At 37.3% G+C, this 68,414-nt stretch overlaps 3 protein-coding genes across 3 annotated transcripts; all 3 read right to left on the bottom strand.

Moving 5' to 3' along the window:
- Window positions 1-39,668: 39,668 nt before the first annotated feature.
- LOC129241323 (probable serine/threonine-protein kinase irlF) lies at window positions 39,669-40,470 on the bottom strand. The gene is made up of 3 exons (XM_054877581.1): window positions 40,453-40,470; window positions 39,986-40,257; window positions 39,669-39,843 (listed from the first exon to the last, which is right to left on the bottom strand). Exons 1-3 carry the CDS (start codon window positions 40,468-40,470, stop codon window positions 39,669-39,671), a joined length of 465 nt encoding a protein of 154 aa, XP_054733556.1.
- Window positions 40,471-45,527: 5,057 nt separating this feature from the next.
- LOC129242485 (endocuticle structural protein SgAbd-6-like) lies at window positions 45,528-52,815 on the bottom strand. The gene is made up of 3 exons (XM_054879148.1): window positions 52,693-52,815; window positions 46,408-46,499; window positions 45,528-45,952 (listed from the first exon to the last, which is right to left on the bottom strand). The coding sequence occupies exons 1-3, from the start codon at window positions 52,711-52,713 to the stop codon at window positions 45,700-45,702; spliced, it is 366 nt and encodes a 121-aa protein (XP_054735123.1). The 5' UTR covers window positions 52,714-52,815; the 3' UTR covers window positions 45,528-45,699.
- A 7,782-nt stretch (window positions 52,816-60,597) lies between these two features.
- LOC129241459 (endocuticle structural glycoprotein SgAbd-8-like) lies at window positions 60,598-61,431 on the bottom strand. The gene is made up of 3 exons (XM_054877789.1): window positions 61,359-61,431; window positions 61,031-61,276; window positions 60,598-60,966 (listed from the first exon to the last, which is right to left on the bottom strand). Exons 1-3 carry the CDS (start codon window positions 61,371-61,373, stop codon window positions 60,598-60,600), a joined length of 630 nt encoding a protein of 209 aa, XP_054733764.1. The 5' UTR covers window positions 61,374-61,431.
- Window positions 61,432-68,414: the final 6,983 nt, after the last annotated feature.

Genomic DNA, 68,414 nt, shown 5'->3' with positions numbered 1-68,414 from the left:
TCGGCTTAAAACTGTAGGTCCCTCCATTTGTGGAACAACATCAAGACGCACGCCACAAATAGGAGGAGGAGCTCGGCCAAACACCCAAAAAGGGTGTACGCGCCTATTATATATATATAACTATTATATTTTATAAAAAATTTCGAAGGTTGTACATAAAAGTATTAATAGTTTTTTACAGTAGTATGATAGTCGGTACCGGTACTTCAGAAATTTGGCATGCATATCGTGTCTCGCTCCTTACCCCATGTGTTTTGCATGCTAGACATATTCGGGTGAGATATTTTTTATTCTTTGTTAGCTTTATTGTCTCCAGGGTGTGTTTTTCATGTCACCAGACAATTTACCAAATGGTGTAGAAATTGGGCCATTATCTCGTCATGTTATGGGCTGGATTTCATTAATGCAACTGATAATAAATATTTTTTATACAGAATTTTTTATTTGGATTTATCGTTTTACAAAGCTGTTAAATAATGCAATATTTGTTATATGCAATGGACCAAAAGGTCCATTTTTTTGCTTTTCGTATGATAAAATAATAGGAAAGTTATAGGAAAAGCATCTGCACGATCAAAACCTTTCATGAATTTGTTGTATTCTATTATACATAGTTGTTTCGCAACCCAGTCGATACTACTTCAGCAGAATGAATTGAACTTATCATTTTTATGTATATTTTGCCCTTAAATATCAACAACAGACAGTCACTTTTTCAGCGAAATACTAGGTTAGGTTAGGTTGAAGCGGTTGTCCATTGTGGACACACTCAGGCTCGTAGCCCATTGTGATGCCGCAAGGGGAAACTGGCCCTTATCCCTCCTGAAACCACAGTGTACTATTCAAAAATTTTGCTAGATCCTTAATTTCGGCAGAGCCGAGATCTTCTAATTCTTTAAAGAAATGTTTGCCCAAATTGGCGAGTCTACGTCTGGATAGAGCAGGACAATGGCACAGAAGGTGCGGAATCGTCTCTTCCTCTTCCTCGTCTAGACAACTTCTGCAGAAGTCATGTGTTTGCACACCCATTCTCTGGGCGTGCCTACCAATTAGGCAGTGCCCCGTTATGACTGAAGTCAGTATGTTGAGACTATGTTTGTCTCTCCTTAGTAGAAGTTCTGTGCGTTTAGCATTGAGAGTCGGCCACATCTGTCGGGCTATTTTGCAAGTGGCTTCGTTTCGCCATCTTTCATTCGCTATTCTTACAATTTCCTCGTGGATATGTAGTCTACATGTTTGCAAGGGTATACCTATATCAGTGTCTATGTGCTCATCAGTCAGTTTGGTGCCGATTTTCGCAAGTTCATCAGCTCTGCAGTTTCCCTCTATGTCGCAATGGCCAGGAACCCATGCTATCGTTAGGTGAAATGACTCAGCCATCTCGTTAAGAGATGTGCGGCATTTCATGGCTACCTTAGAGGTTGTCGACTGTTTAGTGAGGGATTTTATCGCCGCCTGGCTATCAGTGAAAATGTAGATATCATCACCAGATATCGCATCACACCCTACCAGTGTCACGGCTTTCATTATTGCCATCAGTTCAGCCTGAAAGACACTACAGTAGTTGGGGAGCCGAAAACTGAAGGAAATCCCCAGATGCTCGGAATACACACCCCCGCCCACCCTGCCATCGAGCTTTGAGCCATCTGTGTATACATGGATGGACTCGCCCTGTCTTACCACGTCACGCTCCCACTCTTCCCTCGTGGGTAGGAGGGTCACGAACGTTGTAGTGGCAAGTGTAGGCGGAATTGTGTAGTCCACCTGTCTGGGAAGTCCCAACGTGCCATCCAGGATTTTGCCGTGGCCATAAATTGTGTTTGACCACTTACTTAAAGTGCTCAGCCTTATTGCTGCACTGCGCGCCATGTACTTTGCCTGCAGGTCTACCGGAAGGAAGTTTAGTATCACATTTAGTGCTTTCGATGGTGTGGTTGACATTGCACCGGTGATAAGAACAGATGCAAGTCTTTGGACCCTGTCAACCCTTTTGATGTTCACGCCCTTCTCCAGGGCATTCCACCATATTGCAATACCATAGTAGAGAATTGGCCTAATTACTGCTGTGTACAGCCAGTGTATCATACTGGGCTTCAAACCCCATTTTTGCCCAACGAGCCTTCCACAGGAGTATAGCGCCGTCGTAGCTTTGCGTACTCTGTCTGCGACTGTGAGTCCCCAATTTAGCTTCCTATCTAGTACAAGTCCTAGGTATTTAGCGTTTTCTGTTACTTTAAGGGGTTTTCCCCCCAAAAGAATTTGTTGAAGAGCAGGTGTTTTGTGTTTCCTGCTAAACAGTATCAGTTCCGTTTTTCCCGGATTTACTTCTAGTCCTCGACTCTTGCACCATAGTGATAGTCTGTTGAGAGCTCTTTGTTGAAGATCACACATAGTTGGAAGGTGTTTGCCAGAGATTGCTATTACAATATCATCTGCGTATGAGATTACCTTACCTCCCATTTTTTCTAGCTCCTGAAGGAGATTATTGACGGTCAGGTTCCATAGAAGTGGAGAATCTGCGCGAATCGTCCGCCCGACTAGCATTCGCTCTATGAGCGAGACGAGCGCTCTGTTAACTCCCATTTCTGTTAGCGATTTGGTAATTGCTTCCGGGAGTATGTTATTGAAAGCACCCTCGATGTCTAGAAAGACAGCAAGGGTGTATTCCTTATAGTGAAGTGATTTCTCAATCGTGTCGACCAGCGAGTGAAGCGCCGTCTCTACTGATTTGCCTTTGCTGTATGCATGTTGGGAAGGTGATAGTTTGTTGCCAATCTTCCCCTTGATGTGCCCATCTAGCAATCGCTCTAAAGTTTTTAACAGGAAGGATGATAGGCTGATCGGCCTGTAGTCCTTCGGTCTCGTATGTGTGGTTTTTCCTGCTTTGGGAATGAAGACCACTTTTACTTCCGCCCATTTCTTGGGGATATAACTGAGTCGTACTACTGCCTCAAAAATTGAGACGAGTCTAGGTGCAATCATACTAATTGTGTGTTGCAGGTCGGCGGGGATGATTCCATCTGGTCCCGGCGATTTATAAGGTTTGAAACTGCCAATGGCAGATTTTATATTGTCCTCCGTAATAAAATCTATTGGTGGACCCCCATTGAGAACTGTAGGATGAGTTCTACCATCTTCATTGCATAGACAACCTGGGAAGTGTGTCTGCAATAGTAATTCTAGTGTTTCTTCACTATTAGTTGTCCAATTGCCGTCCTCTTTGATGAGGTAACTAGGGTTGCTGTGGCTCATTGATATAACTTTCCTGAGTCTACTTGTCTCAGAGGTACTATCTATCTTTTGACAGAAATCTCTCCAAGACGCCGTTTTAGCTGCCCTAATGGCATACTTAAATCTGCGTTGACAGTCTTTGTATCCATCCCACGAGTTAGTTCTTCTCGCTTCGTTATACTTGGTTCTGCATTCTCTTCTTAGGTCTGCTATGTCTGTGGACCACCATAGAGGTTTCGGTTTGCCTCTTTTCGTCCTCGGAGGGCAGGCTGCTTTCGCAGCCTGTTGAAATGCTGAAGTTAGTTCATCAACAGTAGAGTCGAGTTGTAGCTCGGAGTTAATTTGGTATGCCATGCCCGTAAGGTTGTTGGCTACAATGTTTTCGAACATACCCCAGTTTGTGCGTTTGCGGTTCACGACCGGTTTACACAGTTTAATTGGTAATTCAATGCTATACGTTAAGTACCTGTGGTCTGAGAAGGAGTTGTCTTTAGACACTCTCCAGTCTCTTATAATTTGTGACCCCCGTTCATTGACACACGTAATGTCCAGAACTTCCCTTCTAGTAGCTGTTACGAAGGTAGGGGAGTCGCCTATATTGCTAATATGAAGATAGTTACACATGATGAATTCAAAAATGTACTCACCGCGTTCGTTAGTGTCTGTACTACCCCAGACATGATGGTGAGCATTTGCATCTGCGCCCAGGATTAGTGGTATGCCACGTCTCGCGGCTTCCTCTGTTGCACCTCTTAGGAGTGGAGATGGTGGTGGTTGTACCGCGTCATGTGCCATATAGGACGAGGCAAGCCATATTGTCCTTCCGCAGGACTCCACTGATATTACTGCGTTGTCCGCATCGCTAAATTGCATCAATAAGAATACATTAATATGTTTTTTCACTAGTATACACGACCTGGGTTTACCTTTGTCGGTGACATAGACCAGTTTAAAATCTTTGTTACTCAACCCGCAAACCCGATCTTTTATGACCCATGGTTCTTGGATGAGAGCGATTTCCTCTTCTCTTTCAGCGAGACGGAGGATGAGTGCGGCTGAGGCCGCCTTACTGTGGTGGAGGTTGATCTGTACAACCCCCACCATCGTTGGTGTGCGTTGTTAGATGACAGCCAACCACGGTTTGGTCAGCGATCTCCTCGTCAGAGGAAGTGGGAATATATTCCTCGTCCTCCAGAGCGTCTGAGAGATCGGAATATTCCCCCATATCCTCTAGGGTAACCCTTCGGAAGAGTTCGCCTACCATACCGGAATTGGATGCCACCTCGTCGTCCGTTAGGTTGTCTAACGCAACCGTCGTCCCCTCCGCGGATGACGTCAAGTTATCTGCGGAGCTGCCTTTACTGGCTACATCCTGTCTGTAGACATGGAGTGTCAGTGATTGGAAGCCGTAGTTCACCTTCCATTTCAGGTTAGCGAGTGGATCCAGTGATTCCTCATTTAGGATGATCACCGCTAGTCTCCTCTTGCCATCCACTTCGCCAATCTTTGCTACTTTCCAATCGCTGGTAGGTAGCTCGGGGTTGCCTAGTTTGAGCAGTTCCAACACTTCCTCTGGGTCGGTGTGGAACTCTGGTATCCAGGCTCTTGATCTTGGCCGATTGGGGATGTCTTCACGGAGGACCACGTCGAGGCGGGCCCCTGGCCAAGGCTCCCCTATGCGTTTGATTGCCAGAGTGTACAGATCGACCGATCGTTGATCAGCGCACCTGGTTAATTTTACGCGTGATTGGAACCAACCCGCGTCTGAGCAGCTGGGTGGGGGTCCTGGATTTTCTTGCAGGATGTCCCTGTAGACTTTCCACAGACTCCTGCTTATCAGATCCCAGTTTGCTTGCGTGATCGCACCGTCATGGGAACTGCGATCAATCACCGCCCTTATATGACTTCCTTTCGCTACTTCCGCAAAAGATTTTTTGTGAACATTGGTTGTTTGAGTGGCGGACACCTTGGATCTTTTGGCTTCTGCCGATGTCCCCTCACTCGACCTTTTGCGCTTACCTTGCGCAGAGTCCATTTTAGCCTTCTCCCGATGTTCGGCTATGAAGGCTTCAGCCCACGCTTTGGAGTCTGACTGCTCCTCCGTCAGATCCTCTAGTTTAGTGTCCTTCAGTCTCTCCAGGATCCTGAAGGCTGAACGCTTGGTACGGTAGTACCTTTCTGAACCACTAATTTGCTTCCGGGGGTGGGTACTACCCGGGGCAGTGATTGTGTCAGAAGGGCGAGCTCCAGAAACCATTGGCTGAGCCATGTGGTCTGGTGCCACCGACGTTGATTTGGGTGTTGCTCCTTCTGGAGTTCCCGTGTCGCCTGGAGTGACGGAGACAGCAAGCTCGGCTTGTCTTGGGACAGGGCCGTCCTTGCTTCCCGAAGGTTTTGTTGCGAGGGGGGTCTACTCCTGGCCCCAGATGTAGATGGGATGTCATCACCAACTTGTCTTGAGACAGGGTTGGGATGGCTACCAGTAATAGGCCTCGCTGCCGTGGAGGCGATCCCTGAAGGGACGGAGTGAGAGCCAAGCCCTGGCTTAGCCACAGGCTTGGCACCGCTCGTATGCGTGGTCTTTCCTGACGAAAGACCTGACCTTCCTGTAGGGTTGGGTCTAGTTTTGTGTGTGCCTTTATCCGAGGCTACGGTTTTTTTGTGCATGTTCCATATTCATAATCGTCCGCGCTGCTCGACGTGGCAAGCGTGGCGGACTAAGCTTTTTAGGGGGGAAAGGGGAAACGTCGACCATGGCAGTCCCCGCTGCCATGGCAAGGTCATTCTACCTCCTGAGGTGACCCGGTATCAGGAGGGCGCCGTTAGAATACAGCCGGATACCCCTGGCTGCAAACCATCCAGTGGGCACGGTAACGCATAACACCCTGGATTAGGGGGGAGTAGGGAAAGGATAAGATGGGATACCAGGGTTAGGGACGATGGGAACGTCGGTGCGGTGATCTCCTCATAGGGATTGGCTAGCCATTCAGTGCCGAACTGGCAATCCAATCCCCATATGGAGCTTCCCTCTTAGTTCGTGGTGAGTTAGCCTTCATGATATGAGGGTTAAATCACCACTTAAGCCTCATCCCCGCGGCAAGGAGACCAACATGATGAGGCGAAATACTAAGTACGTCACCAATTTAATTTTTTTTAACTTATTTTTAAATCTATCAGTAAACCTCTGTTTTCTTTTGCATATATAAGTTATTATATTTTAATAATAACTCTGCATTTTTAACAATTTTATAATAATTATCCTGGTATAAGTAATGACATTTACCTAATTCCTGTTGCAACACAGATAACATGGGCTTTTATAATTTTTTACCTTTTGCACTGTATATTTCTAGATTTATTAGATATCCGGATTTGCTTTCATATATTGCCCGTACAAGCAATCCATATTTTATAATCTTAGGAGGATTATGTCTTCTAAATGAAAGCCTTTTTGTCCAAGGAATTATTCCTTTATCTAAAAAACTCTCGCGCTGGTGCATAAAATTCCTGAAATTTTGGAACAAATTTATTAATCGCTCAGAATTATCTTTTACTTGGGTATTGTTATTAAAGTGTGAAAACTACCAAATTTGTTCAATTCTTGTGCGAGCTACATGTTACCGGATACACTGTCGGCTATAAAAGCGAGCATTTCATTTGTAATCGTTCACTTGTGTTTGACGATTGGAATTAAGCGGACTTATTAAGTTAAGTGCACAAGGAACGTAGCGAGCGATGGTTCGCCGTTCCAAATGCATTTCACCATAGCACAATCTTGTATTGCCACGCTAGATGAACAGCGGTAGCTGGTCTCTGCATTGCAACTGGCGCTTTTAACGTTACTCCTAACCTTTAAAACTTCATGTTATATTTCAGTTTACTAGAACTTGTGTTTGGCGATTGGGATTTATTAGAATTTGTATTGGTGATTGGGGAAAATTATGAACACACTAGAATATTTCATAAAAAAAAAAAAAATCCAGTTTAAACAACGGAACTTTTACAAATTGAAACTAGGAAAAAAAATCAATTTTGCAACTGTTCACCCCTAATTGATAACCAGCGCGCGCGTTTGCTGCGGACTGAACCAAAAATGCCATCATCAGTAAATATGATAACTGCTTCTGTTGGTTTGTTCGCTGTAACAAATCCATTGTTTTTTACTTTGTCGAGTTGTTTATACAAAAAATGAAAGGAAATTTATAATTTTTACAAATGACGTCAATGTACGTCAGTCATATAATATTTGACACTTGTGGACAAGAGATTCGCAGTATACAAACAGACAATGGAGCGAGGGAAGGTTAAATAAAGATTTCCATCATTCAAAATTATTTTTTTTATTCAGTAAAAAAATGATTCAAAAACAAAGTTGAACGATTAATTTTGCGACACTTTGTACAATACCCGTTGCCCAGATAGACGCGAACTAAAAATTACCTAAACTTTTTAATACACAATTGGACTTGGCTAGTTCAAAAATGTACTTATTGCTCTTACACGAAAAATTTTTACTTAATAAGATAGCCTTTTAGGAATTGTTTTGTTTAGCAAAACATTTTTTGTTTTAAGATTCGTGCACGAACGAAAATTTCGTGTAAAAAATGTATAAATATGTCTAAATCTTAGCGCCGCGAGCGCAGGGCAGCTAAGCAGAAGGTGCTGAGATGACACCTGATCATTCTTCAAACAGCTGGCGCAAAAAGGACTCGAAGTGATGGCGAGTCTCGCAGCATTTAGTGTTCTGTAAGGACATCCACGAAAATCGGGAGCTAAGATTTTTTCAACATTGAAAGATCCCTCGAACGCCTCCGATTCACACGTGACTAGAAGCGCTCGCTGAGTTGACGCGAAGCTCAGCCTTCCACGACTACACCGCAGGTGATCAAGAGGATCCCAGTTCTCTTCTTTCTCGGGGAAACTACCTCACATGTTCCTTGTATAACCAATTCATCTACCTCGTTTCCCGCAATGTCACTTTGACCATGTATCCTGAATCCGGAATAAAAGAATCCGGATGCGATCGAAAGTGAAGTCAGGCATTTCCTGGCAATTTTCCTAACCATCATCGAACCCATATATTATTTCGTCACAGTTAATACACAAGTTAACAGCCATCAGTTGCTTCTTTGATTGCGGCTGTTTTTGCTTGAAACACATTACAGTGATCCGGTAGCCTGAAATTGAGCTTGAATAGTTACGCAAGTTTAGTTAGTTTGTAGTTATAAAAGCAAAAATATTTTTTCTGGAGTCGGAAAATTTAGAAAATTCATATTTAAGCTCGATGTTATCAAAACTTTGGATTTTTGTTTATATGTGAAGTACTCGTATTTCCTATGATCTTCAAAAAATACTACATACAATACTTTGCCAAAGGAGGGTTCTGTGTTTACGGAGTGGATAACCTTTTTGACGTACCAAGTCTTATAAATCTCTCTTGCCAACAGGTGCTACATTGGACTAAGTAGGCGATTGAGTAGTAAAGTCTTCTCTCAACGAACAAACAAATACTGTAAGGTTCTCATCACATTTCCCTAATGTACGGCGGTATAGTTTGAAACAGTTTATGCGGAAGATTTTTGGAACGTTCGATATTGATGACGGCGAGTATCGTAGGCGATGGAACAATGAGCTGTATGAGGTTTACGACGACTTAGACATAGCGCAGCGAATAAGGATATTGCGCTTCGTTGGTTGGCTCTTGTCGTCCGAATGGCTACAGCCGAAGCATTTGAAAGGATTCGAAGCGACACCAACTGATAGCAGCTGATGAGGATGAGGAAGGGCACCTCTGCGTTAAAATATCAGGTGGAGAAGGACTTGGGTTGGTGTGTCCTACTGGCGCCCTTTGTTAAACACGGCCGAAATCTCGTAAGCGGTTATCGCGCCATTCAACAAGAAGAAGAAGTCTATAAATAGCAAATCTCGTAAATTTTATAAATAGTATAATTTTAAAAATCCGTCTTCGTTTTTCTTTGAAAGCAATAACTTGTCATATTTTGCGGTCGTCATTACTCATCACTTTTAATACGCGATGTGCAAAAGTAGATGAGCAAAGGCAATGTAACTTTTTGCAGATTCAGATTGATGGATAACATGCGTGTAACTATTTAAAATAAATATAAACAACTAATAAAATTATAATGGTTATAAAAAATATAAAATTTTTTCTCAGTTTCTTTTTTTTTTGCAAATTTGCTTGATTCATGGCAATTTGTATTTATTTTTAATCCACTGCAAAAGTTGTTGGCACAGTTTGTATGCCGAGCAGCATCAAATGGCCGGTGAACGTGATTGCTGTACAAGACACGCAAAAGCAACAACGAAAAATGCAAAAAAATTGTATGTGGTAGAAAATGTTAATATACTTGTGCAAGAGTTACTGAGAGCGCTGCTGTAACCGTTTATGAGGATTACCATTATAATATTTATGCTTATTTTTATTTTCAGATTGACAAGCTTCACTCAATACCAGCAAGCTCGAACCGGGCACTTTGCTAAAAAAAATAAACGGACAAGTGTTGTTGCTCTTCGAGAGCAAATGTTACTATGTGACATAGAATTGGCGAAAGGTCAACTGCAATCCATTATGTTATGTTGTTGTACCTGCAAAGTTGTGGAAAACTAACATCATTATGACAAAGTGGTTTGCAGTAAGTGGTCTTTTGAAAATCAACTTTATTCTTGAAATTATTATTAAATTTATGAATATTTTTATAATGATGCTGCCATTTTCAACTTAGTGACAAAATGCTGGTAAATGCCCACATACACTGTTGGAATATGTAATGAAACCAGTGCGCTTCGAATCGGCTGTATCATTTATTTGCAATTGTTTTTGCTGATTACAACATTTAATCAATGATTAATGGTTTTCGTCCTGTATTACATTTCATCTTCTCACTTTTATTTTGGACACACTTGAGTAATCAAATCAGCTTCGTGCTTAAAACAAATAATGGAAACGGTAACTGTTTGGTTATTTGATTATTGGTATGCGAATAAGTCTCGGTCCTTCCTTAGCTTCCTGGAAGCTTCAACTTCAGACCACCTTTCAGGCAGCTTACGGATTCCTCCTACAAAAAATACGAAATCTTTTAACTTGATCCATAATTTGAGCTAGTTTGCGATGCTCTCGTAAGAAGTGAACCGGTGGTAGTCCGAAGGGGCAAGATTTCTCAATTCAGTCCCTCTAAATATTTCTGGACCAATGTAGCAACGTGTGACCTGGCGTTATCATACTGCAAAATCAGTTTGTAATGTCTACCGTCCCATTCTTGCCGCTTTTCTTTGAGATCTCGATTCAAACGCATTAGCTGCAGTCGTAAGCGATCGCCAGTTATGGTTTCAGGTTGTTTAAGGTCCTGCTTTCTGGACCATTTCCATTCGTGCAAACGTTTACCGACGAACTGTAAACATCATCAACATGCGGTTCGACATGCATTTTCATCCAACAATTGTTGTAGTTGAGTATCTTCGAATTTCGAATTTTTTTTGGTGCCCATTCGCGATCTTTATTACTCACGTCGAAATTGCCACTTTGGAAGCGTCGAAACCATCTTTACAAGTTGTATTTGATATACGACGCGTTTTAGCTGCACTTTTCTTTAAAAGGTAATAATGACGCATGACTTCCCGCAAAGGCTGCTTTTTTGGGATGAACGAAGACATTTTTGACATCAAATAAAAAACGATCTTTGCGCTTCAAACGAATGTCAACTACTGCGATCGAGACCTCACATATACACCTTCAAATCACCAGTATTTTATCAAAGCGAACACATCAGTAGCGATACCTCTTTTACGAGGGCAGAAACTTATTCCCATACCCAATAATTACGAATATTAGCGAACTAAATGATGCGTTCAACAAAGAAGATAAATGATATTTAGTTATGGAAAGATCTAGCGATATTTGAGATCTCATAAAATTCGCGAAGAGTTCCAGCAATAGGTGCACTGGACGCAAAATTTGTTATGAATATCATGAGATAAAAAGATAAACTACAGCGACATAATTGACTTCTGCACTAAAACGATTTTAATCTAATTAATAGCTAGTGAGTTGTAAGAGAGAAATGGGAGAGAAAAATTTAAACATCCTACACCAAATTTAAAAAAAAATATTTTGTACCACTTATATTCTTTTGATGGCAAATTGGTGATAAGACCTCCAAATAATTAAAGCATATTTCAACAAACAATAAACAAAACACAATAAACAACAATTTAATCGTGTAAGGGTCTGAGAAGTTTGAACTAATCTTCTTCTTCTTCTTAATTGGAGCGATAACCGCTTACGCGATTTTGACCGAGGTTAACAATTCGTGCCAGTAATTTCTCTCGCGTGGCTACCGGCGTCAGTTGGACACCACGTGAACCCAAATCCTTCTCCACCTGATCTTTCCAAAGCAGAGGAGGCCTTCGTCTTCCTCTACTACCACCAGCTGGTACCGCATCGATTACTTTCAAAGCTGGAGCACTTGAATCCATTCGGAAGACATGACCCAGTCAATGTAGCCGCTGGATCTTTATTCGCTGCGCTCGTAAAGCTCAAACGTTCCATCGGCTGCGATATTCGCCGTCGCCAATGTACGAAGGTTCAAAAATCTTGCGCAGAACCTTTCTCTCAAACACCCCAAATTACTCCGCCTAGGCTCTAAGCACATCCTTTGAGTTTCTTATTGAGGCCAAAATGTTTAAGGTCAGGTAGACGGACAAGCATCCTCCAATATCATTCATAAATAACGGAAAAAATACTATCTTGAAAGTAAAAATTTTTGTATTCCTTGGGTTACTATTATCATTCAGGGCAAGAATTTACTAAGCGTAGAGCTTTTAAAAATTTTAGCTACAGAAGTAGTTGAATAAAAAGTTAGTTGTGTATCATTGGAATAAGATAGTATAGCTCTCTTCATAATGAAAACCGTGTCTGACTTTTTCATTAAAAGGGCTGGAATGAGAGTTTAAATATTGACAAAGGTGTAAAAAGTATTTCACTTAATTCACAATTTATTTCTCACGGTTGCAAACAAACGAATCCTCAAAAGGGAACTTTATGATTGACATAATAGTTAGAGGACTAAAAATGTATACTGTGAGTAGTTTTACCATTAGTGCTTGATATCCCTGATATCTGTACAATCAAAAGGAATATTCTTGGCAAAAAAGAAATACTATTTTTGTACGGATTCTTGACTACATGCGTAAATCTTATTATCGAACCGTACTGCAGTATCGGGCTTAGTCGAATTTTAAAAAGTGTTTAATTGACTAAAATTAAAAGTAAGAAAAGAGAGCAAAGAAGACCAAGCAACATTTGCTGGTTTGACTGCCATTCTGTCCAACGAACTGTAAGTACACAGATAAAAGACACTGTATATAGAGCGTCATTTTCTCAGAATATCATCTGTATTTCTAATGTATAGCCGGCCTGTTGCATATGGACAATTAAAGAGGTGTGTGATATTTTGACCAGCCTTGGCTATTTTCCTTTCGTTCATTTAGTGTCTATTACTTTTTTATACAAAAACCATATAACTAATTTTTTCAAACTTTGTGCAAAATTATAGAAATTCTGCATATTCTCCCCAAAATTTCAAACTCAGAATTTTTAGAATAAAGCCCTTTCAATTTTAGTTTCATTAAATGTAATTAAAAAAAAATTAAAACTATGAAATAGGTCAGTATGAAGAACTTGGGATATTGAAAGCTCGGCCGATTTCAAAATATTTCAAGGTCCTGGGTATATTTAAATTGCAGAAGGAACACCTTACTGTCCTGCAGAAAAAGCATAGCAACAAAATTCACAGAGATTATGTTGCGTCCAAACCCCCGACTGGGGCCCCCTTTTGAATTAAAACGCACAAATAGTTAAACGCCAATTTTCATCTGGAAAGCCACATTGATATCAGGTAGCACCAGAGGGCATAAACGACAGGCGTGCTCTGTTTTTAACTTCGGTTTTTAACTTAATAAAAACACTCAAACGGGTGACATGAGCAGCATGCAAAACATTCTGGCTTAAAAGATATGAAACCCCATATGTGCTTGTTTGGATATGAAATTATAGAAAAAGCTTTCCCAAAACTAAAATTTGTGTACTGAGGAGGCTTTCATTTGTCTTTTGATATTAATTCAACCGCCTGAATGGTTCAATGCGGTCTAGACCTTAACAGCGTTTTTATTAAATCTTTAAAATATTTGCATTCGACAAGTGTAGTGATTAATTTTGCGGAAATACGAATATCTTGCACGTTACTTCAGCTTATTGGTACTAGTATTAAGTACACAAATTTCAAAGATGAAAAATAAAATACTTTCATTTCATTGTTTATAAAACAATTATTCCGCCCTCCAACCCCCTCCCGCAACATCATTTCATAAAAATTTGTCATAATTTTTACTTGTAGTCAACGCCAACATAGCGCTTTAAAATTTTCAAAAAAACAAAAAAAACAAAAAACAAAAAAAACATAAGCGCCCACAAAAGCTGCTGTTTTACTATTTATCAATCACCACTTAAACAACACTTCTAAAAGGCTTGTAGACGAAAAGTAAACAAAACAAGACCAATCATAAAACCGAAGTTTCATAGTTTTTCTTTTTTTATTTGGATAACAAAAAAATTACATCAGTAATTACTCATTCGCGCTGTTGAAAGAATGTCGTACGCCACTCATCAACTCAACTGCTCCACCTTACTGCCTCGTGCAACTATGCAATGATGCCACTGCTGATGGCGCTGCTACTATTTTGTTGCCTCCGGCCGCTGCTTATTGCTTTAGTATATAACATAGTTAGTGCGCGTTGCCCCTGACATTCACTATAACGCTGCAATTCATTGTTTCAGTTTCGTTGTCTCAAGCACGTCTTGTGCACCACTAGCTGTTGGTGTTTTGTTTCTATTTTTCTATCTCACTATCCAACTAGTTTTTGGATTATCGACTTTACATCTAATATCGTCTTAGACTTAGTCTGCTTGTACGTTGTCGATTTTACTCATCAACTCACCAATTCACTAGCCCACTAACTCACTCACTCACTAACTTGTACCAACAAATCAAACTAATCTGTATCTGTATGCGTAGCCCTTGACTTTTTTCTTTGGTTTTTCTGCGGAATTTTGCTTTTCGTTGCTGTTGTTTTAATGTGATTCGTTTTTTGATGAGCATCATTGTGATTTGATTTGTTTTGGCTTGGGTGGATCTGGTTTTGGTGAAGATTTCTAGTAACTTAACATAGTTTTTAGTATTTGTTTAGCTATCGGCTTGATTTGTTGTTTTAATTAAATTGCCTCGAATACCTTAGCTATAATTAGCTCTTTTCGAGGGCGTCGGCATCAGGTTGCACTTGGTCGTACAGTCAATTTAACAGTCAATCTTTTAGTCTTGTACTCAAATAAATATGGTATATTCGTACCTTGGAAAAGTGTTTACTTTACTAAATATGCATACAAATACACAGGTCAACAAAACCATTTTTTTCTTTTAAATTTAATTTTTTTTTCAATGGGCACCATTTCGATCCGATAAGTGAGCTCTGAAGTTTTTAGGGGATAAAACACCTAATATGCTCTTAGCGCAATGAAATACAGGTAGAACAAAAGCAGCCTTTATCTGTCTTATAATTACTTAGACAAAACCAATTATATTCTGATATCTATTACCCTTTAGTCAAAATTCCTGTTTTCCAGTGTATTTCATAAATAATATTCTACATGAGTTTTCGACAGACATTTTTTAAGGTGCGAAATATGTGATATGTTGGGTGTGCAGAGATTTTATAATATTTATATGTACGTATAAGCATAAGCGCCTCTATGCCTTAGATACAAGCTCGTTGCAGAAGTCTTTTATTCCATTACTCATCAAATAACGGGTGATTTTTTAACTATTATCTTTTTAAACAGTTGGTTTAAACACCTGACTCACGTTTCGTGTTTTATTTCACTGTCAAACATCTTCAGTTTGGTCTATAATTTAACCATGAATCGTCTTACAAACGAACAACGCTTGCAAACCATTGAATTTCATTATAAAAATCTGTGTTCTGTTAAGAAAGTTTAAAATCGAAATATTGTGTTCAGCGACGAAGTTCATTTTTGGATCAATGGGTATGTAAATAAGCAGAATTGTCGATTTTGGAGTGAAGATCAGCCAGAAGAATTGCAAGAGCTACCAATGTACCCAGAAAAGGTCACAGTTTGGTACGGTTTATGGGCCGGAGGTATCATTGGACCGTACTTCTTCAAAGATGCTGCGAATCGTAACGTAACTGTGAATGGTGAGCGCTGCCGTGAAATGTATCCAATTTTTTTTTTTTGCCTAAAATGCAAGAGCTTGACTTGCATGACATGTGGTTCCATTAAGACGGTGCCACATGCCACACAGCACGCGTAACAATGGACTTGTTGAGAGGCGAGTTCGGTGAACATTTTATTTCACGTTCGGGACCTGCCAATTGGCCACCCAGATCGTGCGATATAACGCCTTTAAATGATTTTTGTGGGGCTATGTTAAAGCTCTTACATATCTATTCAGACAAACCTGCTTCAATTAACGCATTGGAAGGCAACATTAAAGCATTTATGTGTGAGATACCGGTCGAAACATTGGAAAGAGTATGCCAAAAGTGGACTAAGCGGATGGACCATTTGAAGCGCAGTCGCGGTCAACATTTGCATGAAATACTCTTCAAACATTAAATTATATGGACTGTACTATCGATTTAAATAAAAATTGCATGCATTTTTCTGAATTTTACATGTGTATTTTTGAAAAACTTTCCTATAGCTCTTAAAAAATCACCCTTTACTAAGAACAATCTACAATGCGAAGTATATTTAAATATATATGTTTATGCGATTCGTGTGACAAGCGAGGCTGTTAAAAACTTGTTTGATTAAACGGAGTAAAATTAATTATACCGAGCAACTTTATTTGACAAATTTAGCAGTGATAAATAGCTTCATGATGGATGTACCAGTAAGATGTTAAAGTAGAATTACACAAATTTTTAACTCTAGGAAATGAATTCTTCATTAACATGCTAAGAGTTTTCTTAAAGGAGTCTAAGCTATTCTATGTCACAAAAAATGATTTATTTTTGACAATTTAAAAACAAAACTATTTGAATAAATTCATTTTGTTTCCAAAACCACCGGTAACCGCAAAGTTGAAACAAAACGGTGCACGAATATATACAAATAACTAAATTCGTGTACATTAAATTGTCCAAAGATTACTTAAACAAATGTATTCCTACTCATGAACTCCATTAGAAATTCGAATAAATGCATATTTTTACCTAGGGTCCATGCGCTAGTTGAGGACAGGCATATTTGTGGAAATGTGGCTATAACTTCCCGAAACCATTCCTTTTTTCCCTTTTTCAGATAAGACATGGAGGACTACAACATAAATCAGGAAATGCAGAGACAGGCAGTCATCGTCGCTATATGCGCAAATCATATGCATATGACAGAAATCTATAATTGTCGTTTATAAGGTTTATCATAAATGGGAAGCATCAGGCGGTGATGCAGAATCTGTTGCAAAACGCAAAAAAGTACAAGTAATCATAGATGAGGTCCCATCAAAACCAATTAAGGCCCTTGCGAGAGAAATTAATGTTTCTGGGGGTCTTATCTGCGAGTTGTTCATAAAAATCTCCGGGATAAATCCTACATTATGCGCAAAATTCAGTTTAAGTCGTAGCAACACGATAACAGCGAGTTACTTGATCAAAATGCCTTCTAAACAAAATTAAACATCCTGAGATGTTATAACAAAAAAAATTTTACCAAGACCAAACGACTAACGGCAGAAATGACCTGAATGGCAGATGGCTATGTTCCAATACTAAAAAAGTTGTCATAAACTTGAAGTTTCCAGCCACAGTTATGGGTTTAGGTGGTGTGAGTATCATATATATATCATATACCACCGCACTTCTTTACTCAAGGACTCCGAATGAGTTCTGTTGCATATATCGGTGCAACCCTGGATTGATACTCATACATCTTTCAGCAAGAATCTGCTCCTTCACACAAAGCGACGACGACGTAAGATAAGATGGCTGAAAATTTCCTTGACCACTTAACGCCAAACTTATAGCCGCCTAACTCCCCATGCCTTAATCTCTTGGATTACTGCTTATGGGGTGCAGTAGAGCGTGAAACCAATAACGCCATTTCTTCTCTGAAGGCTGCAACTAATGCCGTTATGGTCAATATGAATAAGAAGTTTCATAGTTATATAATAAATGAATGTTGTGTAAAAATTCGTGAAGTTTCATTAAATTTTGCTCAAAATAAAAACCAATTAGTTTTACTCTGAAGTTGTAATATACAAAGGGAAGTATCAGTAAATTTCATTATTTTGAATTACTATCCGTCTAAAAATTATTCACTACTGACATCTAACGTCCCTTTTGCGAGACTCTTTATAAGGCCAGAGCTATGCCATTACATTTTTATAAGAACGAAATAGCTTCCTCCCGATTTATATCTGACCACGGAAAGTCACTTTAGCAGCGTTTTATGTTGTTATAACAACAACAGCATCTTCAATAATAAAGTGCTTCAAATACGGGTTATGTAAATAAGGAAAGATCAGAGAAGTGGAATTTGAAGAAATAAAAAAAGCTTGTTTCTAAAGCGGTCGCTCCTCTGTAGCCCGTAGAACCTTTTATACTCGTACATATGGCTTTTTCTGATTTACATACAGATATTGTTATTGATCACAGTTTTTGAACTATAAGTAGTAAGTGACAGAGGTATATAAGCACTTTCGAAGGATCCCTGAGTGAATGAGCAGACTATTTTCTCTACTGAGGTTTTCAAATGTGTCGAGCTTGACTTGATAGGGAGTAAAGGGTATTAAAGAAGTGATGCCTAGATGTCAGGAGGGAATAATTCTTAGACGGCTTTTTTCGTCATCTTTGACATTCGTCAAATAGAAAGATGTACAATTTTACTCGATAGAACAACGCATTAAAATTATTAAAACTTATTATGAAAACGGTCGATCTTTTAGAACAATATATCATATAATTCGTGTTTGTTTTTGTGGAAATAATCGTCTGACTGACAATTCTTCAATTCAAAGGTTGGCAAAAAATTCCCAGAAACTGGTTCTGCCAAAGAAGGATAAAGGACTGGCAGACCAAAATTTTCTTTTTTTCACGAAAAACCGATGAATATGAAAAAACGGGTGAGTATTGCCAAAATTTCCGCCTCTGGGTAGAAGAAAACCTTCGTATAATTTCCGAAAAATCGTTACATCATTACCCAAAAAAGCTGTCATTGAACATCGCGGTAGGCAACTAATTGAAGTCTTTTGTGGCCTGGGCTTGCATAGACGATGTTTATTCTCAACAGAATGGAGCCAGAAATATAATTGTGACATAAACTGGCCACCCAGATCATGCGATATATCTCCACGGTGGGGTATTTGGAAAACTAGAGTACCTGTGAATAAGCCAACAATGATTTCACAGCTGAACAACATTCGGATCGGAAGTGCTGAATTTAATGCAATAATAAGTGAGAGAATCCTTGAGTAAAACCCGCAAGAACCTAATTTTTTACATATTTTATTTTAAAACAACATAATAGGACTATGAATAAGTTCGTGCGGTTTTTTTTTCAAAATTTGAAACTTTATTGACGTAAAATGGTTACAAATTTAATATTCATAGTATTGTCCATCGCTTGCTACTACTTTTTCCCATCTTTCTGGCAATTCACGGATTCCCTTTGTGAAAAATTCGGTCGGTTTTGCCGCAATCCACGAATCGATCCATTTTTTGACTTCATCGTAATTACGGAAGTGCTGGTCAGCCAGGCCATGTTGCATCGATCGGAAGAGATAGTAATCGGATGGCGCAAGGTCTGGACTATACGGCGGGTGGGGTAGGACATCCCATTTGAGCGTTTCTAAGTATGTTTTGACCACTTGTGCAACATGTGGCCGAGCATTGTCATGTTGCAAAATAACTTTGTCGTGTCTATCGGCGTATTGCGGCCGTTTTTCTCGCAGTGCTCGGCTCAAACGCATCAATTGTCGTCGGTAGACATCCCCCGTAATCGTTTCATTCGGTTTCAGTAGCTCATAATACACAACACCCAGCTGGTCCCACCAGATACATAGCATAACCTTCAGGCCATGAATATTCTGCGCCGACGTCGATGTTGAAGCATGGCCAGGATATCCATACGTTGCCCGACGTTTTGGATTGTCGTAATGGACCCACTTTTCATCGCCAGTCACAATTCGATGCAAAAAACCCTTTCTTTTGTGCCGTTGAAGTAGTTGTTCGCATGCCATAAAACGGCGTTCAACGTCTCTTGGCTTCAATTCATACGGCACCCAATGGCCTACCTTTCGGATCATTCCCATGGCTTTTAAACGTTTGGAAATGGTTGATTGATCAACTCCCAAAGTTTTTGCAACCTCTTCTTGCGTTTGAGCCGGATCTTGATCGAGCAATTCCTCCAATTCGGTATCCATGAACTTTGGCGGCGCACCCTCGCGTTCTTCGTCTTCCAAGCCAAAATCACCACTTTTAAAGCGTGCAAACCACTTCTGGCACGTTCGCTCAGCTAGAGCATGCTCACCATAAACTTCCACCAAGATACGATGACTTTCGGCTGCTTTTTTCTTCATATTAAAATAATGAAGAAGAATTCCCCGCAAAAACACATTATTTGGCACGAAATTCGACATTTTCAAGTGTGGTAAAAATATTGTTGTTTACGCTTCAAATAAAAAACTTATACTGACGTTTGTGCCTTACGACAGTAGCTCTCCAATGAATGTTTGGAAATGTGGATCGATGGAATAATAATCAAGTTACGCCATCTGTTGTAAAACCGCACGAACTTATTCATAGTCCTATTATATTTCTTGAAATACCCTATATAATAGTGAATATGTTTGTAGCCAACAACAAAACTCTGCCGTAGTTAGATGAAACAGCAAAATAACAGAAAGAGTTTTTTTCTAATACCGGTCGCCCCTCAGCAGGCAATGGAAACCCTCCGAGAGCGTTTCTGCCATGAAAAAGATCCTCATAAAAAACCATTTACCGTTCAGAAGCGGCTGCAAACTGTAGATTCTTCTATTTGTGGAATAATATCAACGCGCACGCCACAAATAGCAGGAGGAGCTCGGCCAAACACCCTAACAGAAGTGCATGCGTCAATTATTACTTTTTTATTTTATTTTTTAAAACTCTGACAAAAGAAAAGCTGAGAGGAAGCGTGACGTAGAAACATAACAGTTTTAATTGAGGCATAGATTTGTCTTTCTGTTGACACTGTGGACAGCGTAGTTATGTCTAATCTAAAATTTTGTGGGAAGGTTTTTAGTATGACAGTGACCAGGCGAATCAATTGGCATGGTAAGTTTAGTTCAGTAAGTTGGGATGGTACGTACTACACTAATTCCAAATTAATTGCAATAGCCCATTTTCTAATTTGTGCCGAATTATGATACAATGCATAATAGGGAATAAATATGGAGAAATAAGGAACAAGAATAAAAAGTATGTCCCGGTGATGCAGGTTTCTCGTTTTATCAAAAACCAAAAATCCTGCGAACATATCACAGCATTTAATTCAGGTTCTTTGCTTAAGTCTTTTGAATGGATCATTGATAACTGCTTTTAAGAATTTGTACATTCAAATAGCTCATATAATGTTTATGGCGCTATATAGAAAGTGAAACATGCGCCAAGCAAATTCTTTTGTTATTTAACATCGCCATAAAGGTACCATAATGAGTATTTTTCATGGCAAGCTTTTGAAGCGCTAACGAAGACGATGCCAACTAGCCATTACTAAATGGTGGAAAAAGTATGATATTAAATTTATATTGCCGCGAGGGATTAATTTTCAGAATTAAAAATACTAGTCAAACTTGTTCTGTTGTAGAAGAAGTATCTAAACAATTTTGTTTTGTTTTATTATTTTATTTTCAGGCATACATACATCAGTACTACATTAATGCGTTTATATATATTGTTTGTAGAAGTCTTTGAAAAACAATGTATATTTTTGTTTTACGAAAAAAATGTGTTATAGGTTTTTTTGTTAGCTTAGGACAATTCAGACATGTTGTAATATGTGGTCAGCAGCAAACACAACAACAAAGGGAATTTAACTTACCTACTAAAAATTCAGTACAATTGATATTTATGCTTTTTACGGTGTGAGGCAAATTCAAGTTTATTCATACTTTTTTAATTCGTTTTTATAAGAAAACTTCAAATTGCTACTAAACAATTCTTTAGCACACAATACGAAGAAATACCTTTTGCAGCAATAAATATGAGCAACCTGAAGATGAACCAGCAACAAGAACCGGCAAAGACGAGTGTCTAGAAACCAGAGTTAAAGCAAAAAAAAATTTAACTGAAGAACAACAAATACAAATCGTTTCTAATATTGCTGCTGAACTACGGTGATTTATCACTAAACCACCTCGAGCCAAACCATGGTATTCAACACGTGCTTCGAGTTGAGGTGCGCAAAAAGCAAACAAAAAAATAAAAAGTTAAATGAAAACAAATTTAATGCTGTACCTACGTGACTACATAACATAAAGTATAGAAAAAAGCATATATGGAAACAAAGCTTTTTGATTGATGAATAATTTTATTTGCACAAGATTTAAATTTTCGATGTGCTAACCGCGTCAATATATATACATATACAAATCGGTGCGTTTTTATTATTTTCTTATTCTTTTTCACCAGAATGGACGGTTGGTGCGGGACCTCTATTCTTACTTAAGGAACTCAATTCTAATGTCTCTGAGGAAGCATATTTATTGGAAGAAATACAATAATATTATGACGTATCTGAATAAGCAAAAATGTATATACATATTTATATGCTGCTTTTATATTTAATTTTATAATACTATGTTATTGTAAGCATCTTATTAAGAACTCACTAATCAGTTCTGTAAATCAAAGATGGATTAGTAGGAATCAAAGATTAGTTAGGTTAGTTTCACAGGTGAAATCTACGTCTGTCCAAGAATATTATGCAATTGAGTAGACTTCAAATTCCGACCTTAGTAGGGGCCCTCTCAGGACATTATCTCATAGGAAATCATGCAAGGAGATTAGGTGTTTACATGCATGATTTCTTTCGAAGCTACAGAAATAAGGAGGAGTTGGAAACAATTCAACACCTTTGTTGCACATGCCCGGCTCTAGCCAGAAGCGATATTTAAAATCCTACTTCTTAATGAATATAGATAATCTATACACTTTAGGTATCAACAAAAGCTGAGGATGGACAATATGGAAGGGGAAATGTAGCCCAGCCCTTGCGGTTCTCAACGGATCCATTTCGTTGACTAAGTGGCATCGCTGTTCCTAGGTGCGATGCAGCTGCCAAACTTAACCTAACCTAGACTATTTTATTGCTTCCTTGTGATCTTTCAGTTGAGAATTCCTCCTGCGAATCAACGCTGTGACCGATTCTGGTATATATATACTCAAATAAGTGAAACACAATTCAAAACACATTTCTGTGCTACTGTAAACTGCTACACTAACAACAAAATGCTCTTCTATTTCGCAAATTTTGACGATGTTGCTAAATTAGAGTTCTCTTTACAATAACTTTATCAAATTTTTAAAAAGAATGCTCCTAACCAAAGATCTGTTTTAAACGAACTGGGTTTACTGCTTACTTCCACTTTGCAAATTTTTTATTTGAGAGAAGAGTATTGGCGTTTCATATGAATCTTAGGTCTTGTTCATACAAATACAAATCAACAAATGTTTTACTGCAAATTTGTAACTTATATTTTATCATTTCATATGTATTTACTATGTATATTTCTCGATTTTTTAATATTTGTTATTAACATAGAAAATTCGTACTTAAGTCAACTCCTTTGCCACTGCGAGTGGCTGTGATCATGCCGCTCTACGAGTTTCGTAGGGTTTATAAAAATTTAACGTGCGATGGATTCAAGAAAGAGCTTAATCGTTATTTCTTCATGGATCTTATTTTAAATAGATTAAAAAAAGCTATTGATGAAAAAAATCACTATTATCATCTCTTGGCACAACAGTGAGTTTTTGTTGCTGCACGCGGAGCCTCTGTACATCTCGATCGCTTGCGATTTTTCTCCTCTAGTTCGCCGGCCCATCTTATTCTCGGTCTTCCTCTTGCTCTAGTTTTGAACGCTCTGGCTTCTACAATTTTCTTCTGCACGCTCGTACCACCCATTCTTGTTATATGACCCAGCCAACTTAACCGGTGCGAATTTTTAATGCAGTTGGTATAATCATCGTCAAAACTATAACTTTATTTTTCTTGTTTAAGCTATTCAGTTTTCTTAGTGCTTCTATGGAGTTTGAAGTGAATAATTAAGCTGTCTGCGGCCGCCGTAGCCGACTGGGTTGGTGCGTGATTACCATTCGGAATTCTCAGAGAGGTCGTTGGTTCGAATCTCGGTGAAAGCAAAATTAATAAAAACATTTTTCTAAAAGCGGTCGCCCCTCGGCAGGCAATGGCAAACTTCCGAGTGTATTTCTGCCATGAAAAAGCTCCTCATAAAAATATCTGCCGTCCGGAGTCGGCTTGAAACTGTAGGTCCCTCCATTTGTGCAACAACATCAAGACGCACACCACAAATAGGAGGAGGAGCTCGGCCAAACACCTAACAGAAGTGTACGCGCCAATTATTTATTTTTTTATTTTAATTAAGCTACCTGAAAATGGATTTTATGATCAGATCATTTTATGTGCATATGCATTGTTCCTCTTCGCAAATCATAACCTGTTTGGTAGCTTGCTCGTTTTTTTGAGCAGCAGTTTTACTAATTTCTGACGCCAGGTCTACTCAAAAGTCCTCCAAGATTCTCTAAACCATCAGTGCTCACTTTGCCTTCTACTAAAAAAAAAAAAAACTACCATTTTCTCTGTAGGTTCAAATCTTCGTGCACAAAATACCAAATGCTAGAAAACATTTTTTTGTAATAGCACCTCGCCAGACAATGACCAACCTCCGAGTGTACTTCTGCCTTGAAAAAGAGCCGGAGACGGCTCAAAACCCTCCAAATGTTTAATGATAGAGCAAAAATGCCAACCCTGTTTCAAAATTGTATTCTAACCGGCACTTTGTACATTAAAATGGAATACAATTGAAAACTTGGATTAACACAAAAACACATAAACTCCGTTTCGTATAGGTGTACTACTGTGGGCAAAAAGTAAGGTGAATTTATTTGTCAAAGTTCGCGGGATTAAAATTTCGCTCTAGTTATTTTTTTCATGAATTGGCAGCACTGTTAATAACAGCTGGGCCCACTTTCATGTGAATGTCATTATCAGTAATATATTTACGCTTGTGTTTACCAAACGACCAAGAGTGCATTTTTCGATTTTTACAATGTCTGATTTGATTGAGCAAAGAAGTGCCATCAAATTTTGTTTGCGGAATGAAATTTTGGCTGCGGAAACGTTTAGCATGCAGAAGGCATTTGGTGATTCGACCAATGTTTATAAGTGGTACAAAGACTTCAAAGAGGATCGAGAACGTGTTGATGACTGATGACCATCGACGTCAACAGATGACCAACACGTCAATAAAGTGAAGGAGTTAGTGCTCAAAAATCGTCGGTTGACTGTTAAAGACCTTACTGATATGATCGGAATACCAGAAGGATCTGTGAAAACCATTTTGAAACACCATTTGGGCCTACGAAAAGTCAAATCTCGTTTGGTACCGAGAACTCTCAATTTCTTGGAAAAAAGTCGTCGCGTTGATGTGTGTGAAATAATGCTTTCATTACGGGAGATGAGACTCGGATTTATGAGAGAATATCGTGCTAAAGGCGAGGCCAGACCGAAAAGAGCACGTCAAAGTCGTTCAAAAATAAAGGTCATGATGAAAGTTTTTTTCGATTTTGGTGGTGTGGTGCACTATGAATTCCTTCCACCTGGCCAAACTGTCAATAAGGAATATTATTTGAGCGTTATACGTCGTTTACGTGAAGCAATTCGTCTAAAAAGACCAGAATTATGGGCCAACAACTCTTGGTTTTTGCATCACGATAATGCACCTTCTCACACTGCACTCGTTCTTCGTGACCATTTCGCCAAAAATTCCACGCATATCGTTCCGCAACCACCGTATTCGCCTGATTTGGCTCCGTGTGACTTCTGGCTATTCCTAAAACTCAAGAGACTACTCCGGAGAACACGTTTCAAGTCGGTTGAGGAGATAAAAGCTGAATCGAAGAAGGTGCTGATGGCTATACCGGAAATTAACTATTTGGCATGTTTCGGGGATTGGAAAAATCGTTGGCATAAGTGTATTTCATCGAGAGGGGATTATTTTGAAGGGGATGAAATTGATTTACAAGAATAAATAAAGATTTTTCATTTTACAACCAAATTCACCTTACTTTTTGCCCACAGTAATATGTAAGCCTAGATGCGCAGCACTTTCGATTGTTGCTCGTTAAACTTAATCATACCCCGTCTTTCTGTATTTTCATTTTCATTTGCTCAGATTTGTTGATTTTTTGTGAGTAACTTCTTTTTTTCTCTTTTGTGTCGCTTATTTTAATTTCGTAGAACCAGCTTTAGTTGATGGCATTCAACCATAAACTTCCTCACTGTAATGACGTAACTGCAAAAGACACATTATGAGCAAACACAAACACGCTTTGTGCGTTTGTGAGACGCCGCTGCCAGCGAAACTACAGCCGCAACATCGATATCAGCATAAATATAATATTATCAATACTAATACCAATAGCGAGCTTGCCTACCTCTCGCTACGATATTGGCGGTGCCGTCATTTTGGCCTCTGTTGCGGCATAAGTTCTTAGCCACCAGGGGTCGATTTGGTGCAGGCATATTTTCTGCTTCTGTCATAAATTTTGGGCTTTACACGCCAGGTTGGATTGTGATTTTATATTAAAAAAATATCCAACCAGCTTTTTTCGCATTTATCGTTGTGGTTTCTGCCCGGTCATTTCTGGTTACAGCAATTGGCCATTAATTTTTTGTGTCAACATCTTCTTGTTTCTACTTTAATGGAATTTTCTTCTTCTCATACCATAAAAGCCTGTTTGAGTTGGCATTGTATTCACTGTTGCTGAGGCAACTTTTTTAAATTTCAGTTTTTAACTACATAAATATTATATATTGCTGTTATTGTTGTTGTGATTGCTGATTCGAATCTTGGTGTAACATTTACGATTTCAAGGTCGCCAGACAGTCACTCCACGGCACCTTTAAACCTTTCATCTTCACTCGCTGCAACAACAGTTTCATTCTCCTTTTTCTTCATATCAAATTTACCTTTAAATTTTGCTTTCCCTTTCATCATCTTAATCTACCACTTTTTCACAATTGCTGATAGATGTTCAGCTCATTTACTTAGCTCTGCTCAAACAATGTGTTGCCGTTTGGAATATGTAGAAGTGTTGGTCTGAGCTTGGCAAAATTAACCATTCAATGCTAATTGCAAATTTTATAATTTTTACCACCATCGCAGATTTATATGAATACAGTTTTATATGATTTATTAATTGTGCACACACACTCATACCTAACATAAACATTTACATATTAATCAATATTTGCGAAATTGGTATGCGATAAAGCAACGTTAATTTGTATTTTTTTTTATGCTCTCTTCACCTCTTCCTCTTCCAAGTCTTCACGGTTTGTCAAAATTTAGCTTTAGCAAAAAACGTATCCCATACTTTTTTATTGATGGATTACATTTCATTTCGCAATATCGTATGTATGTCATTTGAAGAAAGGTACTACAGGGTCCGCCACTCGAAGTGTAACCAATTAAAAAGGCGATTTGGAAAATTACTTTTATTCAATTCAAAGTAAAAAATTGGTGAAAATAATACAAAATTTAGAATCAATTTACTTTTGCTCGATATGACCACCTTTACCTTGACTATGACCTTGAGACGGTCCAGAAACGAATTGCATGCTGCCTGAATGTGACTTGCAGGTATTTTGGCCCACACACGAACAATGCCTCCTTTACAGCGCCTCGAGACTGATGAATCTGGACGTTATGAAGTGTGGAACGATGTTTTTTAGCCATTCTTGATTCACTCGAGCTTTGTGAGACGGTGCCGAGGCCTGTTGAAATGTCCATGTCCTGGACGAAATGTTTGTCTGCCCGCGGCCTCAAAGCACCCTCCAGAATACTTTCCCGATAATATTTCGCATTTACCTTGACGCCAGGCTTGATGAAAACGATTGGGGAGCGCCCATCTGCGGTTACAGCGGTTCATATCATTACCTGTGCCGGGTGCTGTCTCCTGGTGGGCAATCGATGACTCAAATTCTCGTATGAACGATCGGTCAAACAAATCTTATCGTTTTTGGAGTTTACAAATTGTCTCAAGTCTGACTTGTTGCTACTTTGGTGTGATATCATGCGCCTTTTGGATTTTGTAAGTCTTTTCTAAGGTCAGATATTTTCAGTGCTTTCGTCATTTGATTGGCACTTCATCGGGGATTTCGTTCAAGACGCATGCTCAGTTTTTGAACAATTTCACGTGACGTTGCAGTCTTTTGATGAACACCTCCATAACGTTTCGCTATGCTACCAGTGTCATTGTAACGAGTAATGGTGCGATAAACAAAAACTTTATTTTCTTTAAGGTGCTCGAGCTCACGAACAATTGCTGGTTGTGATTTTCCAATAGTGTACGTTAGAAATCCATTACTGATTTTCTTTTTTCGCGTTTACTCGCTTCCGCGCGCTTGATGATAATGCTCTGAACTGTCATTTAGCCAACTAATAGACGCATGCACGGGCATCAGCTGCGCGAGCTATCTGAAGTTGGTTACACTTCGAGTGCCGGACCCTGTAAACTTTATTTGAAATAACGGCAATAAGACACGTTCATTGAATCGAAAAAAATGTTAGGATTATATACTTATGTATAATATATTGTACATATTTGCCCATAATTATGAAAGTGGTTTTTGTCATATATTTCTTGTTTCGAGATATTTAATGTATTGCATTTGAATGAATTCAAAAATATGTTTACTTTATGCGAACTTTTTACTTCAAATCTTATTAGTCTTATATATATACATATGTACAGGTGGACCAAAAAAAACCGCAACAACGCCACAAATGGTTCGGAAAGTGAAGGCTCGGCTTGAACGAGATCCACATCGAAGTGGAAGAAAAATGGCCAAAGAACTGAAAACATCGCAAGACAGCATTCGACGCATTTTGAAAAACGAGCTCAAGGTCAAGGCTTACCAGTTCCAAAAAGCACACGATCTTTCACCACAGCAAAAAAAAATTCGGTGCGAAAGAGCAAAGGAGTTGTTGCGCTCGCACGAACGTGGCAAATAAATATATGTTAAAATTGTAACCATTTTTGAACAATTTTGTCTTCAAAATCAATAAAAACTAATTTCACACAAAAAAGTTATGGTGTTTTTGAATAGGTAACACTTCATATCGTTCACCCTGTATAATAGGCGCTTACACCCTTTTTGGGTGTTTATCGCTAATATTCTTTTTGGGTGTTTGGCCGAGCTCCTCCTCCTATTTGTGCCGTGCGTCTTGATGTTGTTTCACAAATCGAGAGCAGATATTCTTTTTCATGAGAAGCTTTTTCATGGCAGAAATACACTCGGAGGTTTGACACTGCCTGCCAAGGGTCAACCGCTATTAGAACGAACCCTTTCTTAATTTTGGATTCGAACCTACGTTCTCCATTTTTCCGAATGGTAGTCACGCACCAACACATTCGGCTACGGCGGCCGACTTATTAGTCTTGATTAACCGAAATGTAGTATCGGTATAAAATTTCGCCAGATGGTCGGTCAAGTAGCATCAGTTTTGCCCATCTACAGCCTCTCTCAGCCTGCCAAGCTTGCTTGTGGATTTGAATAACCCGTTTGCTAACCGTGGCTGCAGAAGAGAGTGGTAGAACGGGCTCCAGGCCAAGAAAGTTGGCCTCAGAGCCCAATCTTGCTAAAGAGTCAGAGATCTCGTTACCCACGATACCCATGTGTCCCGGACCCATGTTAACATCAGGATATTATGTCTACCGACATAGTTCAACCTGGATTTACAGTACTCGACTACCCTTGAAGTGGTTGAAGGGCGCTCTAAGTACATGAGCGCAGTTTTGCTGTCGCTACAGACACATACAGATCTGAGGCATCTGTTTTCCACAACAAAGTTTATCACTTCTTGAAACAGCATTCACCTCCGCCTGGAATTGACCTAAGCCATTTTCAAAATTAACTGAATATCCTTAAATGACTTAAAGCACTAAAGAACTATGAGTTTTATTTGAAACAATAACATTAATAAAATAATTCATAGGCATTTATTAATTATTTAAAAAAAAGTAGTCCATTTTTATCATTTCAAGTTTTTAAGATTCTTAAAGTGTTTTCGGCCGCCGTAGCCGAATGGGTTGGCGCGTGACTACCATTCGGAATTCAGAGAGAACGTAGGTTCAAATTTCGATGAAAGATCAAAATGAAGAAAAAGTGTTTCTCTCTTGGCAGGCAATGGCAAACCTCCGAGTGTATTTCTGCCATGAAAAAGGTACTCATAAAAAAATATCTGCCGTTCGGAGTCGGCTTGAAACTGTAGGTTCTTCCATTTGTGGAACAACACCAAGACGCACGCCACAAGTAGGAGGATGAGCTCGCTTAAACACTCAAAAAGGGTGTATATATGTATATATAAAGAAGTGTTTCTGAAAAACTGAAGGGATATTCGATTTTTCTTCCGTTACTGCTCTAGTGGTAGTGTACTTATATAATGGAAGTAACTTAACATTTCCATATACTTTTGGTCTTCCTCTTTTAGGTGGAAGATCCAAAACGTGGAATTTAGAATCATCTAAAGAAGTTTTATAGACCATTTTTAAGGTTAATTTACCAAGAATCTCATCGATTGTATTTGCAGCCACGAGACAGACTTGGCCGCGATATGTTTTGCTCTTCTTATTGTTGACTCTCCTAGTAGGTTTCATTGAAATAAAGTCCAACTGCGACATTCGTTTTATCGAAAATGTATTTCTTCTTCAATACTTTGGGGTCTATCAATTCATATATAATAACCAGGGTGGCTTAAGTTATTTGGACATTTCATTTTCATATCTATCAACCAAAAATCACGGTCATTCGGTAGAATGGAATGATCCGATACTAGAAATGTGTGTCTGTTATTTCCTGATTATAACTTGATGACCGAGCATTTTTCGTCCATGTCAATGCTACATTAATGTCTCGATTTTGGCCTGAACAAGCATCCTATGAGCTATTACGTGTTTTTGAGTAGTTATATCCTTCATGCGCTCTAAAATGCATGATGCTACTTCCTGTGCACCTCTTAAAGCTGTAATTTCATCCCATACATACATCTTGACATTGTCATCATGGAAATTACGCAAACTCATGAAAAAAACGGAAGTGTTTTTTCAAATCTAATGAAAATCCATAGTATTTCCTTTTGTTTTGCTTTTTTCTGGTCCTCTGCAAGACAAATTTCTAGCTCGTTTGGCATTTTGTTAATGTACATCATGACTTATTCTAAGATGTAATATCTCTTCCTCATTATTGCATGCTTCTATTTTTTCCTTTAGTAAATTGCCAATAATTAATTCCGAAAAGCCCTAGTGAATTCTATCGTCCAATAAACGCGAATGAATTCTTGTCTTATTCTTGATATGATACTCGTATTTGATTGTCATTTATCGTACATTCAGAAATGTGTCAAAAAGGGCCACTCATTTTCAAGTTATGTATATAGTTTTTTTTAATTTTTGACCTAGACCACTTTCATAATTAACAATAAATTAAACAATATAATGAATTACAACCACCATGTAATGGTTCATTTTTGACAATATCGTAAACATAACACTGAATAAATTTAGTTTAAAATAATATGGTGTAAAATAACTGATAAACTATTTTTTTTTAATTTTGACTTAGACCACTTTCATATATTAGTTATGGGCATATATATATTTAGAATTTCATATGCATTAATATTAATTGGCGATTCCAGTATTTGGTTGTGAGATCGAGCTCCTGCTCCTATTTGTGGCGAGCGCCATAATCTTTTATACACTCGATTCTTTGCCATTGGCGAGTACAACGATATTAATTTTACATTTGACGATACTCGATTTAAAATCTTAAGCCGTTTTTGAATTATCTACACAACATCCATCTTAAACAATAATTCACAAAAAAGTCTAAGCTGATCAAATTGTAGCCCCGAACACGATTACTTAATCTAGTGCGCAAAAGCCAATTTTTTTTATTAGGGCGGGAGATATATAGTAGCACGCCATCTTGGTGAAACCAACAATCTCCCAGGATCATACCTTTTCATTTCATATTTCCAACCCACTAAAAATGGTGTTTGTGGGTCTGTAACCAACAACATTTTCGAAAAAATAGAATTATCAGTTTCTGCCGCTGAATTTCCGTCTCGACAATCGTCGATCAGCAAGTAGTGATCTTTCGATATCTCTTTAAAATCGATACACTTACTCACTCCTGGCATCGAAACAAGTATCGAGTACTCAAAAAATATCGGTGAAATTAATTATAGAATAAATATGGAAAAAACTAAATAAGTTTTTTTAAACTATTGTTGGCAGATCCGAATCAACATTCACCAGGACATTCGAAAAAATATATGACATACTTGTATACAATTAAAACAGAGGAATTTTTCGGATGAAAAAGCAAAATTGTTTTGTTGGTTGTTATTTTGACCCTTTAAAAAAATTATATAAACAAAAATTTATTTGCTTAAAAATATTAATTGAATTGATTTCCTAATCAAAACAGACTGAAATCACACGGAAGTGGCCACCACTGGAATGGTTGTTCGGCTGAGAATATCGCGGCTGCGAGTGCAAATGGCGCTGAAAACGAAAACGCCTCAAACGAACAGACCTAACAGCAAAGTTTAGTCAAAGATTTACACAAGCTCCCGTACAAAGTGCAAGCAGTGCATCAGTTAATGCCTGCTGAGCGTGTGAATTATCGCCAAACCATTCTCAATTTCAACAACGAAGAGGAGGATTTTGTGTCGAAAATCATCATAACCGGTGAGGCGCATTTTCACTTAAGCATTTACGTCAATAAGCAAACTATACGAAGAGACATTACGTCCACTCAAAGAGACTATGCGGTGTGACGTTCACGTGTGAGGAGTTACTGGGTCTTATTTTTTTAAGGACGCCATCGCTACAGCGACATGATAAATGACTTCTTACTACCGGAACTGCATGAACGGGACTTGGTGAACATAAGGTTTCACTAAAACGGTAAACCCGCACCCACAGTTCGAGCCACAATGGATATTGAGAAGAAAGTGTTTCCTGGTCACGTAATCTTCCTGTTTTACCGAGATAGCGTAGCCAGGAAGATCGCCCGACTTAACATCCCAGACTTATTTCTTTGGGGTTACTTGACATCGAGGGCTTTTGTCAACAAACTTCAGACTAACTCAGCTCTTAAAGATAATATTTGGTAGGAATGTAAACAGTTATCACAGGAAATCTTGTGGAAATGTGTATCAACACTGGTGGCATCCACTTGCCTGCTATCATCTTTCCACTTAACGGAGAAATTTGTAAGGATCCAAATAAAGATTTCCATCACTCAAAATATATTTTTTTTAATTTAGTAAAAAAGTAATCCAAAAACAAAACTGGATGAATAATTTTGCATGTAGCTCTATCCCGCGTAACAAATAAAGAAAATTTTTTTGATTTGGCTCCTGATGGAGAATCTACGACTATTGGTAAACTAAAATTTTATAAAAATTTAATAAAAAGTAACTATGTACGGTGGGTTGCTAAAACGAAAAGCCCTAGTAATAATATATATTTTTAGGCGAGTTTTATATATATAAAGTGATTGGCTTTCAAATGTAATGAGTTAAGCTTATATAACAACAAAAACTAACAGATAAAAAATATTTAAGCTCAATAACGCTTAACAATCGAAAGCTTGCCTCGTATAAAGCTTTCGTATTTATTTCCTAATTTAGTTGCTAAAGATCATAGCAAAAATGTTAGACCAAAAGCTTCAAATGAGAAAGTTAATTTGAAAGCTGCAATTTTTTCTTTGTATATCTATATGTTTAAAAGTTCAGGCATAGCTTTCAATAAATAAAAACATAAAAAAGTAAAGTATACCCGTTGCTCTGAAAGCGAAGCGTTATTTTGTTAAGCGGCATGGTTTTATTAGTCAAATTTAGGTATTTTTTGTCCACTGGGTCAAATGGGTATTTTTTTTATTTATGAAATCGCTCCCCTTATACTTTGCTGAGGTTGTCGAGAAATTTATCAAAATAATCAAGTAATGCAATTGCCTCATATTATCCCCTCAAGAAATCTCGCGCCATAGAATTGTTGTTTCTACTTTAGCTTCTCGCACACAAGGAAAAAAATTAGCATATTGTTAGAAATATGTTTGTTGTTATATTTTTATATTTATTATAGAGTTGAGATCTTTAGCTCACTAGTTCAATTACCTCATTAAACTATCGCTCAACCCATTAAATTGCACAACTAAATCATAATTCACATAAAACAAAAACAAATCAGCCGACTCACGAAAATGTAAGAACATTGATATTTTCTTAATTAAAACAATCTGTAAGTTAAGCTTTATAAAAAAACAGTTCACTAAAATCAAATTAAGAACTTGTTATTAATCACACGCATTCAAATAACATTAAATTTACAAAAGCATAACATTAACATTAGATAAGTTTTGACAACAAAGTTTTTAACAACATTCAGATAAGTTTTGGGGTAGTGTAGAGACGTTTGTTTAAAAGATATATCGACTTACTTCGCTTTGGCAACTGGACGTAACCATAATTTATTAAACAAATGCGATCACTTTCTCTAAAAAAATTTTTAAAAACAAAAAACTCACTAATATTTTTAGATGTTGCAAACAAGTTGCAATAAACAAGGCTGAGCTAACATAGAAACAGCAGGAGCTTTTTCTGATAACTTCGAGTTTATTTATTCAAAATAGTCTCCTCTGGCCTCGCTACACAGTTTTGCGCGATCTAAAAGCTTTTCGAAAGAGTGTTTCAGGCCATTGACCTGAATGTCCTTCAATATGTCGGTACAAGCCTTTATGGACGCAAAATGTTTTCCCTTCATAGCCAAATGTAATTTTCCGAATTGTGGACAATTCCCTTGGAATCGTAAAAAGAAATGAGCATCGACTTCATTTTCGAAACGCGCTTTTTTGGGTGGTGGCTCATCTGGGGCCTTCCATTCGGCACTTTGACGCTTAGTTTCAGGTTTATGTTGGAAACACCATCATTTCATCACCAATTACAATGTTGTAAAGAAGCTCCCGCCTTTTCTCGCCTCTTTAATGCGGTCTTTCGAATGTTGAATTCTGAGCAATTTTGGGTCCTTAGTTAACTTGAGTGGAATGAAACGTGCGCAGACCTTTCGTAAGCCCAAAACGTATTACCGATTTTAAAAAGGAAATTTGATATTAGCTCCTTGTTCGAAACTCATTTTTGTACCGAAGACACAAACATACTAACACTTTAGATGCAACAACTTCCCTTCCACTGAACCGAATGCCACCAAGCTTTCACTGGAAGTCAGCTAGGGATGTGACTTCAAACGCACTAACTCATTAAAAACATGGCGCCATCAAAAACATTTTTATGACGCTAATCTTGTTTTTTTTTTTAACTCCACCTTGTAGATGTTGCAAAATACTTAAGAACGGCACCCAGTTCTTCCCATTCGAGATTTTTTCAATCAATGAAATCATTTAAATTTTTTGCATACTAGATTTATTTTATAAATTTAAAATCAATCAATCAATAATTCAATCTGTATCAGTATTTTTGCTTTATTACTGCTGCGCAGCGCCTTTGCACCGGTATTATTAAACCTCAACAATGTTCAGCAGAAATGAATTCCAATGCTGTCATGGCCTTTTCAATTAACTTATCAAAATTTATGTTATTCCGAGTTCTGAGTGAATTTTTTACGTCGTTACAGAGAGGTTCTATTGGATTTAAGTCAGCTCTCGCATATGCCCAATCCAGAACAGAGATCAAATTGTTTTCGAAAAATTTTTTGCAACACAAAAAGTATGCTTCGGATCATAAACTTATTGAAAATTCCAAATCACCAGTAAATTCTCTTCCGCAAAAGGAGGCACTCCATTTTGAGGTATCTGAACCTGCTTGATCACATCCATATAACCTTTAATACGATGAATTGACCCGACAACGTTCCACGAAAAGCAGCCAAACACCATTATTGAACCTCCCCGTGCTTCATGACTGGTGAGACGAATTTGAGGTAGCATGCTGCACTAGGGTGGTCCAAAAATGCATGGGAAAAAATTTATATTAAAATTTTTATGCTGCCGCCCCCCATAATGGTAAAGAATGAAAAATAAAAAGACCCGTATTTTTTTTTTTAATCAGACCATATTTAATGGTGCCGCCGGGGCTTTGAAATATCCCATGTATTTTGCATGGGAAAAAAATACTTTTTCGTAGATTTCATGTAAAAACCTGGAAAATGAATATATTTTAACCGGATAACTCAGTTTCTCTTCATAATTGGTCAGGGAATAACAACCAATTATGAAATAATTAATTTTTTTTTCACAAAAAAATATCATAAAAGTAATATAAAATATTGTTTTTCGATTTTTTCTTAGATTTTCGTTTTATGGGGGCTTTTTGGGGTTCTATAAAAAATAGTTAATACAAAAAAATTAATTATTTCATAATTGGTTGTTATTGCCTGACCAATTATGAAGAGAAACTGAGGTATCCGGTTAAAATATATTCATTTTCCAGGTTTTTACATGAAATCTACGAAAAAGTATTTTTTTCCCATGCAAAATACATGGGATATTTCAAAGCCCCGGCGGCACCATTAAATATGGTCTGATTAAAAAAAAAAAAATACGGGTCTTTTTATTTTTCATTCTTTACTATTTTGGGGGGCGGCAGCATACACATTTTTTTTTTGGACCACCCTAATGCTGCACGTGTTGGCCACCGCGCATAATGTAATGGGTTATGGCGTTGTCGTTACGGTGCTGTTGCATGCTTCTTCCGAGCCAGTCGGCCATTAAGCCCTGCTTCTGCTAATCGAAGCGTTACTGTTCTTTGCATTATTGGCTCTTCCGGGTGAAAAAAACTTTCTCGGTGGGTGGAATCCTGTTCTGACAATCAAAAACCATCGTTTTTGAAATGTTTAATTGTCTTGAAATAGCACTTCAGAGTAGTCCGTTTTTGCAAGTCTATGATTGTTTTTCGAAGAGCTAGGGTACAATTTTCCCCTTTCCACATTATTGAATCCCTTCAATTAAAGTATACTTCCTCCAATTTTGCTCGCTTTGGATAACCCTCTTTTCTTGGAAATGGGGATGAATAAAAAGAGTGGATGCATCGCAGTAATTTTGGTGTGCAACTTTTTCCTATCGGCGATGATTTTCGGAAGTATCTTTCTCTCGAATACCCCAAGAGCTGATGCATCAGTCTGCAACACAACCCATGTTTAAGCGCCATAGAGTAGCACGGGCAAGATGAGCGTCTTGCAGAGTGTTAGTTTTGCCGGGCGAGAGGTCTCTGCTGAAAGGAGGAGGATGGTTCCGTGTGCAGAAGTCCACGCAAGTGGGTCAAGTCCCTGATCACCATTCACTTGGGAGTGGCCAGGACGATTCATCTGTATACGGTCCAAGCCGCTCACAACTTGGCGCTCCTCCCAAGTATTCTCTGGGTAGCTTCCAAACATCCGTTTAAGAGCAAGCTAAAGTGAGAAGGTGAAGCAACCCAGGATATCTGGTTGTGCGCAGAGTTTGGGACCCACTACATAAAAACACCGATTCACGTGAAGAACAACAATAAAGCTTCGGATGAAACCACTTAATTAATTTTTTTTATTTATTAGCTTCTGCTTAGCAACTTCATACTTCATAATGTGCCATAGATACTCGATTGAGCATAGGTCGGGTGAATTTCCAAAAGTAGTGGTGAATTGAAAACAAACACATTAATCATTTTGTACATTTTCTTAGAATTACTAGCTCATCAACTTACCAACAATGCATGCACGCGCCATCCTAGACTATCAGATAATACGCACTCGTATACATTTTTACTTCACATATTTTTAGGCATTCATCATCTCATTAATACAGTGTAGTGAGCAAACAATTTGATACGTTAAACAATCCCAAATCATTTGAAGCTTAAGCATGGCAACTATGCTTAACTTTCTTCACTATGCAATCATTCTGAAGCCTTTCACCGCCTGTACGAGACACGAAAAGCAAATTTTGTGTGCTTTAGATAATAAATTTCATCTGAGCATATGCTCCCTGAATCCAATTTTATTTTTTTTTTTTCGATTAAGTAAGCATATTTGTTCATTGTTTCTTCGATTAAGGTTTGATCTCCGACTCTATTTGATGGCATGCATATCTAAACCATAAATTTGCTATCGTCGTGTTTTGTAGTACCTCGCAAATTTTGGTCTGCCATCTGGTCCATATAAGTTTATTTTCACCTCCTCTGCGTAAAGGACGGTCCTACAAAATGCTGGTGTTCTATGTAGATGGTCACGCGCAAACTGTAATCTCTTACTTCTATTCCTTATACTTATGAGAGGTTTATTACCGGCTATTCTGTCATTTAAATTTGCTTCCCTCAGTATTTTCGATGAATTTCTGGATGGCAAGTCTTTGACCTTAACTTTGGAGCGCTTGTTGCTGGTTTTTCTTCACTTTGTGCATAAACCACTGGCACTAAGTCTCTGGGAAAATTTTATGTGGGATCTGCCTTCGCGTTGCATACACATGGAGTTCAATAATGTGCTGAACTGTTAACAAACTGATTTATTTTTGCCCAAACTAGCACTTAACAACATTCGGTACAATGCCTTCTCTAAAACAATGAAACTCTAAAAATTGACCACTCACTCCAACGCGATTATCGCTATTTATCAATTCCTAGGTAATGGAATAAGCCTTCATATGCCGCCCATCTAAACGATTTCCATGGTTTTCTCGATATTTTGGCGATTGACATTCTAAAGTGTGTCTTGTGTTAGCACACTTTTTTGGCCACCTACTTCGCATTTTCTCCCTTGTCATACTGGTACTGAAGAACCTATTCAATTTTCTTCACGCAAAGTTAGAAATTTTTAATTTATCTTATATTTTGAACTACATTTTCTTTAATATTTCGGTCCCAACCGATAATGAAGCGCAATTGGATGAATGGCATAGGAATGTAAAAATTGCAAACAAACTTTCACATTTATACTCGTATATACTCATATACTGAGTACTTAAAGTGATATAATAAAGTTTAAAGAAAGAGAACAAGACATTTTTTGGCTTGGACTACCTCACTGTCTAGCAGCCATTGTATCGTATCTCATTAGCATTAATATGCATTTCAAAAAATATTTTTAATGAGCTTTTAATAACTTTATACGCAGACGAGTATGTACATATGTATATACGTATGTGCTTTGGTCCCACTTACATAATGAGAGGTCTGATTATTGTTTGACAGCACGAGGTTATCATATACAAATATGAATTATGTTAGTTCATGTGAAATATTTTACATCTACTATTTTTTGTGTTAAAGTAAATACCCAAATTTTTTCATTTCGTTTTGACTCCTTCCATATTTTAAATAATTGCTTTTGTTTGTTTTGTGTTAAGGTAATCAATATATTTGGGTATATTCATCGATTTTCCAAACAAAAACCAGTCAGTCGTAAGCCATTCGCTGCGCCTTATGCGGAATTAAAAACTCTTAGAATATGACTCAGTTTGAAATGAATTGATCGAAGTAAGCACAAAAGCGGCTGAAATTCCCCAGACAAAAACCCATTACTTTCAAAAATATTCCTTTGATTTAAATACACACATATATACATCGGATTTTTATTTATAGTCAAACCTAACAGTAATTAATATATTTCTGAATTCACTACAAATTTAATAACAATAAAAGCACAATGATAATAATTTGCACGAAATGCTCCGTTAACAACAAAATATACCACTAAAATACTAAAACACAACAAAACACATACCTCTTCAATTCAGTTCATACATACATAACATAAATACAGACGTACAGCCTTACATATGAGCGCCTGTGTGAAATAAAATAAGTACTTTTATCATAACAAACAGAAATACCTTAAAACTTTTGTACAAAATGCACACAAAATAGGTCAGTATACCAAGGGGTCAGCGCGTTTATCAGCTTGGCTGCCTGTCATGATTTATGGACGCTTACACATACTCATATACACCCATTAGCTACTCCTCTGCTTTTCACTTTTCTGCCTTTCTATTCCCCACACAATGATCAGCCTGCCAACGATTGCAATGATTTCGGTGATAATTTACGATTCTTTGCATTGGCTCTGGCACGCATACGTAGAGCCGTACGTTCCTCCGTTGCACGTTTATCGGACATATAGGGGACAGTGTTTGGAATGTAGCCGACCTCAGTACGGCGTGTACCGTCGATCAGTTCGTAACTGCAATAACGTAACGAAAATTAATTTAAACAACATGTGTATGTGTACGTATGTATGTGTGGGTTAACCAAAATCCTTTCATTCTCTGAAGTGACAGCACAGATTATGTAATGGGTTATGGCTGATGGAAGCAATTACTTACGAGAAGCGGTAACCATCCCGCGTAGGCACATACTCAAAGTCACCCAGGTAGACTTTTGGCAAATTTATTGCCAACATCGGATGGCTGGTGTCTGTGTTGCGTCTGTTGTTGATGTTGTTATTATTATTGTTGTTGTTTATGTTGTTGTATCTGTCGAAGTTGCCATTATGATAATTGTAATTGCCATGGCGATTGTGGTGTTGTTGTTGTCCATACGGATAATACGCATCACTACAGATGAGCATGAATGTGGCCAGCGCCAAGAACTGCAACTAAAGGGAGAGTAAAAAAAATATTTTATTATAAACATAATTTAGTCAAGTTAAATAATAAAAGTACTTGAAAAAATTTATTTAAAACATTTATATTCCCAAAATATAGTTTCACTGAGCCCTAAAATAATACCACAAAAGGCGTATCAAATTATTACAACCCATTCCTCGCTTTACTTCCTAGTTTGCACTTACAATTTTTGTTTCAATCATCATGCCAACAATTGCAACTGTTCCTCTGCGCTGCTACAAACAAAGTGATTGCAAACACAATCACAAATTTGTGTTGTAGCCAAAAATTCAAACAGCCGTAGCGCAATTCATGTCTTAGTGGTTAAATTTGTACGTTGTTTGTTGGCGCAGAAGATAATCAAAACAAAAAATGACCACCAGAAATGCAGACAATAACTCAGCGAATCCGCAGCCATAGAATATACAGCAATATTCACTGTTACCACAGTTGCTGCTGCTACTGAGTCAAAGAAGACCCTAGCAGAGTCTCGCGCATGAGCACTTTTAGCTTTATTTGTGATCAATGTGTTGTTGTTGTTGTATTATAAGCATTGTAACTTCTGCTGCTGTTTGTAACTTAATTGAACATTCAAGTTCGTTGCTTCAGTCTTTTGTTTTCCGGCTTAAATTCATCTTTCATAGGCAATCAATAAAAAAATATCAATGCAATCGACAGACGCCACTTAGTTTTATTGCTGTAGTTCAAGTGTTTATTTTTTCTTGGCATTAAATTTGTGCACTAAATATACGCATGTATGTGTGTTAATACCCCAATGCTTGTAAGTGTGAGCAATTTGTTTGAACATGTGTCGCAACAGTACAATTTGCTGAGTGCGTTGTTCCGTACCCATCTTGACCATCACTAAAGCCGCCATTAATTATAGAGCTGCCGAAACTCCAACACATTTGCTTAATTTTAATACAATACATATAGATAACTTAATGCGGTTCAAGAAAGTTCGTCACGTCCGGGGAATTTCTTTTCTACTTCTCCAAATACGTGCGTTGAGCGACTTAAAATGACTAATAATATTTTCATATGAGTTTCTTTCATTTATTCATTTAGTATTCAGCTCAATGTCATAAACGCTTGATTCTTTAATTATATAGGAATAGTGCAAATCTATTAGCATAGGAAGCAGCACCAAAATTTCGGAAATTTTTTATGATACGACTATTTTTTTAAGCAAAACACAAAAGGCTTAATAAAATAGTCAATGAAATGGTCAATACTAAGATCTAGCACGTTAAATATATCACATCCACACGCATCCATTTTACTAAGCGCGCCTGTCACATATCATTCTCGTAATATTTTCAAATAACTATATAATGTTCGCCCAAAGGAAGTTGTTGTAATAAGTAGGCAATTGAGGCGTAAATTCTCTCTCGACAAACAAAACTACATAGAGTGGGCTCTCATCATGCCCGTCCTAACGTATGAATGATGACAATCTCCGATAAGGCGTCCCTTGGAATATTTGAGATAAAGATTATGTGGAAGATTTTTGGAACTTTGCACGTTGCGGCTTCGAGTACCGTAGGCGATTGAACGATGAGCTGTATAATGCTTACGGCGACATACACATAGCTCAGCAAATAAAAATACAGCGGCTTCGTTGGCTAGGTCATGTCGTCCGAATTCATACGCACGATCCGGCTCTGAAAGTATTCGATGCGGTACCAGCTGGTGGTAGCAGAGGAAGAGGAAGGCCTCCTCTGCGTTGGAAAGATCAGGTGGGGAAGGACTTGGTTTCACTATATGTATCCAACTGGCGTCGGTTAGCACAAGAAACGACTGACGGGCTTTGTTGAACTCAGCCAAAATCGCGTAAGCGGTTGCCACGCCAATCAATACAAAGAATAAGAAAAAATATTTCTATAAAAAATAGACCCGCCAGGTGGCCCTGGATTCGAAATATTTGTAAAATCGTGTTTATGGTCCGGTGATACACCAATACTTGGTACACGTGCTGCTCACCACCTTATTTAGATCTAACATAAATACTAGTGATATCGCATAAAAACCACGCCCACTTTTCATATAACTACGTATGATGACTACATTTCCGTCCGTCTGTATGATGTTACAAGCTAAAACTTTCAATACCTGTGAGTTTGCTTGATTCCAAAAATTAAAAACCAGTTTAATTTAAATTTTACAAAAATATACGCCGAAATATGTATAAAGCTCGGACCGAACGTGTTATGTTTTATATCTACATAGTTCTCGCCATTCCTTTCACATTCATTTTCCAGCGCACTTTAGCCTTTAATTTAATGCCGAGTATGAATTCGATGAAACGATTGCAATTGATTTTAGAATAAATGTGAACAATTTCTCAAAAAGCAAGAACATAAATAGCTCGTGAATAGACATACTGTTTTTAGTTTTTATCCGCGACTTTCTGTTCCAAGATGTTTTTGCGCTGACAGCATCTTTCTTGCAGTTACCTGTTGCATTTGCACGAATAAATCAGTTGAAAAGTTCAGCTTTTTCTAAAACCACTTGTTGCACCATGTTGAAGCAAATTCTACGAGCTCGGAATATATCCGTAAACCTACCTTTTCAAATCCAATATTGAGTTCGAGTGATATCGAAGGCGTCAGAGCATTCGGGGAACTTTATAACCAGCTTGCAAATAAACACCCTCAGCTTTAACACATCGGGGCATAGATGGGATTTCTTGAAATATTTTGATCACACGATAATACTTCTTCTTGTGTAATTAATATTATATATATTCTGAGTATGTAACACCTTCCATAGACCTTAAATACAATTTTTGGGAACACATCTACCCAGCGAACTCATATTTTCTAAAGTAATTTAATAATTTCAGAAATATGAACCGAAGCATACCCCCTATTTTTTATTTTTTATTTTTCAATTCAGTATTAAAAAGTTTTCAAATAATTAAAATTTGGGAAAGTGTCCATTTCAATTCTCGAATACATTTCATACCTACTTAAATGTTTACTGGGATTGAGGATTGAGTTGATATCACTTACACGCACACATATATAAGTATATATTTTGAATTACATACATATACTTGTATATATAAATGGACTTCTGCAATACATTCAGTTGTCAGACTGAACTTAATTCAACTTTGATCTTTTCCAGTTAGTTAAGACAAAAACCTGTTATGAGCTTTTTAAGCTTACAGATGTTCATTGACTAGCTTTTTGTATTTATATCTTCAATTTTATTATATTTAAAGCTCTGTGGCTAAATGATAATTATGAATCAATCATTTATACGTCGAATATAAATATTATAAATTATAAAGCTAAGTTTGCATTTCTTCTTGAATTTGCTAAAATGTATGTTCATTCTTCCTCAAAATATGCAAACCATTTATGCGAGTATTTTTTTCTAATTATCATTGAGATACCACCAAAAAATGTTTTTAAAAACTCATCTTCAGTTTCTTCTGTTTTTGTTTGGAAAATGGCATTTTAATCAGTTTTGTGTTGAGTTCGGGCAAATGAATAGTGATACACGTTGGAGGTATTCTAGTGACCAATTCTTTGTTTCGCTTCGAACAAATTGTTTTTATTGGCGGACTAATACCGAATGCTCACTCTTTCGTCGGTGTTTATGATCTTATAGACATTGATTTTTTTACCAACCGATGACGAAAGTAAAATGTTGAACTTTTATGCATTTATATGGGGTCTAATGGCAACAGATATGTTTCTCTACTAATAACACTAGTCTACAAGGAAAAGTATCCGAAATAATTTAAACTAATATCTGCTTCTCTGTCCATGCAAAATTCGGATTGATAACTAAAATTAATTTATTAGTTTGAGTTTTTACGATAATCGTATCTTTCGTGTTTAATGGAACTAGGCCGACAAAATTTAACCAACATTCAGACCCAGAAACCAGACTATATATTTCCGAAGGTTTATGATGCGCTGAATCCAAATCTGGCCTCAGAATTGCTCTATCAGCTCTGGTTTTCGAGATATCCTAACCTAAAAGTGCAAAAATACAAAAAAAACATGAAAATTTCAAAATGCGATATCTCTGCGAAAAAAAAATGATATTTGAGCAAACAAAACGCCATTTGAAAAAAGAAGGATTGTATTTAAAGATGCCATCCTTTAATTTTGGTGAAAGAAAACATCTGCAAGGCTACATAACCTCAAATATGGGCTTTTAGGTTAGGATATCTCGAAAACCAGAGCTGATAGAGCAATTCTGAGGCCAGATTTGGATTCAGCGCATCATAAACCTTCGGAAATATATAGTCTGGTTTCTGGGTCTGAATGTTGGTTAAATTTTATCGGCCTGTGTAATCAATCAATACCTGCGGATATAGCAAGTTTAAACCTTACGCACCTGGTGAATTGCACCAGCAGATTGAAGTGGTTTACTTCTTCTCCCCGTTTCGGATTTTGTTTTATTTTCCCAACCACTGTATGGCATCGCAGTGGACAAATTTGATTCTTTGTCCAAGAGGGCCCCGTTACAGCAGCCAGTTATTCTAACTTAACCTAACCTCCTAATATTTAATCAATAGTTTCTGTATGCTAGTGGAGGTACTGTCCAATATTGACTTAGTCTTACACACTGTCACATGACGATCTTTCATTATAAGTTTCTGCACCAATGTTTTTTAACAAATAACTATTTTGAATGACCTGTAAAAGTTTCGTCCATTAGCGAAAAACAATAAATTTTAAACCCATTTTTTAATCCTTAGCCCCTTTAGTTTAGAGTTACAAAAAAAAACCTTATAACATTATATATATTTTTAGCCAATGGACAAAAGCGAGTTAAAATTCTTAAACTAACATAATTAAAGACTCATTTAAAACTCCAAACACCAATTACTTTTAGAGCTGAAGCGTTTATATGAATACGCTATGCGATATACGATCTAGCAAAAGTATTGTATCAAAGTTTGCTGAAGTTAGCCGTTAAATGAGCCGATTCTCAATATTTTCCACTTTTTAGTCAAATCCCGAATAGAAATTGGAAATGGAATTAATGAAATGTTAGACATAGAAATAAGAAGTTTGCTATTATACTTGGATCTCACGAAGCGGAGCAGATTCGAACAAAAAAAACACAAAAAACAAGTCTCTAATTAGAATTATTTCAGTAGAAATACTCACCCACTTCAACAGGAACAACAACAACAACAAAAATTATTTATGATTTTGTATTTTCTAAACTTTTGAACGCTGCCTTCGAAAGTGGCGTAAGTATTAACCGCGTACATATATTTGTATACATGCATACATACAATACAACAATCTAAATATATTGCGTTATCACAACTTAAAACTACATACATAAATATACTAGCATACTGGTAGTGATTACAATAAATATAATAAAGTTAAGAATAATACGATCTAGTTTTGTTGATATTGGCATTTTATTAGATTTCATGCATAGATTTTCGCTCAAATTTTATCACTCCGTAATTTGCGCGCTGTTACATAGGGTTGAAATCCGTTTTTGTTTGCCTTATAAAGCACAGTGTATTCATAGCCATCGGCAGAAATGAAACTATAGCCGCCTCGATACTCCACAGGTGTCACAGTTGTTGCAGCAACCTTCTCATTCTTCTCATCATCATCATCATGAACTACTTCATTGTGTGTGTTATTGTATTTTATGTCCTCTGTACGCGATTGACCATTCTCTGTTTTGAAGCTGTTGAAGAGAGAGAAAATTATGAATATATTCGCAATTTGTTTTAGAAGAACTTTTTCTGTTAAATATTTTGCAGTTAATTTTAATATGAAAGGCAACGCAGGAATTTTTTTTGTTTATTGTTTACTGTTTTTTTTTGTTTACTGTATACTCATTTGTGTCAATAAGAGACTTGAACAGTTCGGTTAGCTGACGATTATGAATAAAAACTATAGTTATGTCGAACTAAAAGAACCAACCACCTGCTTTTTGCCAACGAAATGATATCATAGCCCAAATATAAAAAATTATTTATATGTCATTAATAGAAGAGCGAGAAAATAATTTACATAATAAGAAATTTGTATCCAGCTGTAGCTTATCATTAACAGAAAGAGCACAAAACGAATTGACTTCGTTCTTATTTTCCAATTTATTTATTGTATTTTATTTTATCTTTATTTTATCTGACTCACCCGAAGTGCAGCAACTGCTCGCCATTGTCAAGGTTTTCTATGACCATCGCGTGTATGGATTGCACCAATAAAATTAAAGCGCAGCTGTAAATCTGTATGAATAATATAAATATTATTGAAAACAAATATTGAGTAGCTAAATTAACATTAACTATTTTTAGAGCTTACACGTAATTAACTAATACGTATATATATGATATATTATACTACGTGTTAATTTAAATTTAAAGCCTTATGTAATTCTAATATTAGCTTTTGAGTACTTAAAACGCAGTATCGGTATAAGGTTGTTTTTATGTGCTTCGTAATCAAAAAATTTAAATATAATAATATGTATATAATAAATGCAGAAAGTGGCGATGGATAGGTCACATATTGAGAAAACCACCAGATACCATCACAAAAATGGCACTGGACTGGAACCCGCTCGGAGGCAGAGGTCGCGGTTGACCAAAAAACATTCGGAGAAGGTCGATGTTGCGCGATTTAAGAGATGCCGGGCTCACATGGGACGGTGCAAAAACAACAGCACAGAACCGTGTACGATGGAAGAGTCTTGTCGAGGCTCCCGAAAGGAGTGAACAAGGGAAAAAATATATATATACATATACATATACATCTGTAAAGCTGCTCATGACATCAACGTCAAAATTGTTCTAATGACAGTTCAATATATTGTTTATAAGCCATCAAAAGCATTTGCGTCTCAATTTTGTTTAATTTTTTTTTCTGTGATGGAATTCAAACGTAATAGTGTGATTGCGTTATATTTGGCTAGAAAGTCACAACCAGCCATTGTTCCTGAGCTCAGTCACCCCAAAGTAAATAAAATGATTGTGTATCGCACTATAAAACGTTACAATGATACTGGTAGCATTGCAAAACACTATGGAGGTGGACCAAAAAAAACCGCAACAACGCCAGAAATGGTTCGGAAAGTGAAGGCTCGACTTGAACGAAATCCACGTCGAAGTGGAAGAAAAATGGCCAAAGAACTGAAAATATCGCAAGACAGCATTCGAAGCATATTGAAAAATGAGCTCAAGGTCAAGGCTTACAAGTTCCAAAAAGCACCCGATCTTTCACCCCAGCAAAAAAAAGTTCGGTGCGAAAGAGTAAAGGAGTTGTTGCGCTTGCACGAACGTGGCGAATTTCTTAACATTGTGTTTTCTGATGAAAAAAATTTCACAATTGAGCAGTTCATAAACACTCAAAACGATCGTGTTTACTTGACCGAACGCTCATACGAGAATTTGAGCCTACCTATGTATGGCCACTCGAAGCAATTTCCCATAGTAAGTACATAATGGCTTGGGCCGCAGTGACCGCTGATGGACGCTCTCCAATCGTTTTTATTGACCTGGTGTCAAAGTGACTTATTATCGGGAAAATGCTTTCGAAACTGCTTTAGAGCCGTGGAGACGCAAACATTTCGGTCGTAGACCATGGACGTTCCAACAGGACTCGGCACCGTCTCATAAAGCTCGTGTGAACCAAGAATGGTTAAAAAATCATGTTCCACACTTCATTTCGTCCACACAATGGCTTTCGAATTCGCCAGGTGCAAATCAGATAGAATATTCGATCGGGTCCATTTTGGAGAGCAAGATGAAGACTAAAAAATATGCCAGTATGGATGCGCTGAAAAAAGCGATTATACGAGAATGGGCCAGAATACCTCAAGATCACATTCGTGCAGCATTCAACTGATTTTTTGACCGTTTGAAGGCTATAGTCAAAGCAAAAGGTGGTCATATCGAGCTAAAGTGAATATACATATGTTAAAATTGTAATCATTTGTCTTTGAAATCAATAAAAACTAATATATAAGTTATGGTGTTTTGAAAGGTAACACTTCATATCGTTCACCCTGTACAATTGGCGCTTACACCCTTTTTTGGTGTTTAGCCAAGCTCGTCCTCCTATTTGTGGTGTGCATCTTGATGTTGTTGCACAAATGGAGGGGCCTACAGTTTTAAGCCGACTCCGAATTGCAGATATTTTTTATTAATAGTTTTTTCATGGCACACATACACTCGGATTCTAATGAACGAATTCCGAATGGTAGCCACGCACCAACCCATTCCCTACGGTGGCAAAAAAAAAATTATTAAACTTATTAATAAATTTATAAAGTTACCATTAGTTTTTAAAACCGTCACATATCACCTATTAAAGGGACTTAAAATGTGATTGTTGGTTGAAACTAGAGTAACCAACATTATCTTCGAGCAAACAGGATAAATGATATTTAAGATAATATTAAAATATATCAAGATGTGCCTCGTCTCAGCCGAAAGCCTCTATAGGTAGCGATATGATAATTTTTACTTTACATACATAAAGTATTTCAAAAGACGCGCCTAGATGTTGTTTTAATAAAGATGTAAAAATTTAGATTCTTTCAGGTTTCATTATTTCAAAATACTGCTCTTAAACATTCATCATCATCATCATCGTTATCATCATTTCTCTTTGTAGTCCGGGATTAGTTTTAACCTTCTCTACGCTCTTAACCATTATATGTGAAAAATGGCATCATTTAAATTGTTGCGAACGTCGAGATATAGATGTTAAGGATTGTTCAACAACACTTTGCGCTACAACAGAAAGACAAGACTGGTCTGTCAGTTATAGTCAGGATAGGAAAAGTCCTCGACAGCATAAGTTTCTTGAAATTTTTTACCTACCTTTGAATTGTCATCCGGATGATTATTTCCACAAAACAAACCATCACGAATTTCGCGACGTGTCTTACTTAAAGATAAACTATTTTCATAATAAGCTTCAATAATTTGAACGTGTTATCCTATCGTGTAAAATTGTACATCTGTCTGCTTGAAAAATGTCAAAGATGGCGCAAAAAAATGTACCATCTACGAATTATTCACTACTGCCATCTAGGCGTCACTTTTGAAAGACGTTTTATAATAATAACTTTTTAATGCCATTATGTATGACAGTAAAATTTGACTTCTAGATTTCCAAATTCGAAATTCTGTTTCCTTTTGTCTTATCCCTTTTTTGTTTTTTTTTGGTTTCCTTTTCTTTTATCTTATATATTTTTAATTTTGTTAATTTTTTTCTGCTACATCAAAAAGAATGAAGACTAATGATCTGCCAATAGATTTACCTACACCAAGACATAACATTGTATAAGATAACTTCCATTTGATCAAAAATTATATACAGATCGAAATGGTATTTTGGAGTAATTTTGAAGTGAGAACTGAAGAAAGTGTCACAATAGCCAACTTTTGTAAAGTTATGTTTGGGCAATGAATAGGAAGAAAAAATTGTTTTATGGACAAAAAGTTCTTAACAAATGATTCTATTCAATTCACCGAGAACCGAGTGGAGCTAGTCTTTCAATAGTGCGTCTGATGACATAATATTATTTTTTTATGGTATTGATAGAATTATTGAGTCGGACTAGGCAAATGAAATTATGGCTGCATGGTTGAACATTATTTTACCGCTGAGTACCGAGCAAACATTTGCTTAAAATTTCTGCTTGCCAACCGAGTAGATATGTTTATAAAGTATTTTCGACCATCAAATGCTTGGTGAGTGCATCAATTATTCAGCAAATATTTTTAAGCAGCGTTTTAAGTTACGTAGCTTATTACTTGTTAACAGAAACAATAAACTGAATAAACTGTCCCCTTCCTTAAAATTTCACATATGAGTTTTGTTGTTTAAAATTAATTTAAATAATAAAAGTGGGTCGACTATTTCATGTGATTGATGTAAATAGTGCAAATATTTTTCCTTTGCAATTTTTTTTATTCTGTAGTTGGAAAGGAAAACCCAAACATCGTAAGTAAAAATTTGCTTAATTTTTGGCTTTTATGCAAACTAAAATTTTTTTATTAAGTTTCTTTTCTATTAAGTTTTATTATACAATATTTTCTTCTTTATAAGCTAGAATCTGACTTTCCAAATCGAATATTTTGTTAACCCTACTCCCAAAGGATGCACTCACATTTTTTCTTCTTTTTTCGTACTGTTAATTTCCAATTTAATTCCTCATATAATATATGCATATATGTATGTAACTATGTACGTATTATTATCATGACGGGATTTTCCACTGCGACCTGAAAAATCGTAGCTACTTCAATAATGACAGTTTTCCTATAGTCAACAAGCATTCGTTTTTCTGTTGTCCCGCAGGAAAATTTTGTAGCGACTCAGGATGACAGATTATTTTTAAGAAAAGTTTTTTCACCCATAAAAGCACTCGGAAGTTTGCCTTTGCCTGCCGGCCTTCATCACATAACAGTTGTTCATATCCTCAGTGGTAATCGAACGCGCAGGGTAAACACATACAAATCGACAAGGTACACTTGTTTCTTTTTAATTTTACTTTCATTCTTAAAAAAATACCGATATCTTTCCACGTTGCCCTATACAATCTCTTAATCCAAATGTAGTATTGGCTCCTATATTGCCTGCGTTGTTATCTAAAGGATATCCGCTAGTAAAAATGAGATAGATAACATTCGGCAAAAATTTCGCCTTGGAAACCAAACCCTCTCTTACTGGTTTACAAGTGAGAATACTAATTATCGTTTCTAGAACCAAGCATCACTTCCTCGATTGTTCGAGATTTCTGAACGAACATTTCTTGAGATCCACTGGAAGTGTTGTGTCCACAGCGATCTCCTTCAAAACTGCAAAGTAATGCTGGCGCAAAATAACAAGAAAAGTGTAAATTCGATGAAAAACAGTCTCAGACGCTCAAACAACGTGATCCTTTCTCCATCTTACTACGAAGCATAATACCAAATCACTGTCTGATGTATGCTTTGTTGGAGTTACGTAGATGAGTGGAGGTTTGGCCCAACCTCACAACTACCTGCCCATCACCACCTGCGGTTCCCCTACAGGGGCCAGGGCCAATAATCAGTTCAGCAGGATTCACGAATTGGATCAGCGATTATGTATGCACTTTACATAAAGAGCGATGGTCCGGTCTAGAACGCTACAGAACTGCAAAGTATTTTGGGACAACTCCAAACAGAAAACTGTCAAACTTTCTACTAAAACTTGAAAGAAAAGACGTTCGGTTGATGGTCGCTATTGTTACAAGACACAACCCATGGGGTCAGCATCTGCCCACCATTGGAATCATTGAGGACACGATGTGCCTGTCTTGCTTGGAGGAGGCGGATAGCACTGAGCACTTTCTCTGTGGATGTCCTGCCTTTGCTAGTGCAAGGTACGAATTTTAAGTTCCGATGTCGTGAGAATGAGTAATATTCGTTCTCTAAAACTAGAGGATATTTACGGATTTGCCAAAGAATCTGGAAAATTCGCATGGGACTAACTACCTTTATCTCTGTCTCTATTCTTTCCTTTCTTTCTCCAATACTTTTCACCTTTCTTCCTTGACTGTCTACCCTCTTTCCAGAACTCTAAATACAATGGGCTTTTTAGCCTGAATGTTTTAGGAGCCACCAAATATCTTGGTGCTCCTCGGCTCGACCTTTTCAAATTTCACCTGCCCATCATAAAGTTCGCTTAATTGTTGACGAGAAGAGTGTAGTGTCTGGTGACAACCCATTAAATGAGCTACTGTGCCATATACATATATTATGTGTGTATATATCATTGGCGCAGCCTTTTTTGTGTTTGGCCGAACTCCTCCTCTTATTTATGGTGTTGCTCTTTATTTTGCTCCAAAAATAAAGGTACCCACAGTCGACTCCGAATGGCAGATTATTTTTTTATGAGAAGATATTAGAAAAAAACTTTTTATATCATTTACTATCCTATTAATCTCAAAAGGCAGCCTTTTAAAGGCTACTCCATCAGGAACAAGTAAACTATACTATTCTGCCACATATTTCACTAATGCCACAAATTTATGCCACTTATGGTTATAAAAGTTGAATAATACTGAAAGCAAACTCCTTCAATACGCAGAAGATAAGTAACTGGAACTTTCAGCTAGATAAAATTTATGTCTTTTGAAAAGCAGAGAAAACTCCATAGAATACTTTTTGGATTATGCTCACGGCCATCAGGGTTGGGAATTTCGCACTACCACTAAATTGCACTGCCACTATTTTTAATGGTAGTTAAAATAAGGGTTTCATTATCACTAAATCTTCAGTTTTTCAATGTTTTAACCATTCGCTTATTGCAGTAATTATTTAGTGCACTATGTCCAATCCTGACGGCAATAACAAAAGTCTTATTTAAAAAAGGTAAAATTTCCAAAAATCACTTAATCACCTATATTCACACAATTACAAAATATTTTCATGTACTACTTACGATTTGCGTCTTCATTTTCATATAAAAAATCAATCACTACTAAGAATATACAATACAAAGTTCTAAACCAGCTTGATTATTGTTCTTATGACGTCGCGACTGTAAGTCCGTTAGAATGTTGTGTTCGCCTTCAATTTTGAAATTCAACTAAACTGTTCCGTTTCGTTAAACGAAAGGTATCAGCAAGGTATATTTGTATTCTCAATCGCTTTTTCTTTATATCGAATTACCGCTTAAATATTTTTACCATGTTTCGTATGGGATGCTTTGTACATTTTGTCTAAAGTATTTCTTGTTTCTTTTGTTTTGATTCTGCTTTGAGCTTATGCTAATGAGCAAAAGCATTAGCGATCCATAAGTCACCAGTGGAAAGATCTTTTAGACCGGCATATCACAATATTAATAGATTACGTCATTATTTATTGGACAAGTTTTCTTAACTGAAAGCACTACATGAGAACACGCATTGCAGTGGAGAGATTTGCAAAACAAATAAAAAATCTTTCAGCAGCATTAACTGGTCCGCACGATTTGCAAAGATCCAATTGAACTGCGAAGATTCCCATTTGTATTGTACCAATACACTTGCTACATATAGCCACCAACAATTGTGCATGAGGGTGGCCCAACTTTTCAGCTATTAGAACATTTTGTTGTCCTACAGCGGTAAACCGCATTGCTTTATACATAGTATGTCGCCTCCGTATGGTAGATAGTTTTTATCACAAACTTTATAGACTCGGAAAAACTAGAAATAGATTCGGAGCTTTTATGTACATTGCATGCTGAGTGACAACCTGTGTTACAAAGTTTTGTATGCCTAGTATAAATACAAGGGCTATCCAAATAAGTACCTGTGAGGGCATTCCTGAAGGAAGTTGGTGTTAGCATCGTGTGCTGCCATTTATCAAACGACGGCAAAACAAATTTCAGACTAATTGACAGACGTGTTTCGTGAGTTTCGCCAGGATGAAAAAAGGGCAGCAAAATGCGAGAAGGTAAAAGCACAGTTGGATGCTGTCTATGAGGATGCTTTGCCATCTATTACCACAGTTATGTAGATATTGGTTCAACGACTTTAAACGTGGGTAAAGAACATCCGTTTTTGATGAGGAGTGACCAGGACGCCCGGCAGAGGTGGTGAGTGAGGAAGTCGTTCAAAAAGTCCACAATATGATTTTTGCTGATCGACGAATGAAGGACGCGAAGTAACCATAGGTATGTCGACCGGAACGACAATTAATATTTTACATGATAAGTTGGCGATGAAAACATTGTCGGACCGATGGGTGACGCAATTGCCCACGAGCAACAATAAGCGGTTGTGGCTGTTAACTTCGAAGCAGTGTTTGGAGTAATTTAAGCATGATTCGAAGAAAATTTTGCGTCGAACTGTCACCGCTGATGAAACTTCGATTCATCATTACATACCAGAAACTAAGCAACAATCAAAATAATGGATTTCTCCTGGTGAATCTGTTCCAAAGATGGTGAACACAGTCCCATCGGCCGGAAAGTTTATGGCGACGATTTTTTGGGATGCGAACGACGTCATCCTCATAGATTTTTTATAAAACGGTAGAACAATCACTGGGCAATACTACAGTGATTTATAGGACCACTTTCTTTGCTGTTCCATCACAATAACACACCAGCACATTCATCCCAAGTTTTCGCCGCCAAACTGCATGAATTGCGTTATGAATTGCTGCCGCACCCCCGGTATTCACCCGATCTTGCCCCTGCGATTTTTTCTTGTTCCCTAACGTGAAGAAATGGCTCGCAGAAAAAAAATTAGAATTCGAACGGCAAATATTTTTTATTATTAGCTTTTTCATTTTCTTTAATAAATCTCTTTTATAAATCCCTTACATTGCGTCTATTACCTCTATTCATAAGAGTGCGTACAAAAACAACATGGACAACAATTATAGATCAATCTCTAAACTTACTACAATGACATAGCTTTTTGAATTAGCTATCAGGGATACTTGTAATTTTCAACATGGATTCGCTGCGGATCGGTTTACGGTTACCAGTTTGTTTATCAAGTGAATACTATACACACAGATTCCTCCAAGGCATTAGACAAGCATCACGTAGAATTTCAACGGAAACTTTTTTCTAGAATGTGGCCCATTCAGCGTTTTGGTGAGCTATTAAAAGGCAAAAGCACTAATAGTGAATGAACCCCGAAAATAAAAAAAAAAATATGTGAATATAAATTTTCGGTTATTTCGAATATTTGCAAAAGATAACCCAAAAACCAAATCAGTATAACGGGACTTAGATATGAGTTTACAAGGAAAAATATGGCAAAGTGTTGGGAATTACGAACGATTAGAACGCGATGTTTTTAAATTTCAATAATTGCAAAAATGTATGATAGTTTACTTCCAAATAGCAAGAAACTGGTGACTGTGTAAAAAATTAAAAAGGCAGGAATGATGTGGCAGTGTAATGACCATATTTAAATAAATTGCTGGTAATTTATTAGATGTTCGTCTTTGCAAAATCAATGCATTCCTACACAAAGCAAGCTGCAAAACTGTCAGTGTGAAGGAAGGTAGCATTTATCTAACGCCATTATTTGTAAAACTAAAACTTCTTTTTCCTTATATGGACCACCCTAGTGCGATCACATAGTCTCAGATAACGTTTCAAATATTTCTGACATTTGTGAATGTATGTAAATCTAACTACTGGTATATATTTATGTAAAAATTTACTGTTTATTTTTTGAAGCTGATACCCGTAATTTATGTCCTATTAGGTACTGAACGAATTTGTATGAGAAAGCATTTATTACTGATTAACTTATGGCACAATCAGAGAGGATTTGTATACAGTAGATTAATTGTTTGCGTGAAACTATTGCTATTTATGGTATTTTTATCTTTTTTAATGTCAGAACATCAATTAATTATAATAACATAACATACACTCCACTACGAAATTAATGAATCTCTTGTCGTTGAAAGTGTGTGAAATTCAAGTGAGGAAGGTCAATTCATTTCATCTATTTCGAAGTGCTGAAATTAATTATAACACATTTCGGTTTTTTTAAAGAAATTTTGTACAAAACAAGTAAAGAAGCACTAAATTCGATCCGAACTGAACATTTATACCCGCGCACATTTTAGAAAAATTTTATTTTGGCGAGCTGTTAGTTTGTAGAATCTAACAACAAGAGTTATTTTTGTAATAATAGACTGAAGGAGGTAAATGTAATCTTTTCATACAAAAAAGTGAGCTTGATTTTACCCAATCTCAGCAATATTTATGTCCGAAATAAATGAGCTGGGAATGTGTTTTAAGTTGGGATGAGTTTAATTTAGTCCTTACCGAGATACACGCATTTACCCAAAAGTGGGCGTAGCATAGCCCATTTTACAAAATTTTGGTTGCGTCGTATTCCGTTATTGGCTCATGATGTATATAATATTAAGGCACCTTTCTGGTCTAGAATTTCGAAAAAATCGATTTTTTTCATGTTATGATAGTTTATACTTAAAAAAATATACTTGCAAATTTTTATATTGAAATTCGTTGTAGTTTAGATGTTACAGTCCTTTAAAACGAGACCGGTTTGGAGTACGACGCCCAGGCCCTTGAAATTTTACCCGTGCTTTTCTCGAAATTTTTTTTCCGAGTTGGCGTTGACAATTTCTCAAAAACTACTGATCCGATTGATTTGAATTTTTATTATAATTTTATAATCAATTTTCGTATTTTTTTTTAAGAGCGAGAACGTGAAAAAATCCTTTTTTTTTGTTATTCCAATAAACAGATAAAATATGTAGAATTTTTTTTTTTTGTAAATGTGGGGCCATAGCGACATATCTTCTGATGAATAATCGACCGAATTTTTTTTCAGACGTACCTGAGCAGCCCAATCAGTTACGCCACTGACAAGTGTTACGTCAGGAGAAGCACTTTTTTTTATTATTGTCATTGAAAAAAATATTTTTTTAAAGAATTGATTTAATGAATAAAAACGATTTTCAATTGATACCGATTGTTTTTCTTTAATTTTCAACGCCTTCAATTTTACGTCTCTAGACCAGAAAGGTACTTTAAGTTTAATTAATTTTACTACCAATTTCAAAATTATGCTTTATCTAAATAATTCTCCTATAGCGATCGTTTGGTGTCATATGGGTCGCCGTAGCAGGTAATGGCAAACCTCCGACTGTATTTCTGCCATCAAAAAGCTCCTCATAAAAAAATCTGTCGTTCGGAGTCGTGTTAAACCCCTCCTTATGCCCCTCCATTTGCGTAAAACATCAAAACGCACGCCCCAAGTAGGAGGATGAGTTCGGCCCAACACCCAATAACGGCTGTAAGCGCCACTTATATTATATACTTTTTTAGATGCATGGGGAGTTCCGGATTTTGTTGCTGCTTGTTAATTTGGTTGTATTTGGTGTGTTTTCAAGTATTCCAAAAAGTTTCGCAAAATTTAAATTTTATTGTTAGTTATTGCTTATCAAACGTTTGGGTTATCTTCTCCTTTCAGGGATTTTTCTCTCGAAATCTGTTGATCTTAGATTATTTCGCACATTTTTCATTTATGACCTAAAAACGGAGTTGTTTAATAATGTTGATTTGACTCATGGTTACAAAGTTATGTTCCACAGAAATAATGGGGTCCATGGAAAATGTCACGACCTCTTGAATAAACTCATCCTCATTTATCTTATTGTAAGCACTTACTTTAAATATTTATAAATATCACCATTGTTTTGTAAGTCTTAATTTTTCCAATAATCAATCAGCATAGAGTCATATAACTGAAGCCAGCAGCATAGGTACTTTTAATTTAATTAAAATATGCCCTATATGCTACATATGTATTTCTAAGAACCCTCTCGGTTTTCGCTTATAAATTGGGTTCTCTACCAAACTGACTTCTTTCCTCTACCAACTATGAAACAGCGAAGTTTGGTGACTTGGCGTATGAATAATGAATTTAAGATTTTTAAAATGTTTACGTATGCAAAGTACTGGGGTATTATCAAAAACAAACATCCTCCTGTATGTTACTTACATAAAGCTTATTTTGACAAAGGTCAGTAACCTGCTGCATAATTAAAGACATAGTTTGACTGACCATCAACGTACTACGTACGTACGTACATACTATTAGCGAAGAGGAAATTTGTATGTATTTCAGGAGCATGATCGGAAATTACTCACCCTATAGCACACCACTAATACGAGGAGGAGCTCGGCCGAACTACCAAAAACGGTGCAAGCGCCAATTATAAATATATACATATATTATAAATAATACCACTGTAAGTTAGGTCCACCTGTCAGCATGACTCAGCTCAGCGCCAATAATATACGAGGAGTATTAAGTATAAACATTCCCATTATATATGGAACACAATTTCGTTATGTGGCTGCCTCAGCTACCTTTAGAGTAGCGCATTCTGTTAACCCAGTTTTACATGAGCTTGGTGACGGTTTCTGGCTCCATCTCCGAAATGACTTGCTCGATAATCACCTCAAAGGCCTGAATCGTTAAGGAATTATTCGCATAGTATTAGCCCTTCGCGACACCTCACAAAAGAGTCTAACGATAATTAACAGTCTCGCCTTCCAAAGGGCAGAGCATTAACAGAGGCAGTGGAAGATAGTTTCGTTTTTCTCTGATTGTTTACAACTGTGAGAATATGCATATATTTTGAGGATACCTATTTTGGCTGCTTGCTCTACTAGGGGCCAGAAGCCAGTTATCACAGTCATGAGTCTGCAGACATCCCTTCGTTTCATATTTATCAATGTTGACACTTGTTTCTGAGTATAGCTGAGTCTTAACGGTCTGCTAATTATGCATATCGTCTGATCTCTCCGTCAACAATCCGTGATTCGTAGGTATATTGAGGAGATTGCATTCTTGATTGCACCCAGTGGTGTGAGTACCAATTCTGCAAAAATGTTATTCATGGCAGATCCTCCTCTTGTCAGTTCGTCTCCTTTTTCGTTTCCTTCAATAGTTCGATGTCCTAGGACCCAGATTAAGACAACTTTATGGTTTTCACTCAAAGTGGTAAGACTATTCCCGATGCAACAAAAATTTAGAGGTTGTTGTAGCCGAATCCAGTGCCCGGATGGCTACAGAAGTCTGCGATTAGTAGCCTACACGCTTCCCATACCATATTACCAACACTTCCGCCTGGAACACACGGCAAGTATTAGGAAGGTGCGCAGATTTTTCAATTCTAAATCTGTGAGAACATATTCTTGCTCCAACACCACATTCCATTTTTGAACCATCTGTATAGACTTAGTGGCGAAGTTATTTAGTGAAAGTCCCTTTCTTCATTCCTCACGAGATGGAATGAAAGTTCTTATTAAATATCACCGTTGAGACGATGTAGTCAGTGTACAGAGTTCGTCGCAGCAATAGACTGGCATGACCATGAGGTTTTTTTCTTCCAGCGTCCCACTTCATTTAACTTAAGTATTAAAAGCCTCCCTAGGGCATGATATAATGGCATCGACCGTTATTTCACAGGCTGATCTTTGTATTCTGCCAAATATGAGTTCCGTTTTACGTGGGCTTATGCCACAGCCTGTAGCCCAAGGGTTGAGATTACCTAGCGCCCTTTGAATGATCCCACTGATTGTATTAGCATCATCAGCACACACCACCACTTTTACTCCAACTCTATTAAGTTTAATCAAGATTTTGCTTATCACATATAACCAAAGAAGTTGAAATAATAACCCTCCCAGCGGAGTTCCCCCATTGAACCTCTTCGTTATGGTGATATTTCCCACATTAGCTTTGATGATCCTGGATTCTAGCAAAGAGATGAACTACTAATGCAATTGTCCCTAAGTCTATCAACCCCCGATGGATGGAATCAGTCTTAACGTTATACTGTTTGTTTCCTAGAGAGCCTTCTATTGCTGGAATAACCGCGTTAAGCGCTGTCTCCGTAGATTTGGCTTTAGGACACGCATGTTGCGCATAACTCTCCAATATTCTTCCCAGGTGTATATCCAAAAACCTTTCAAAAGTTTTTTAGAAGAAAGAAGCGAGAGACCTTATTTTGGTATAAAGGGTAACGAAAGGTAGTGTGCCTACAATTGCTGAGTCAATTTAAGACTAATTCTTTAAAGCTGGTGTTACTAGAACGAACCAAAGAAAAAAATCAAACCAACTGATCTATTGATGTCACCTTAAATACTGAACCTTGTTGGCGAGGTTTTTGCGCAAAATTTTGTACCAGACTGGTGCGTGAAATCTTGAGTTGTTGGGGTCAATTGCGAACTCTGAAAATATTTCATGTGTACGAGTATAAACAAATGTGGCACAGCATATGGCACAAATATATTTTGTACTAAGAATATATGTACTTACATGCAAATGCACATCGGTGTTAATTTTGTTAGGTTGGCTGCTACGTTCAGTATTTCTAATCATAAAGGCATAAAACGTTCGTCCGCTGTTGAGTATCAGCTTAGATTTTAAGCTTTTTAATGATCACCATCTCACTACACATGTAGACATAGAATTTCGATGCATTGAGATTCGTAAATTTATCTAAAGAACTAGAAAATGAAAGTACCAAGTGGAATCTTCATATCTCCATCTCACATATGTGTAAGCAATGTTAAAGATTAAGGAATGAAAAGATTAATTTTAATTATATTATATGTTAACTGTTTTTTTATTATAATCATTTTTATATGTAAATGTAAGTGCCGAAATTCAGCATATTCTATTTTTGGTATTTTTGGTATTTTAGGTCTATATTTTTGAAACCACAATTGTTTTTTTATCTCCATAAAATATCCTCAAATTTTTGGAAAAAATCTATGGTTTTTGCCTAAGTAATAAATTTACTTAAAATTCCAATTTTACAATTCACCTAAACATTTCATCCCCTAATAAAGATAACCATTATTTGGTATTCCTCCACCACCACCTCCACCTCCGCCATTGCAGACGTTACCACCACTATTAGGACAACCACTACCGCCATCGCCACCATCTCCAGGATGTCCGCCACCAGCAGCAATCTTATCCAATGCATCTTGTATCTCCGGCGGTATTGGCGGAGGAGTTGGCAAATGATCACCCTGAGGTTGAAACCCATTCTCATCGGCAGTATAGGTCACCAGGAAGGCCTGGCCCTCAGGGCTAGTATATGAAAAGGATCCTTCGGCTGTTAAAACTGCATTACATGGATCGTCAGCGTTTTTCACATAACCAGATTCCTGCGCATTGATACCGTTGCCAGTTTCGTATTCATACTGTCAAGATAGTTTCAAATGTAATTACACATTATTTGATCAGCGGTAGTTTTTAATTAATTACTTGGTATGAACCATCAATATTGACTTTAGATTCCAGCTTGATAATAGGTATATCAGAGCCTGCACCTGGTGCACCGCCACCACCACCACCGCCTCCACCAAAAGAACCGCCACCGTTGGGTGGTGGATATGAATAACCCCCACTAGGGGGCGATGGCGGTTTCGGTGGTGGTGGTCCTCCTTTTGGGTAACCACGTGGTACCGCCAAAGTGTTGCCGAAGAAAATGCAACCTATCACAAAAATTAACTATAACACAAGCAAACAAAAAAATATTATTCTTTTAATACAGCCTCGTCAATCGTAATACTGTTAATTTAGGTCAACCAACCTGCACGCTTTGCATGCTTATGGATGAGCTCCTCGCTCTGTGTTTGGATGAAAAATAAACTACACTACACTCAACTACCGAAATTGCACTAACTTGAGAAGCTACAATGGATTTGATTTTATAAACTTTGACGGCTGGGAGGCAATGTATGTATTATCGATGGAAAACAATGTATTACACGATGTAGTAAAACGATTGAATGATCCTCACGCACCAAAGGTCAGTTAGAGTCTGGTAAAGCAGACGAAAAAGTCAAAAGCTGATAAAGATTCAAGCACTGAGAAAAATGGTTCGGGAATATTCTTAAAAAACTAAAGTGCCCTAGTATAAAACTGTTTAAAGAAGGTAACCAACAATTAGCCATTCCCCTAACTCTTATATAGACCAATGTAACATCGCAGTCTTTAAGTTTTATCATTTTTCAATCAAATAAATCATTTCCAATAATGTATCGAATCGCAGAAATTTGGCTTATCATTAGAGAAAGGTACTTTTCTAATAAATGGGCTGAAAAGTCCCGGGCCTCACACATAGATGGCATACTGTATTCACCTCTTTTTCAGTTAGTACTTACCTTAAAAAGGCAGCTGTTTAAATTTCATGATAGTATATTTATTAGTTCGTGAGTTATTGTGCTATAAGTGATGACTAAGGCTAATTTGGTTATTTTCAAAACAATGGATCAAAAAGAATTTCGAGTTTCAATATTACACTGCTTCTTGATGGAAAAAAATACCTTGAAAAGTGTTATGGGAACTCCGCTTCATCAGAAACGACAATAAAACTATGGTTGATGACTTCAAACGTGGTCGTAGAGACATCGAAAAACGTCCAAAGGAGGCGGTAACTCCGGAAAACATAAAAAAAAAGCCACCAAATCGTTTTGGACGACAAAAGAACGAGTTGGCTTTAATGCTTAAGCATTTGACTATGAGAAAGCGCTGTTCAAAGTGGGTGCCGCGTTTGCTAACTGTTTTGTCTCATGAAGACAACGAACCATGTCACAAGTTAATCAAAACAAAACAAAACTACATGAATTGAATTTCGAATTGTTCCCACATCCTTCGTATTTGCCAGATTTAGCTCCCAGCTAGCTACTAGCTGTTCGCGGATGTAAAAAAAATGCTCGCTGGTAAGAAATTTTGCTTGAATTAAGACAAAAACTGAGGCTTATTTTCAGGCAAAGTGGTATCGAATTGTTAGAGCGGCGCTGAATGATTGCATTGTCCTTGATGAAAATTATGTTGATGAATAAAGCTAATTTTGAACAAAAAAACGTGTTTTCTTTGTTACGTCCGGGACTTTGCAGCCCATATGTTATTTTGGGGGGCTTTGTTCGCCTCTGGTGATAAGTTGAAATAAGTCCTATATCTACACGAATATGAAATTCCAAATATGATTCCTACAAAATTATGTGTCATTGCACAGAATGTGACAAAGAATGGTTTGTTTTTAAAGCCCTCTCTACCCCTGCATCACTTCGCGAAATATTAAAATTTTATTTCTGGTCATGCTGGTATCTAAGGCATTGAACTCGCTGATGAGCGTGCAAATATAACACAGATTTCGCTATATTTGCATTATCAACACTTCTACAAATTGAATAACTAAACTTTCCTAAATTTTCCCATCAGACTCTCCTTGCAGAGGTATCAGAACTTTTGTACGACTAAAAATTGGGCACTCAATGGAGTCTTGAGAGATTTGTCAGTACAACATCTGCTGCACGAACGCCCTGGACTAAGCCAGATTTGAACAACAGTTTTTGGCAACAGCAAGCACCCTGGCCATCTGAAATAAGGAAACTCATTTAGTATGATATTAACACTTTTCTCAAATCTCAAATCTTGTCTTAAATAAATATATAAATTTATTGTTACCTTTCTTCCGGCATGTCACCAAGTTGCACATACTTGATGTAAAATATCTTATAAGTAGAGAGCCGAATGCCTTAATAGCCGGTGCTCTTGTTATTTCCACAATATTCCTTGCCTTCGTACATCAGTGAAGAAAATTCGACAAATTGTCCGCTCAACCAGGAATATTGCTGCTGTTGCCGATAGTGTGCGCATGAACCTGAGAACATAGTTTTGCTGCATATCGCTCTCAATAGTAAATATAAAAATATCTGATTCAGCTAACTTGAAAAATACTGCAGAAGGTATAATAACCGCTTACGCGATTTTGAACGAGTTTAACAAAGCCACTCGTTTCTTCTCCGTGCTAACCGGCGCCAGTTGGAAACACCAAGTGAACCCAAGCCCTTCTCCACCTGATCTTTGGAACGCAGAAGAGGCCTTCTTCTTCCTCTACTACCAGCAGCTGATACGGCATCGAATACTTTCAGAGCCGGAGCGTTTGCAACCATTCGGACGTCATAACCCAGCTAACGCAGACGCTGGATCTTTATTCACTGCAGTATGTCTATGTCGTCGTAAAGCTCATACAGCTATTCGTTCAATCGCCGGCGATATTCGTCGCCACCAACGTCAAAGGTCCAAAAATCTTTCGCAGAATCTTTCTCTCAAACACTCCAAAGGATGCCTCAACGGATATTGTCATCGTCCAAGCTTTTGCGCCATGCGATAGAACGGGTTAGTTTTATTCGTCGAGAGAGGACTTTACTACTTAATTTCCTAATTAGTTCAAAGAAGCATTTGTTGGCAAGAGAGATTCTACATTGGATTTCCAGGCTGACATTAATATCGAAGTTAATGCTGGTTCTTAAATAAAGGAAGTCTCTTACAACCTCGAAATCATAACTGTCAACAGTGGCGTGGGTGCATATACGCGAGTGCGCCGACTATTTCTTGATGACAGGAGGTACTTCGTTTTGTCCTCGTTCACCACCAAAGCCATTCGCTTGGCTTCTTCATGCAATTTAGAAATGCCAAATTAACAGCGGTTGTTAAGGACAATGATATCAATATTATCGGCATACGCCAACAATCGGCTCGCACGATCTTTTCCACCATCAGGTTAAAGAAGTCATACGACTCACTCAGTCTGGAACCTCATTTGGTATCAAACTGCTCGAAGAAGTCCTTCGCAATACTGACAACGCTGCTGGTATTGACCAGCGTCATTTTATATAGCCGTATTAGTTTTGCGGGGATACAAATTCAGACATCGCGCATATAGGCAACTTCTTTCCATGCTGTCGAGTACAGGTTTGAAATCTACAAGACTTGGCGTACTGTCAATATCTGATCGATGGTAGAATTTCCAGGACTAAAGCCACACTCATAAGATGCAACCAGTTGGTGGGCTTGAGCCTTTCACACAATGTGCTGGACCATATACGCGATATTTGGAAGACTAATCCTGCGGAAATTGGTACACATTGCAGTATCACCCTTCTTGTGGATTGGACCCTTCTTTACACATATATATACGTAGTGGTAAATCTAAACGTAAATGCAGTTTGTCTACTTGCACACCTAGTGCATATACAAGTTATAAGAAATGTTGTTATTATAAAATAAAGACTAGCATTCGTGCTATACTAAATGAAACGCTTCAGTTTAAAACCCTCTAATAATATTTCTAAAAGTATCAACTTTCAGTGTAGCCATTATGATTGTACAATGCATTATGATGAAATAAATTTGTATATATATACGTATGAATATCAACAACAATACAAATACATATGTATAAATATCCAGATGAAGTAATGCACTGATTATCAAAGCACACTCATCGACACCTTCTTCGTGCTTCATATTTATAAAAGTGAGCATGCGTGTCCAATGCAGCGGCCTACTACGATATGCTTCAAATGCATTAGCTGATTACGTTGATGTCTGCCTTGAAAATAGAACTAGCAATTGCACAAAATATATTTATATCGTTTGTATGCTTTTAGAAAATAAACCAAGGATACACTTCTTGGCTTTTTTTTAATTAAATAGGCCTTTTTTTACATTAATACGAAACTGGATGTTGGGAGACTCCATATTTAGTAGACTGGAGTTAAATTTTCGAAGATATAATGTCTTGTATTTGTTTTTGATTTGGCTGATATCGGATATATGTAATATAATATATTATATTATATTATTATTGCTATGTACATATGAGTTCTTCTTTCAGAGAGGCTCTATAAGAAACTATAGCCTATTTGTAAATCAAGCGGACTAAATGGTGCTTAAACATAAACATATTACTTCTTTACTTGATTTTGACAATAAGTTTTCCATAATCCCAGAGAGTTAGTTTAAGGTACCCAGGTTGCTTGTCTAAGGCAAGACACTCGGTGGCCCTAAGGCCCATTCTGATATCTGCATTTGAGTTTCATCCCCTAACTAAGTTGCTAACCCACTTGGATATTTTAAAAAAGATGCCTAGATATTTTTCAAATTTCCCAGGTCTTCAAAGATATAATCGCCAAGATATTTGACACGGCTTCTTTGAAATGCAGGGCATTCACAGATTAGGTGTTGTACCGACTCAGTTTTTTCTTAACCTTCACAACTCCTGCAGAAGTCATTGGGAGGTACACCGAATCTACTGGCTAGAGTGTCAATAGCTCAGTTACCCGTTATAATTCCAGAAGATTGTAAGAAGTAAAATTTCCCGAACGTCTTAACCGAAGGTATACAGCTAAATGATGGACTGAATTGAATACCACACTCAATGAAAGCATCTTAGCATCTCGAATAAGTAAAAATAAATAAGTCGATCTTTGATTCAAAAATTACTCTGGCCGTTCAACTATCAGTACATCTGTGTAATGCAATACTACATCTTCGCAGACAGCAATATGAAGACAAACGAACTGGTCACTAGGTCTACAATGAGCATTTCATGGTTTCTTGGCCATAAGAATATTCCAGAAAATTGAATCGGGAAAAAAGAGAAAAGAAATACTTTTGGTAAACCGGATTGAATCCTCTTGCGATTAATAGTTGGAATAAGAATTTGAGGCTTATCTTATGCGCATCCAACGACCCTTGCTGCAGCTGCAGAATCGAGAAAGAAGTATATGGTGGGCCGTGTAAAATTTGCTTTTTGAATCGGCTATAAAAAAAAAACTAATCAATATTTTTTCAAACCTTTTATTTTATTTTGAAGATTGAACATTGTCATTTATGAATAAAAAATAATATCGTTCAAATAACTGCCACGACTGGCTTTACAGTAGGCCATTCGATCAACCCAATTTTTAAGCACATTTTCGATTGTTTGGGCTCCAATTTCATGAATAGCAACTTCGATTTAGTGTTTTAAAGCATCAATCGTCTCTGGATGGTTCGCATAGCATTTGTCCTAAACGGCTCCCCACAAAAAATAGTCCAACGGGCTTAAATCACAGCTCCGAGGCGGCCAATTGATATCGGAATTTAAAAACGGTAGCCAAAAGTTCGAGTGTAACTTTGGCAGTGTGAAAAGTTGCACCGTCCTGTTGAAACCAAATGTCGTCCATGTCATCCTCTTCAATTTTTGGAAACAAAAACTCGTTGAGAATGTCATGGTAACGCTCGCCATTTACTGTAACCGCGGAAGAAGAAGAAGACTCACCACTTTGGAAATAGGTTTTCAATATTTCCCAATTTTGTTCAAGCGTATAGCGTCCCATTTCGTAAATGTTAAACCTTTAAGTAAATTATGAACACATTTGACATGTCATTTGTGTTACCATTCTCAAAAAAATAGGTGGTTCAAAAAGCAAACGCTATATGGCCTACCCGTTAGAAAGTTTAAAGCTACTATTTCACTTGTCGGGGTACGTACCTTACCTAAAAGTTCCCAGCGCCAGGTGACGCTCTAAGTCAACTGATTTCAGTTCTGTTCTTTTTTTTTTTTTTTTTTTTTTGTTAGGCTAGTTTGTGGTCTGTGATTAACATTCTAACCAAAATTGAATCGCCATATTCGTAAAAGTTACCCCATGCACGATACGATCTGCACGTATTTTCGTTTTTTTACAATTTTAAAAATTGATTTGAATTTACAACAACGAGTTTGTATTGTTAAAAATGGATTCAATGGTGTGAAAACTTATGAAACATTAAGCAACTGTTTTTGGCAATGATACTCTACAGAAAACAACCGTTTACGAGTGTCATGAACGCTTCAGAAGAGATTGTGAATCCAGCGAGTAAGATGAACGTAGTGGCAAGCCGTTAACATCTGAAACTGATGAAAACATCAATAAATTGAAAGAAAAATGTATCAAAATTCATCAAATAAACCATCAAAAGCTGGAAGAGTCATCCATCATTGTAGTTAATAATTTGGGTTTGCGCCGTCTTGCCGCAAAATTGGTCCCAAAGGACCTGAATTTCATGCAAAAAAGGGGCCGCGTTGATATCGCCAAATACATAATTTCCAAGATGGAAACCAACCCAATATTTATCAGACGCATCATTATTGAAGAAGAGACGTGGGTTTATGAGAACGACTCGAAATCTTAAGAGTTCCGAATAAACCAAGACCAAAAAAAACAATCACGGCGTTTTCAGTCAAAAAAGAAAGTGATGCTCACAGAAAAAAATGTATCCAGGAGGCCAGACCCTTAATAAAGACTATTATTTGGGCCATTATGAGACGTTTATGTGAAGCAATTCGCCAAAAACGAAAGGATTTGTAGGAAAAAAACTCACGGATTTTGTGCTGTGAATTTCTGACCAGGAACGAAACGAATACCATCCAACAGCCCTCAAATTCAGCTAATATGGCTTCCTGTGATTTTTATTTGTTTGATTGAGTCAAAAAACCATTACGAGAAACGCGTTTTAACAGCCGAATGAATATAATGGAAAAATCGAAGACGGCTCTGAACTATACCGAAAATAAAGTTTCAAAAATGTAGCGTTGCGGTTGATTAGAAATACTTTCAAGGCGATAATATCTATTTTGAGGAATAAACATTTTACATTTTTAGAATACATCCCGACAACAACCCTTTTCCATGATGAACATATACTCGTACAGCAAATTGAAAGTATTCGTAAAAGCAACCCAACTCAAATACGAGTAAAGACTGTATGTGAAAATGTGCGCGTCATGCCCACTCTAAAGAAGCTCAACTCACTTCGAGTTCAAAGTGCACAA

This window comes from Anastrepha obliqua, chromosome 3 (genome assembly GCF_027943255.1).
Source record: "Anastrepha obliqua isolate idAnaObli1 chromosome 3, idAnaObli1_1.0, whole genome shotgun sequence".
NCBI classification, from domain to species: Eukaryota; Metazoa; Arthropoda; class Insecta; order Diptera; family Tephritidae; genus Anastrepha; species Anastrepha obliqua.
Note: the sequence above shows the minus strand (reverse complement) of the source record. Positions and strands in the feature narration are given on the sequence as shown.

Bases quoted from the DNA above. Each gene is read 5' to 3' on its own strand.
- LOC129241323 (XM_054877581.1), bottom strand. The intron at 39,844-39,985 runs GTAAGTAATTGC...ACGTTATTGCAG, and splicing joins CGGGATGGTTACCGCTTCTC to TTACGAACTGATCGACGGTA.
- LOC129241459 (XM_054877789.1), bottom strand. The intron at 60,967-61,030 runs GTAATTAATTAA...CTATCTTGACAG, and splicing joins ATATTGATGGTTCATACCAA to TATGAATACGAAACTGGCAA.
- LOC129242485 (XM_054879148.1), bottom strand. From the start codon at position 52,713: ATGAAAATGAAGACGCAAATC. The intron at 46,500-52,692 runs GTAAGTAGTACA...TTATTCATACAG, and splicing joins TGAAAATGAAGACGCAAATC to ATTTACAGCTGCGCTTTAAT. The intron at 45,953-46,407 runs GTGAGTCAGATA...TCTCTTCAACAG, and splicing joins GAGCAGTTGCTGCACTTCGG to CTTCAAAACAGAGAATGGTC.